At 44.0% G+C, this 71,690-nt stretch overlaps 1 protein-coding gene and 1 long non-coding RNA gene across 3 annotated transcripts; one reads left to right on the top strand and one right to left on the bottom strand.

Moving 5' to 3' along the window:
• Window positions 1-18,952: 18,952 nt before the first annotated feature.
• Window positions 18,953-25,434, bottom strand: LOC133258594 (uncharacterized). The gene is made up of 3 exons (XR_009740092.1): window positions 22,013-25,434; window positions 20,021-21,173; window positions 18,953-19,275 (listed from the first exon to the last, which is right to left on the bottom strand). It is a non-coding gene; the product is annotated as an uncharacterized LOC133258594 (long non-coding RNA).
• An 18,229-nt stretch (window positions 25,435-43,663) lies between these two features.
• On the top strand, window positions 43,664-70,063 carry ARGLU1 (arginine and glutamate rich 1). Of its 2 annotated transcripts, XM_061435346.1 has the most exons (4): window positions 43,664-44,261; window positions 52,747-52,972; window positions 55,262-55,345; window positions 69,215-70,063. In XM_061435346.1, the coding sequence occupies exons 1-4, from the start codon at window positions 43,915-43,917 to the stop codon at window positions 69,377-69,379; spliced, it is 822 nt and encodes a 273-aa protein (XP_061291330.1). In that variant the 5' UTR covers window positions 43,664-43,914; the 3' UTR covers window positions 69,380-70,063. The 2 variants fall into 2 exon arrangements, 1 of the variants encoding a protein (XP_061291330.1); XR_009740090.1 differs by lacking the exon at window positions 69,215-70,063 and having other exon boundaries at window positions 43,669-44,261; window positions 52,747-54,831; window positions 55,262-55,322.
• Window positions 70,064-71,690: the final 1,627 nt, after the last annotated feature.

Here is a 71,690-nt window from a genome sequence, read left to right as displayed (position 1 = left end):
TCAACCCTGAATATTCACTGGAAAGACTGATGCTGAAGCTCCAATACTTTGGCCACCTGATGCGAAGAGCCAACTCATTGGAAAAGACCCAGATGCTGGGAAAGACTGAGGGCAGGAGGAGAAGAAGGTAGCAGAGGATGAGATGACTGGATGGCATCACTGACTCAATGGACATGAATTTGAGCAAACTCTGGGAGATGGTGGAGGACAGGCAAGCTTGGCGTGCAGCAGTTTATGGGGTTGCAAAAAATCAGACACAACTGAGCTACTGAACAATAATAACAAATCTCTGCATTGTGCAGAGGGAAGAAGACAATGTTCTCTCGTCCTACCTGGGGTGAAAGAAACTAAGCTGTTGAGTTCTGTTCCTGATGGTCTGGATAGGGAATTTGGGCTGGGCATGTTCACACTGCTATATTTTAAATGGATAACCAACACAGGGACTTCCCTAGTGGCTTAGAGATAAAGAATCTGCCTGCAATGCAGGAGTTGCAGGAGACATAGATTTGATCCCTGGGTCAGAAAGATCTCCTGGAGGAGGGCATGGCAGCTCACGTCAGTATTCTTACCTGGAGAATCCCATGGACAGAGGAGCCTGGCGGGCTACAGTCCATGGGGTCACAAAGAGTCAGATATGACTGAATCGACTTGGCACACATGCCCATAACCAACAAGGACTTCCTGCAAAGCAGAAGGAACTCTGCTCAGTATTATGTAGCAGCCTGGATGGGAAGGGGCTTGGGGGAGGAATAGGTCTTCCCTAGTAGCTCAGCCGGCAGAGAATCCACCTGCAACACAGGAGATCTGGGTTCGATGCCTGGGTTGGGAAGATCCCCTGGAGAAGGGAAAAGCTACCCACTCCAGTATTTTGGCCTGGAGAATTCCATGGACTGTATAGTCCATGGGTTCACAAAGAGTCGGACACGACTGAGTAACTTTCACTTTCAGATACATATATACGAGGGCCCCCTGTATAGCAGAAGGAACTCTGCTCAACATTATGTGGCAGCCTGGCTGGGAAGGAGGTTTGGGGAAGAATAGATACATGCGTACGTACGACCAAGTCCCTTTGCTGTTCACCTGAAACCATCACAACATTGTTTTCAATCGCCTATACCTCAATACAAAACAAAAAGATTAAAGTTAAAAAGAAATCAGCTATCATAAAAAACCAACATAAAAAAAAACATAAAATAAAAAGTTAAAAAAATAAAAGATGCGGCGCCATGGGGAGCCTGGCGGGCGGCCGTCTATGGGGTCGCACAGAGTCCGACGCGACTGAAGCGACTTAGCAGCAGCAGCATGAGGTTCCTCCGCTGGATGGGACGGCCGTTCATCCAAGATGACCAGGGTCCTTAACAAGAAGCCCCGAGACCAGCACGGAGGGGACCCCACCACGCGGGCAGAGAGGCTCCACGAATGAGAACGGACGCAGAGACGGGGTGACCCCGCGGCCGGCTGAGCTGCGCCCGGACGCTGCGCCGTGGACGCCTGAGCGCGGCTCGGGGACACGCTGACCCTGACGGCTCCCCCCGAACCGCGAGATAATGCGTGTCTGCTGTTTGCAGCCGCCCCGTGGGTGACAGTTGGTCGGAGCAGCCCTGAGACAGCCTCGTCCAGAGGAACAGTAGAGCCAAAGGACAGCTCGCTGAGCGCCTGGCTGAGTTCACGGGGAGAATTTACAGAGACTCTGCAAGGATGGAGGGGTTTTTCTACTTCCAGGTAAATCCAATCTGGAATCACCTCGCCTTGAAAAGGGGCCAGAGTTTAATGGTCTCCCTTTATGGCTCCAGGGGGGCGGAGGATGGGCTTTTGTTCCCTGGTTCTTCCCACCCAGAGTGGGCTAAAGGTCAAAGAAACTTCTCCAAAAGGGCAAACCGAGGCCCAGCCCAGGCTCCTAGAATTCCTAAGAGCATTTGAAAGCAGACAGAGAAACGTGTGACTCCTACATCTGTAAAGAGACTAGAAAGTTCACCCTCCTCCGTTTCCATCCTACCCCCAGCCCCAGTGAAGCAGAGGCTTGGTGATTTCAGCTGCCTGCTGTTTACACATAAACTTTATCCCAGAAACACATTTAGGAGTTAGCCAAACTATGAGGATGCCAGGACAGAAATTTAGAAGGCAGAGAGTCAAAAAAAAAAGAAAAGAAAAGGGCTGACTTTTCTAAAAAATACAGAAACTAAGACCAAATAACAAAGATTGTTCTAGAATTCAAAACAGCTTGGGAGAGAGAGTCTTTGCCAACAACAGGAAGAAGTAAAGAGACGGGACACAGGAAAATTCTAACCCAATGAGGAAAAGACTGTCGAACGGGAGAGACAAAGCATGTGTGGATTAAGTGTGTGCTTCCCAGGCGGTGCTAGTGGTGCAGAACCTGCCTGCCAGTGTGGGAGACTTAGGAGACGTGTGTTCGTTCCCTGGGTCAGGAAGATCCCCTGGAGGAGGGCATGGCCACCCACTCCTTGCCTGGAGAATCCCTTGGACGGAGGAGCCTGGTGGGCTACAGTCCATAGGGTCTCAAACAGTCGGACACGACTGAAGCGACCTAGCACCACTATGTCCAGCGATACCCACGACACTCCAGATGGGGTCACGTATTTCATTTCCAGGAGATAAACAGCGCAAACTTGGCTCTACAGAAGAGAAACAAGAGACAGGGCTGGCCTGATGCGTCCCAGTCACAGAGTTAATGAATGGAAGAGCTGCATTTCAATCTCTTGACTGCAAATCTTGTGTTTTCCTTTGTTTTTTGTTCTTAGTTTTGAGTTTGTTTCAGAATTCCCCAGGCAAGGCAAGAAGAGTGGAATTTGGCAGCCTGATGAAAACACATCAGTCCATGAGACGCAAACACAGAGGAGCCAAACTGAAGGCTGTATACACTGCTTTTGTTTTTCTTAAATACAGATGATGAGAAATGAGAGCTTCCAGGAAAACACAGAAAACTTAGTTTTTGCTCAAATATCATTGTTGTAAGGCAAGCGTGCCTAAACCAGGCAATAACACAAGAGGGGAAAAAAATCTGCTGGAGAAAATGACAAGGTTTTTGCCTGCCTTTGAATCTTAAAAATATTTGGCACAAACCTTGAGAATAGTTCAAAGATATTTCCTACCAGCTGTAAGTTAAATATTAGAAGTGAATGTTCTCATTGTGAATACAAGCATAAAGCAAGAGCATAAAACTGTCAGTTTCAAAGGAGAGCATATTTCTCGTGCAGCTGGTACCTTCTGAGAGAAGCACGAACCCCGTCTTTTCTTCGTTCTCATATGTGACCCTTGTGTTGGGGGGGCCCGTGGCCTGCAGCAGGATGCTCCTTTTCTGGCGGGTCTGAAACCTTCACTTCACTCAGAGCCTGGGGCAAGGGGAGGCCATAAAGGCCAAAGCTTGATTCTTCGAGCTGCCACTCACTGAGCTAAGGCAGCCAACCTGTTTGTCTAGGCACCCTTATCTGCAACATGAAGACATTACAGGGCTGTCATAAAAACTACATTAGAGTGAGAACCTACTGTCCAGCCCAGGGAGCTCTGCTCAGTGCTCTGCGGTGACCTAAATAGCAACGTGTTAGTCGCTCAGTTGTGTCCAACTCTTTGCGACCCCATAGACTGTAGCCCACCAGGCTCCTCTGTCCATGGGATTCTCCAGGCAGGAATACTGGAGTAGGTTGCCATTTCCTTCTCCAGGGGATCTTCCAAACCCAGGAACCAAACCCAGGTCTCCTGCACTGCAGGCAGATGCTTTACTATCTGAGCCACCAGACCATTGGAATTAAATCCTGCCTCTAACTTTTCTTTATTGTAGGACTTCAGGGGAAGTTTTCAGTTTCTAAGTGAGCCTCTGTTTCCTCTTCTGATGAGGAAAAAAAATGGAAACCCTCCCTCACGGGGCAGCAGGAGGATGAAATGAGCGAGCCCGAGGAGCTGTCCTGTCCTCAGCATCGCTGCAACCCCTTCTTACTTCCAAGGTATCCTCTGCTGTGGTCCTGTGCTGGCCTCTTCCCTGGGTGACTCTAGCACTCACCATGGGATGAGGGTCTCCAGCCTTGATTGCTCACAGCATCTCTTCCTCATCCTTCTCCTCCCTTTTTACATCAGTGGGAATTAGGACTTTCCCAGGAACCGGTCTGGGTGGATCAGTCACAGCTGGTTCTTGACATGCCGAGAGCTGAGCGACCAAGGGCCAGTTGTCAAGGGGCCAAAAGAGCAGAGGAAACTCGGGCTCGCCTCGTGCCAGGGTCTCCATCCAACGGGATCGGACCCAGCGGGACTTTCTGGGCTCCTCACTTGATACTTTGGAATCCTGTGAGATTCACAAACCAGACACTGTGATTTTCAACTTAGTGAGAGACCTATAAGTGACTTACCCAATGCAAGGCCAAAGTCAACAACAGGACAAATGCCAGGGGATGAGGAGCCAGAGGTACCGCTCAGCCCGGTTCAATCAGTTTAACAAACACTCACTGAGAACCAAGACATCGTTAGACCCAGTGCAGAAAACAAGGGCCCAGAGCAGCAGCAACTGAGACCTGTCTCTCCCTGCTCCCAGGAAGAGGGAGCAGACCTCGGGAATTCGGAGAGGGAAGTGGGGGCCCTGGAGCAGGAGTGACTGACCCAATCCAGGGGCTCAGGGGAAACTGGCAACGTGGTAGAAATGCGAGGAAGGGAAGAACTGCCAAGCAGAAAGTGGAAGAGGGAAGCGAAAAGAATAGTGTGGCCCACCTCTGCAAAGGGCTAAGGAAAGAGCCACACACCCTGAGCAACATTCCCTTCTGCTAACTCGGGGGCCAAGGTGGCAGAACCCGAGCTGTTACTACAGAGGTGGAAGAGGAGGGAGGGGGTTAGACCACAGGATAAATGATAGATTATCGTGGAATTTTACTCAGCCATAAAAAGGAATGCATTTGAGTCAGTTCTAATGAGGTGGATGAACCTAGAACCTATTGTATAGAGTGAAGTAAGTCAGAAAGAGCAAGATAAATGCCATATTCTAACACATATATTCAGAATCTAGAAAAATGGTACTGAAGAATTTATTTACAGGCCAACAGTGGAGAAACAGACATAGAGAATAGTTATGAACATGGGGAGAGGGGAGGAGAGGGTGAGAAAGAGTAACATGGAAACTTACATTACCATATGTAAAATAGATAGCTAACAGCTGTATGGCTCAGAAAAAAAAAAGATTATCAATACTTCTTAGCATATGTTTTAAATACCAGCTATTCATAAACAGTCCATGCTACTCTCTCTATTCATCTCACGCTCTCCCCAGCCCTTGTCTATAAGTCTGTTCTCGATGTCTGCATCTCCATCGCTGCTCTGCAGACAGGTTCGTCGGCACCACATACACTAACATCTGTAAAGACAGAGCCAATGGGAGCTTGCTGTTTGACCTAGGGAACTCAAGCTGGGCTCTGTGATAACCCAGAGGGGTGGGAAGGCACAGGAGGTGGGAGGGAGACTCAAGACGGAGGGGACATACATACACCTATGGTTAATTCACGCTGATGTGTGACAGAAATCAAACCAATATTGTAAAGCAATCAACAATCAATTAAAAATAAATATTTTTTTTAAAAGGGCCAGAAAAGTGCAAAATCAGAGACTCTAAATGTTGCATTAATTTGCTAATTGCCTTCAGAAAATATTAGCTAACAGTGACTTGGAAATAGAGTGTGGTCTGTTTTATGCATGCAGGCTTTTACCTTAGGGAATAATCTAGGTCATCTCCTTTAAGCACCATGGTAGGAAATGTATAATTGGTATTGTATTGTTTTATTACTAAGACTATTCTCCATCAATTGTTTCATTAAATTTTACAGTAAGGGGAAATGCCACAAGCACTGGTTTTCACCACTCTCTACCAAGGTTTTAAGTCTCATTTCTCTCGACTATTATTAAAAATACACAAATGATTTTATTTATTAGAATAACAACTAAAATAGGAAATACACAGAAAAACATTCAGTTATCATCATGCTAAATTTGGCAGCTATCAATTCCGACATGATCCCCATTACTCACATGAATGCACTGTGTCTATTTCTGAAATGCTCTGCTGCATCAGATTTTAACTGAGTAGATCTTTGAGAGAAAGGTTTGTGTGTGCTGTGTCTTCTCAATGCGTTTCCCACGCTTCAGGGACCCACACTGGGATGTTTAAGAAACACAGTTTTTGCCGTCTGGTGCAGAGCTCCATTCAGTTGATCCTGGAGGCGCCCCTGTCTCCTGGGTGGCCTGCGGCTCAGTGTTCCTCCAGGAAAGACTTCCTGGGTGGGCTTTGGGGAATGTGGATAGTGGCCCGCAGACCTGCAAGAATTACTGCAGCTTTGACTGTGGCCCCTGCTTTGACCGGTAGCCCCTGGCCAGCAGGCAAGCACCCTAGGGGTACCAGACCCCCCACCAGTGAGAAATCTTTACTCCAAGATTCCATATGTACTGATACATTTTTCACTGCATTCTTCCCTCTGATTGTAAACTCCATGAAAACAGGGCTGTGCTGTGCTCAGTGGTGTCTGACTCTTTGTGACCCCATGGACTGTAGCCCACATGGCTCCTTTGTCCATTGGATTCTCCAGGCAAAAATACTGGATGGAGTAAGTTGCCATTTCCTCCTCCAGAGGATCTTCCTGACCCAGGGATGGAACCCACCTCTCCTACACTGGCAGGCGGATTCTTTGCCACTGAGTCACCTGGGGAATTGTATGAAAATAGGGACCATGACCATTTTATTCACCCATTTTCACAGCAGGAGCAGAGCTCTTGGTACCTGGTGAGAGTGATGCACTGAATGCTTGCATCCTTGCCATGCATGAAAATTCACAGATGGAAGCCCTGGCCCTATGGCGTGATGGTATTTGAAGGTGATTAGGTTCAGATGAGGTCATGAGGATGTGCCCCCCCCCAGTGGGATTAGTGCCCTTATGAAAAGAGGGAGAGACAGGAGATCCCCCTCATTCTCCAGATGCTCGCACCATGGAGGGCCTTGTGAGGACGTATGGAGCCTCGCCACTGGCTGCTGTTGGAACAACACAGATTGGGCAGCCTAAACAACAGAGATTGATTTCTCACCATCCTGGAGGCTAGAGGTCAGAGGTCAGCCTCTTATTCCCTTGGGGACAATGTGACCTGAGCTCTGAAGGGAGAGTAAAAGGTCAACTGGACTAAGAGGAGGTGATGAGAAACAGGATTCCAGGAGTGGGGGCCATGGGCGCCGACACGGTGGCGAGCACATGACATGCAGACAGAGGCGGGGAGAGGGGTGAGGCTGGGGGGCAGCGCTGCAGACCCTGCCATGCTTCATCACACCCGGCAAGGACTTTCATTGTCATCCTGAGCCTGCCCCTCCTTAAGAAGGGTTTCTTGCCTGGAGAATTCCACAGATGGAGGAGCCTGGTGGGCTACGGTCCTCAGACTCTCAGAGTCGGACGTGACTCAGGGACTTACACTTTCACTGTGGGCTTCTCTGGTGGCTCAGTCTGAAAAGAATCTGCCTGCAATGCAGGAGAACCCAGTTTGATTCCTGGGTCAGGAAGATCCCCCTTGGAGGAGGGCATGGCAACCCACTGCAGTATTCTTGCCTGGAGAATCCTCATGGACGGAGGAGCCTGGCTGGCTGCAGTCCGTGGGGTCCCAAAGAGTTGGACATGACTGGGTGACTAAGCACAGCACAAGAAAGTTTACCCTGACTTCGCTAATGAAGCAAATTCTCTCATTATTCATTGTTAGGGAACCACCTACCTCTTTTAAGAAGCACCCCAGCTGTTACTTGGACATTGTTACCATCGGATTCCATTAGCCTCTGTCTCTCCCACTGTAGCTAAGCTCCCTGAGCGCCAGGGCCAGGCCTCCTTGGTCCTGCAGTTGCCACTTGGCTCACTGTGTTGTCTCCAGCCCAAGGGGCCACACCTGACCCAGCTAGATGCTCAAACAGCATTTGCTGAATAAATGAACAAAGAAAACTTATACAACAATCATGAAAAGGCTGAGGTTCCCTCGTGCCAAGTTCTATGATTAAAAGATGAGAAAATGGGGCTGGGTTCCTTTCTGTGCTTTTGCAAACCTTTTTCCCAGTTTCTCTTCCTGGAATCAGTTAATACCATGAACAAGTTTAAGAGCTGAATTCTGAGACCCAGCCCTAAACAGAGCGCAGTATTTGTAAACATTTAACCCAGGCCACCGTCCCAAAGAGCCAAGGTTGGCGTGCACTGCAGCCATGTGGCGAGGGCTACAGGGAGTTTCTTTGTGGGTTTTAATTGAATTGAGGGTTGGAGGTCCCTCCCTACCACAAATAAAAACTGTTTTTAAATCACTAGAAAACTCCCATGTTCGAACCAACTCTCAACTTTCACCCCTTCCTACTGCAAAGTTCAAAAGTTGGCAGTTTCTCGAGTTTAACTCCCCAGATTCAATTCTGTCCTAAGCTGGGCTTTTCTGTCTATAATGGTGGTTACATAGGTCAACCATTCTCTCAAACTCCCCACCCTCGGTTCAGCATTATGGAACCCATAAACGCACAAGGAAGCATTAGCAATTCAGAAAGAATGAACCATTTCAATAGGAACGCGTTTATTCCTCCAGCCTCCGCTAGGAATTGGAAACGCCTAACGTCAGCAAAGCTAGCAAGGCCTGTGTGGCTGTAACCTCCACATCTTTTCAACATATGAGGGTTGTGCGATGTGAAGAAAAGGATGAAACCGTAAAGATCTTTATGGCTCCATGCCCCTAATAATAAGCTCCATGCAGGCAAATATTTTCACCTGGGTTATCCACAGCCTAAAACAGTTCCTGGCACATAACTCAATAAATACTTCTTGAATAATGAACGAGTGAATGGGTAAATGAATTGAAAGCTTAGTATAAGTTACAGACACTTTTCTAAATACTTGACATGGAGCAACTCCTTTCATCCTGACGACCACTTTTTAAGGTGGCCACTCTTGCTCTGTCTACTTTGGGATGAAGAGACTAGACAGAAGAGGGACTACCTCGTGCAGGGCCATGGCGCTTGATGGTCACTTTTTAAAACACATTCATTGATTTGGCCCTGCGGGGTCTCTGTTGCTGCACTGGGGCTTTCTCTAGCTGCAGCAAGTGGGGGTACTCTTGTTGGGGAGCACAGATTCTAGGGTGCTGGGGCTCAGTAGTTGTGGGCATGGACTTCTGTTGCCCCACAGCATGTGGGATCTTCACAGACCAGGGATCGAACCCAAGTGCCCTGCATTGGCACGCCGATTCTCAACCACTGGACCTCAGGGAAGTCCTGAGGTCACTTTTAAGAGTGAGGCTGATCCCCTCGCTGGCCAGGCCCTGAAGCCAGTGCTCTTCCAGGTAACGGGCCCAGTTCATACAGCCAACCACACTCTACGCCCCCAGGTCGACGTTTCCATGCCATAAGGACACCCGGCTCCATACATCTTCCCCGATTTCTAGGAGTGGAGAACAGCAGCCCAGCACATCCCACCACCCCCCAGCTAAAGGAGAGTCCGTCTACTTATGGGTTTTCTCTGCTGGGCTGAGTCACCCACCAGGGAAGCGTTCTGTAAGCACAGGAGGTACCTGGCAGGAGTGACAGGTCCTCGGGCTGAAGGAGAAGCAGCTATTCTTTGCTGGGGTCGATTTTCCATATTTGCTGGCTTCACTAGGCTGTGACTGTGAAATGAGGTCACGCTTCTTTTTAAGGCCTGAGTACTTGTGGTAAAGACCCCGGGGCCTTCATGCCCACATCCATCCCAACTTCGGGCATCCGCGCCATTGTCTCTGCTTTTCAGGACACAGCATCTCCCAAAGACAAAGCCCTGTGTTACTCCACTTTTTCTTACAGAAGGAATTCCACCTCTTTCATCTCCCCAGCACAGATGGCACCACATGTGGACTTTAACAAGAATGTAGGGGAGGTTCAAGGTCAGCAGAGAGATGGCCCCCTGGGTCACAGTCACTCCTGGAACCGGGCACTTAGACACCCAGCTCCCACCAGACCTCAGCATCCCTGCCCAGCCCGGGACACCCAGCTGGGGGCAGCCACCTCTGTCTCCATCAGCAAATATCTCAGTGGCTCTGAACCTACGCGTCCCAGAGAGAGCTCCCCAAACTTGCCCCACACTCACCCCGATGAGAGCAGCCACAGCTATTTCCTCCAGGGTGGACCCTGGGGCCCACCCTCTACCATCAAATTCAGAAGGCCTGGACCAAACAAGGACAGTAATTCACAGAGCAATACCCGAAGTCTGACGGATTCAGTTCTAAGTAACACCATATGTGGGACCCACCAGCTGGATCCCAGAAACTGTGCTGAGTCCAGTTCCATTGTCTGGGTCCCACACACAGGCAAAAAACACCAGGCCTGCTGGGCTCACACCAGGGTCCAGGTTTCCTACTTACCATGTAAGTGCTTAGAAAAGAACACACACACACACACACACACACACACACACCAGGAACTAGAAAGGATCTGCAGACACAGAGCACTGAAGCCACGATTCAAAGGGGAGGAAGAACATTGTAAACCATTCTGCATTAATCGCAGCCTAGGTAAAGTCTGCAGTTTTCATGACTGGGTGAACTGCGATCCCCCAGCACAACACACGGGCCCTCATGTGATGCTGGGCATTCAGGGCTGTCCAGAAATGGCCCACCTGCCCTTCCACACCCACTCCGCTCCCCACCGTCTGTGTTCTCCGATCCCCGGACCTGTTTGGTGTACATAGGTCACAGAACTCCAGCTGGGCTTGGCCAATGAGGAGTCCAGAGGGAGCCTGGGAAGAAAGGCAGGATCTTTATCCCTGCAGCTCCCTCCCTGTGGGTCCCCCGAACTGCCTGTGCCCCTTTATCCTCCAAAAGCCATCCTCTCAGCGTGATACTCAGTCATGTCCGACTCTTTGAGACCCCATGGACTGTACCCCGCCAGGCTCCTCTGTCCATGAGATTTTCCAGGCAAGAATATTGGAATGGGTTGCCGTGCCCTCCTCCAGGGCATCTTCCCGACCCAGGGATCGAACGCAGGTCACCCGCATTGCAGGTGGATTCTTTACCGTCTGAGCCACCGGGGAGGCCCTGTGATGCTCCCAGGTCCCCGTAACTACCCTCACCCATGTCCCTCTGGGTCTGGGGTGCGGACAGCTCTGTTTCGTCAACACAGCTTACTGCACTGTCTTTGGGGCTCCCAAACAGTGCATCTAACCTTTGTGAAAGGTCTCTTCATTCCACCCTCCTTCACCCCAGCTGGAGCTGCCAGCCGTCTCCTGCGGGGATGCTGAGAGACGCAAGGGTTTTCCCGGAATAGAGCCGACACCTGAAAGAGCTGGATGTATCTGAGCAAAAGAAGAGGCTGCTGGTAGCTCCTGAAAGCATGGCGGGCGTTCAGTGCCCGCATGGTAGCGCTGTGGCCCCTGGTTCTTTTTCTGTCTCCTCCCAACGCTGTCTTCCTCCTGCTGCCGCCGGGCTTTTGTTCCCGAACACAATAAAGTAAAGAGTCTGGAAGGGACCAGCACGAGTCTTGACACCTATAGGCAAGATATATTATTAAGCTTGTTTTCCTATGACCTGGAAAAGCAACATCAGGAGGAGAGGAATGCGCTTATGAGCTGGACAACCTCCATCCTGGCCTTCCCAGGCTGCGGTTCAGGACTGGCTTTAGGCGTCCCTGTTTTATAGGAAACATTGGCTTGCAGGCATATTTCTTGCCTTTTCTAACCGCTTGCTTTTTAGATATTATTAAAGACGTGCCCCTAGACGGAGTTTCCATTGCATTTCTAAATTTTAATATTTCTCAAATGATTTGGAAATGTCCCTTTGGAGCCATGTTAAAAGGGCCCTCACGTTAACATGTGAGCATATCATGACGGTATGCTCTTAGCCGAGGAATGGGAATTGTCGGTCTCATGAAATACCCTTTTGGGGGTCGAGGAGCTGCCTGCTCTGCTGGGGAGACAGTCCAGGGGATCAGATGGGAACAGTGGGGTGATGCGGAGCAGAAGTTTGGGGTGGGTGGGGGGCGCTCTAGGCTACCCGTGGGTCTGGTGATCTAGAAGGGGACTAGGGGTCAGGCGGGTGGGATCACTGTGCCCTCGGACGGCACATGGCCTGCCGTTGCGCCTCTCCCCCTCTATCTCTGGTTGGGAAGGACAAGCTGGCGGTGGAGACCGCAGGGAGGAAGGAGCCTTCTGTTTCCCTGCAGGGGGTTTTCTGTTCCCCTGGGAAGGCTTATGCAGGTGAGTGTCCAGAGCGCTCAGCGCCTTGGTTTCCCCCTGCTCGGAATCCACGTCTACCCCACTGTGGGTTTTTTTAGTTAATTTATTTATTCATCTGGCTGCACCGGGTCTTTGTTGCGGCACATAGGATCCAGTCCCCAGACGAGGGATCGAACCTGGGCCCCCGGCCTTGAGAGCGCAGAGTCTTCCCCACTAGACCACCAGGGAAGTCCCTACCCCACTGTTTTTTGTGCTAATTGATTGGGTTGGATCATCAATTTGACCTTGGAAGTTGCTTCCCTGGTGGCACTAATTACCTTCAAGAAACTGGCCTCCGATGCAGGAGATGTAAGAGATGTGAGTTTGATCCCTGGGTTGGGAAGATCCCCTAGAGGAGGGCATGGCCACCCACTCCAGTATTCTTGCCTGGAGAATCCCATGGACAGAGGAGCCTGGCGGGCTGCAGTCCATGGGGTCACAAAGAGTCGGATACAACTGAAGCAACTTAGCACACACATAGCAGACACACGTGTCACTCACACAGTCTTTGCCTCCTTAGTTTTCAAGAGACTGGCTTCACCTCCATCATTGATAGAGACCCTCAGACCCCCCGGTCCCACCCGACCCTGCATGGAGCAGAAGAAGCATCCTTCATCCCACCATGGCCAGGGTCCCTTGCCAACCCTTCAGAGAAGGCAGGGTAGGCGGCAAGAGGTGGGTAGAAATATAAGGATGGGAGGATGGAAAGAGATCCATGATGCCCATCCCACCAGACGGACCTAGAGAAACGGCCTCGTTCGAAGTAGGAGGACCTACGTTCAACTCTAGAACGCTGTCCTCACTTAAATCCCTCAAATTTCCATGTCCTTGGTAGGGAAACAGAGACGGTGACATCAATGGGCTGATGCGTGCCAAGAGTAACCGAGAGAAGACACGTGCAGGCATCAGGCACCAGGACCCTCAGGTAAGGGGCATACCGCAATCAGTATGATATTAGAGAGAGTGGATTTTCGTCTCGTGATTCTTTCTGTTCTTATTCCATGGAATGCCTATCATTTCCTCAATGGGAGTCTGCTGGACATTTGGTCTCTGGAGGAAAGGACTAGAACAGAGCACGCTCTGTGGACATTGATGCAGTTTCAGTGGCCAGTGACGCGGCTCCAAGGAAGCATTCCCCAACGGCTCTCCTGCAAGCATGAGTCTAAAAAAGGATGGAAATGCACTGGGCAAGATGGGAACAACTGGGAACGTGGAGAGGTCCAGAATCACAAAATCTGTAAAACCAATGAAACACAGAGGCCCTTAGCCTAAAGGAAAAGAAACTCTAGAGGAGATTACTAGGCACCTTCTTTTTCTCTCTTTTTTTTTAAGATCATTTTTTATGTGGATCACTATTAAAGCATTTAATGAATTTGTTACAATATTGTTTCTGTTTTACGTTTTTTTTTTTTTTTTGGCAGTGAGGCACGTGGGATCTTCACTTCCTCATCAAGTATCAAACCCACATCCCTGGAGCTGGAAGGTGAAGTCTTAACCACTAGACCTGCAGGGGAAGTTCCTTAGGCACCTTCAGTAGTAACAACAATGATAATCTGTTACTGAGCCCCCCACTGTATGTCCTATACACATTTTCTCAAATCTTCCCAACCACTCTGTAGGTCAGGTCTGATAATCAGCATTTCACAGAAGAAGAGACTGAGGGTCAGAGAGGACAGGACTCTGTCTGCCCACAAACCCTCTCCACCTCCCCGCTGAGAGCAGAGTGCTGTCACAGTGAAAAACAGGGCTTGTTTCTTTTCGGGTCGGAGGCATGTAACTGGGAACAATGGGTGGAAATTACAGGAAGGCAGATTTCAGTTTGATAGCAGGAAGAACTCTGGAACCCCAGGGTCGCTCACGGCCGGAAGGCGCTGCCTTTGGAGACTCACAGTTTCCCATGACTGGAGAAACTCACGCATTGTTTGGGAGTGGGGGGCGGGGGTTCTGGGTAGGGCAATGGAGCAGCAGAAGAGCCTCCGCATTAAATTACTTTTGTTTTTTTTTTTCTTTTGGTTGCACCACAGAACACATGGGATCTTAGTCTCCTGACTGGGAATCAAGCCCCTGCACTAGAAGCCTAGAGTCCTAATCACTGGACCACCACTAAGTCCTCTTGCATTAGATGACTTTTATAGGTCCTGTCCTGTCTTTTCCAATGAGTCAGTTCTTCGCATCAGGTGGCCAAAGTATTGGAACTTCAGCTTCAGCATCAGTCCTTCCAATGAATATTCACGACTGATTTCCTTTAGGATGGACTGGTTGGATCTCCTTGCAGTCCAAGGGACTCTCAAGAGTCTTCTCCAACACCACAGTTCAAAAGCATCAATTCTTCGGTGCTCAGCCTTCTTATGGTCCAACTCTCACTTCTGTACCTGACTACTGGAAAAACCATACCTTAGGCCTGACAGACCTTCACTGGCAAAGCGACGTCTCTGCTTTTTAATACTCCATCTAGGTTTGTCATAGCACTCTTAAAATGTGTCCAGCCTGTGAAATGATCGACTCCCCAGTTCAGAGGAGAGGGGGCATCTCCGCTTTCCCCATCATGTTCTTGCACAGTGACTGAGCAGAAGCTCTCACGTGCCAGGGCTCCAGAGAAGAACTCCCCGACATCTGCTTCCAGCCCACCCCATAAACTGAAGTGCTCTCAGTTCATAAGATTTCAACAAGCTCTGAAACCCATCCCACTGTCTTGTGTGTGATATTAGCTGGGAAGTGTCCTGAGCCCTGACCCTCGAGAGCTCTGCTCCCACCTTCCAGACTCTTAGAATCATGCATTTGGGTGAAGAAATTCAATATCTCACAAAACCTCCAGCAAAATGAAATGAAATATAACATGTGAAACAGAACAACTTTCTTGCACACAAAACTTTGAAAAGAAAGCCAGCAAGTGTGTTCTAGACATCTCACAAAGTTCATATTGTATTGTGAACCTCTTTAATGAAGCTGTTATTATGCTAGGAGAACGCAATAAAACATCTGAAACCTGAAATTTCCTATTTTTATCACCTCCTGTAAGATTTTCAAAGGGGCCAAAATGATTTGTTTCAAAATGCGTACAGAAATAATTGGATTGAGAGTTTTCATGCCAATTTTCCACTTGGAATGAAATCTAGAGACTGTTACTTCATAAACCTCTGCAACTATGAGCACAAAATGAAAAGGGTAAAATATTATGAAATATAAGCATAATCAAACAGAACGTACCCTGGAAGGAACCATTGATTTACCATCTCCCAGTGTGGGGTTCAGCACAGGGACCTCTTTTACATCACAAATAATTGGTTTTAACTGAATCCCCTAATTACTTCTGGAAAGAGAAACGCTATATAGGTGAACTTCTGTGTGTGAACACTTAATACTAAAATACTAAAGTGCAAATCCTACATTGCCTGAGTTTTAAGCACAATAGTATTCTGGATTGTTCAGAAGAATGCTATCCTCGGTCCCTTAATTTTCTCTTGGCAACACAAATCCTTATTCCCTGTTAGAAAACTCTGGCAAAAATCGAATCCTTGTGTGCGAAGCCAATACATTTTAGCATACAAATTGAATCTAAGAAGTTTATTTCAGATTGTGATTTGTTGTAACAGTCCTGCCAAATGACCAGGAATTAATCATACGCCCAAACGTGTAACTATAACAGGAAGATGTTAGTTATCTCATGATTTCAGATTTAATTTTCAATTCGCACCTTTCTGAAAGTCATTCTGGAAGATCGGTCGCTTAGGAAACAGACAAACCCTCCTCGATTGCAAATCAAGTTTCTGGTATGGGGGGCAACCTTTCCCAAAGCATTCATCTCTGTCAGCGTATCCAGTGCACCGTCTTTCATGAACAGCTTCCAGAATTAAGTAGAGCAATTCTGTCTACCATCTGGCTCTCTGAGCAAAAAGGTTTTTTTTTCCTATGTGAAAGTACAAAACTGGTGTGTCCCTTGGTCTAGACATACAATCTTTCCAAGGATATTGTCCATCTCCCCGTCCATTCCCAATGGATGGGATTTGAGATGGACCAGTCATCAGAGGTGAAAGGAATGGAATCTAATTTCATATGTTTACTCAAGTTGTTTTTAAAGGACATAGGGATTGGAATCAATTTTTTCAGAGTACCACCATCCCTGGGAACTGGCCCAATATTTACTTTTTACTATGTGACAATTGAGCACATTTTCAGAAATGCAGGAGAAAACACTGCATAGTGGAGGCGACAGGGGTCTTATTTGGTCGTTGCAGATGTTGGCAGTTAAAACTACAGCTTTCACTGGTTGATCTGCAGTTTGATCCCCTTCCTTCGGTCACAGTTCTAACCACACAGGCTTATGCTCACATGCTAGATAAAATCATAGTTGGAAAAAAAAAAAAGGCATAAAAAGCTACTACAAGAGTTTTCTCTCTCTTTAACTGCTCTTTTAATTCAATGGATTGTCTGTATGTACTGGGTTGGCTGAAAAGCTTGTCCGTGTTTTTCCATGTCATCTTCTGGAAAAAGACAAACTTTTTGGCCAGCCCAGTCCAACGTGAGTGTGGGTTTCAGCCACAGAGTGGGTTTTCCCTCCATCTTTCTTCTGCCCCACCAGAACAATATTCTGGGTGTTGGAAAGCACAGCCAAGGTCACAAGGTACCCTGACTCCTGCTGCTGTGAAAACTTTAGAGTGGTCATTTTTAAAACACTTAAACCACCAAGAAAAACTTTCTTAGAGAAATCTTGTCTTTGCTCTACAAACAGTAATTGATAAAACTGGTGCCCATTGGGGAGTAAGGAGCAGTCTCATCTCTATCATGCAATCTGGTAGGAACTGAGGCCGCCCAATTCCAACTAACTCAGCCTAGAATCCTGAAGAACAAGATAGAATTCTGTGTGCTCAATCAAGCCTCAGTGAAACCCTATCCTTTTAGGAAGAACTGGTGTTCAGCCGCTAAGTTATATCTGACTCCCTGCGACCCCATGGACTGCAGCACACCTGGCTTCCCTGTCCATCACCATCTCCCGGAGCTTGCTCAAACTCATGTCCATCGAGTTGGTGATACCGTCCAACCATCTCATCCTCTGTCGCCCCCTTCTCCTCCTGCCTTCAATCTTCCCCAGCACCAGGATGGACTGATAATCAATCAACATGCCCTAAAAAGTCATGGGCGATCTCCTGCAAAGATCAGACCAGCTGATGCTTCAAAAGCTCAGCTCCGCTGCCCTTCTGCACTGGAGGGCCACCTCTGGCACAGGAGCTAAGGTGCCAGCCTATCTCTTACTCTAGGCAAGTGGCTTCACCTTCCTCTGCCTCCGCTCATCTGTGCAGTGGATATTCTAACAGTGCCTTCCTCACCATGCTGTTGGTAAGGTTTGATGCATTAACACGCATGCGGGCTAGGCTCCTTCATTTGTGTCCAACTCTATGCCACCCCATGGACTGTAGCCTGCCAGGATCAAGAATGCTCCAGGCAAGAATACTAGGGTGGGTAGCCATCCCTTTCTCCAGGAGATCTTCTTGACCCAGGGACTGAACCTGGGTCTCTCGAATTGCAGGGCAGATTCTTTACCGTCTGAGCCACCAGGGAAGCTGCATTAACACTCAGGTAAAGGAAAGAAGAAAGGTCTTTCTTTCAGCCCTTGACCTACACTGCTGACATATGGAAGAGAGAAATTTTTTACAAAGACTCAGGAAATAGAAACATTTGAAAGAGGTGCCTGAGGACAGCTGGAGGGAAAGCTCCAAGCCTCCCCCTGCCCCTCCTAGGCTGCTCCCCCACCCTCTGTCCCCGCATCTCATCCTGTTCTTCAGTTTCCCGGCGGCGGCAGGAAAATAGACCCTGCTCCTTACAGAGCCGTTCCCACCTCTTCCCAGTGGCTCAGAGTGAGGCTTTGAGAGATTTAACAATGGAAGGGAAAAAGAGCCGAAGACTAATTGATTCTAATGACATCTGCCTCTTGATAGGAGCCTTTGACTTTAGCTCAAGGTTAAGCTCATCATTTCAGACCACATGACACTGGGTAACATTTTTAACTGCAGAAGGCTCTTCCTACTCTTCGTCATATCATGCAGCTCACCTCACCTCTTTTTTTTTAGTTATATTTTAGGACTATAGTTGATATACAGAGTTTGTTAGTTTCTGCTGTGTGGCAAAGTGAATCAGTTAGACAAGAATCCACACTTTTTTAGATTCTTTTCCTATATAGGTCATTACAGTGTACTGAGTAACTATGCAATACAGTAGGTTCTTATTAGTTTTCTATTATATATATACATGAAAGTGAAAATCGCTCAGAACTGTCTGACTCTTTTTGACCCCATGGATGGTATAGTCCATGGAATTCCCCAAGCCAGAAAAGCAGAGTGGGTTGCCATTCCCTTCTCCAGGGGGTCTTCGCGACCCAGGGATCGAACCCCGGGTCTCCCAAGTTACAGGAGGATTCTTTCTATGGACAGAAGATCCTGGCAGACTACAGTCTATGGGTCACATCTATTTTATATATAATAGTGTGTATATGTCAATTGCAATTTATCCCATGCCCCTCTTCAATTCCCCTCTGGTGACCATATGTTTGGTTGCTAAACTTGTGTCTCTATTTCTGACCCCACTTCTTAGGACTATGGTCAGCCTTGGAAATACAGGCATAACCTAGCATTCTAACCCTAGGGTTCTCTTTCAGCAAACTAGTTGATTCCACTCAAAAGGGCAATGTGACCAATATCAGCTTTACAGAACCAACTTCATTCAGATTGCAATTTAGATAAAGATGATTAGCTTAAGTTTATTTCCCATCAATTGTATTGTTACCTATGATAACAGAAAAATAGCTAAAAGTCTTGATTATATGACAAAGTCTGATTTACATAGACATAATTTTTGATGTTTAATTTTTTGTGTCTGTAATCAAACAAGAACAAATATCTCACAGTTTCAGACCGGACTGTCTGTTGTGCTTAAATCAGAAGCTAGACCTCCTCTGAGTGGTAAATACTGGACTTTCTCTCCTTTCAGCATCTTTTGTCTGCATTGGAGCGGGGCAGCCTGAGCTGCTGTCACCCAGGCTCCCTTGGGTGATTTACCGAGCCTGCCGTTAGGGGGAGCAGAAGGGAAGGCAGTGACCAGGCCTGCGGAGGAGCTGGGTGGGCAGGGGGGGAGGGGGGCAGGAGTGGAGGAAGGGGTGAGGAGTGTGGAGGAGGGTGAGGGGGGGAGAAGGGGTAGGGGTGAGCAGGGGGAGAGGGTGAGGAGTGAGGAATGGGGTGAGCAGGGGGAGGGGGAGGAGTGGGGGAGGGGTGAGCAGGGGGGAGGGGAGAGCAGGGGGAGGGAGTGAGCAGGGGAGGAGGAGGAGTGGGGGAGGGGAGAGCAGGGGGGAGGGGCGGTGATGGCTCCTGAGCCCCAGTCCGGGAAGGAGGGGCGGCCCCAGCGGGGCCATCAGAGGCTTTTAGGGAATTGGTCATCCTTGTATTCGGGTTAATGATCAGGCACCCCGATCAACAAGCAAAGGTGGGGGCCTGCAAGGTAAGGTTGTGGGGGGTCCAGTTTCTGGGTCCAGGGGGGATCTCTGCTCCTCTTTTCCCTGCCCCCCAGCAAAGGGTGCAGGGAGATGAAGTCCTGGGCTCCAGATGAGAACCGGGACTTTGCAGGAATTACCAGCCACGAGGGACCGGCTCCCATCACGCTTGGTTTCCTTTTGCTGTTGTTTAGGTTTCCTATTTAATACAGGCTCCCTCCATAACCTCGGTGAGGGGAACTGGGGGGCGGTGCTGGGAGGGGACAGCCTGTGGGTCGCTGCACACAGGCCCCGGGCGGCTCAGCAGGAATGAGCACCGCACCTGCGGTTAAAAAAAGCCACAGTCCCGTCCTAGTCAGCGTTTCCCAAGCCTCGCGGCAAGAGTTGTCATTGAAGGAGGTTGTTCATTGTCTGGGTTCCGTCACTGATAAGAACAAACCCGCTGAAGCCAGTGGGGCTTCTGTCACTGGGGCTCATAGGGGTCATTGTTCTAGCACAGAGGAGTCCAGCCTGGGGCGGCGGGGGGGAACAAGGGGAGATGGGGAAGGAGGACCCCAGGCCACTGCTGGCTGTCTAGGCAAAGCCCACCCGGACGACCGAGTCCACGGCAGGAAGAACACGGTCAGTTCTCCTTGTTGGTGGGGTGGGAGGGGGCACAGACCTTGTCTCCACGGAGCCTTTGTTCCACGTTCAAGTCAACACGGAACCCATGAGACAGCAGACCTTTGCCAGCCCGGCCGTCACCTTCTCGCTTTATTCCAGTTCTTGGCATAGCATTGACCACTATCCAGCACTGACTCACCCACTCACTCAGGCATCCATTCCTTTCTTTCCCGTCGGTGCCTGCCTCTCCACTTTTGTGTTGACCCTGCTTTTTCTCCCCTCCCCTAAGAGCTCAGGTTATAGGTTTGAACACAACATAACTGGCTCAGGGAAAATATTCTGTCAAAGTACTAGGACCACAGATCACACATACGAGTTCTTCCTTGGCCACACTGTTGTGTACATAAACACAAACACATAAAGCAGAAGTATAGTTCCCTTCTCCTCAAATCGAGCAGCGCTCTGTGGTTGTTCAGTCACTAAGTTGTGTTTGACACTTTGCGATCCCACGGACTGCAGCACACCAGGCTCCTCTGTCCTCCACCATCTCCTGGAATTTGCTTTAATGCATTTCCATTGAGTGGGTGATGCTATCTAACCATTGCATCCTCTGCCGCCCCCTTCTCATTTTGCTGTCAATCTTTCCCAGCATGCTCTTTGCATCAGGTGGCCACAGTACTGGAGCTTCAGCTTCAGCATTGATCCTTCTAATGAATATTCAGAGTTGATTTCCTTTAGGATTGACTGGTTTGATCTCCTTGGAGTCCAAGAGACTCCGAAGAATCTTCTGCAGCACCACAACTCAAATGCATCAATTCTTTGGCACTCAGCGTTCTTTATGGTTCTCCAACTCTCACATCCGTACGTGACTACTGAAAAAAAAACATATCTTTGACTATGTGGACCTTTGTCAGCAAACTGATGTCTCTGTTTTTTAATACGCTGTCTAGGTTTGTCATAGCTTTCCTTCCAAGAACAAGCGTCTACAGGGAACCAGAGCCAAATATGCATTCCACTGGGTTGAGTCTACAAGATGCAAAGTGACTACAGCCGTTCCACACCCACAACCCCTGTCATTCAAGTAGACTGGGAAGACTGCAGCCTCTTTCTGCAGATATTAAGCAAAAGCTCCGTCTGTGTCATCAGCTCTGATTGGGCTGTGTATCCTGAACCAACAATTGTCATCAGATAAACATGGGCTAAGGCCTATGCTCCCTTCCCCAGCTGAGGGTGGAGTCCTGCTCAAGGGCTAATCACGCTACACACAGCGGAGTTTGTATTGACAGCTGAGCCGACAGGACAGTGGAGCACTGATTTTTCAATAGGGATGCCACCACTCAGAAGGGAGTTTTAAAGATCTGTGGGAGTATTTCCGATTGTCACAGTTATGAAAGGGGAGCTGCTGGGACTGAGGAGGCCAGAAGCCTGGGTTGTTGGATCTCCTGCCCTGCACAGGGTAGTTTGCATAGGAAGCTAGCTCTGAATCGTGCATAATTTCCATGAATCTCATTAAAAACCATGCCTGGGGCTTCCCTGCTGGAGTAGTAGATTAAGAATCTGCCTGCTGATGCAGGGGGCATGGGTTCAGTCCCTGGTCAGGGAAGATCCCACATGCCCCAGAGCTACTAAGTCCTTGTGCCCCAATTACTGAGCCTGAGCTCTAGAGACCGAACACCACAACTCCTATGCCACAGTGCTGAAGCCGGCTCACCTAGACTGTACTCCACAAGAGAAGTCTCCACCGTGAGAAGCCCGAGCACCACGATGGAGAGAAGCCCCCATTCCTCGAAACTAGGAAAGCCTTCACACAGCAATGAAGAAGACCCAGTGCAGTCAAAAGCAAAAAAAAAAAAATTCAATTTAAAAAAATTTAAAAAAATTTAAAATTAAAATAAAATTTAAAACATTGAAATAAAAATTTTAAAAATGAAAAGAAAAGCATGCCTGACTAAGTACAGCAAGCTGGCTTGCAAAGAGATTTGTTTTCCATAAGACGATCACCACCCTGACCCACATCACAACAAAGAAAAGTATTCTGTCCCTGCACTTACAAATAATACACAAAGCTGAGCTCACTGATAAGATTATCATACTTGCTCATTTTTTTCACTTTAACAGTCTCAGTCTGTAACTTGCCTTGACATGTTATCAACTCAGTTCAATACAGGATATTTCCCTCATCCTCTTATTTTGGAGCCCTGTAAGAAAAAGACTGCAGACTATGAAGCCCCTCTGAGATTCTCCCTCTGGTCCTCAGGGAAGAAGGGGCCACATACAGTCAAATATGAAAGCCAGGACATCCTGATTGCCAGCAGAGAAGGAAGAAGTGCAGCTACAGTCAAAGGTTAGCACATATTTAAGGGGAAGAAAAACAATTCAAAGAATACTGATAATATGCAGTTTAAAAAAGATTACAGCATTTGTCCAGGAAAATTATTAGGTTCTATGAACAAACCACTGTGCTTGTCCAGGCAAGTAAAACCTCAAGAATCTCCTTGTTTATTAAGTTTTTAAACTTAGAATACATGGTATGATCACTTGGCTACTAAAAAGGGATAATTTTTGTCAACACTGGAGTACTTCTGGTTTTCCTAAAACTCGTTTGTAAGCTAGGGCTTCCCCGGTGGCTCAGTGGTAAAGAATCTACCTGCAATGCAGGAGATGCAAGTTCGATCCCTGGGTGGGGAAGACCCCTGGAGAAGGAAATGGCAACCCACTCCAGTATTCTTGCCTGGAGAATCCCATGGACAGAGAGAGGAGCCTGGCGGGCTGCGGTCCATACGGTCACAAAGAATCAGACACGACTTAGCACGCAGACACACACACACAGAGTTTACAAACTGACATTGGTTTTTAATCAATGTCCACTCACATCTCTGCTCTTTCCCATAACTTTCTGCTCAGAACGACTTCTGATCGTATTTCCCTTACATCCTAATGATTCCCTAAGAAGAAGATGCAAGCATCTGACAACTTCATCATGGAGTGTTAGTTTCTACTGATGAGTAACTCATTACCCTGAAATGTGGTGGCTTAGAACAACATTTATTATCTCACTTTTTTCTGGGTCAGGAGTCCAGGTAGAGCTCAGCTGGTTCTTCTGTCTCAAGGTCTCTGATAAACCTGCAATCGAGATGTCTACTGGGGGATTGCCTGGTGGTCCAGTGGTTAAGACTCTGCGCTTCCAAAGCAGGGGGCGAGAGCTTGGTCCCTGGTCAGGGAACTAAGAGTCCACATTCCCCAGGGCAACAATTAGAGAAATCCTGTGCACCCAACTAAGACCCCAGACAGTCAGATAAATAAATATAAAATAAATAAACAGCTTCAACCATAAGGTTCTTGGACATTCTGAAGTGTCGTTTGCTAAGAGACTGCTTTTGTGAAGACATCTGTGCTACATTCTTTGTGCATTCTCAAGGAGCTTATCGTTTAGAAGAAGAGAACTTTGTCTTTTCAGTTTATGTCCTGCTTCTGTGGGCCTCCCTGGTAGCTTAGATGGTAAAGAATCTGCTTCCAATGCAGGAAACCTGGGCTCGATCCCTGGGTAGGGAAGATCCCCTGGAGAAGGGAATGGCAGCCCACTCCAGTATTCCTGCCTGGAGAATTCCATGGACAGAGGAGCCTGGTGGGCTACAGTCCATGGGGGTTGTGCAGAGTCAGACACAACTTTCACTTTCACACTTTCTATGGAAGCTGCTGCTGCTGCTAAGTCGCTTCAGTTGGTGTCCGACTCTGTGCGACCCCATAGACAGCAGCCCACTAGGCTCCTCTGTCCCTGGGATTCTCCAGACAAGAATACTGGAGTGGGTTGCCATTTCCTTCTCCAGTGCATGAAAGTGAAAAGTGAAAGTGAAGTCGCTCAGTCGTGCCCAACTCTTAGCGACCCCATGGACTGGAGCCTACCAGGCTCCTCCATCCATGGGATTTTCCAAGCAAGAGTACTGGAGTGGGGAGCCATTGCCTTCTCCATCTATGGAAGCAGAAGTTAGCATTTACTCAAGGATCTAGCCCTTACAGGGCAGAAATACCTACTAGAATGATGACAATATGAGGCAAATGGACAACGTCCCATCAGAGGGCCAAATTACTGCTTCATTCAAAAAAATGTATTGGATGTCTTCTGTTGCCAGATCTGTGTTAATTATTGGACACTGTGCTAGAGGCTAGTTACAATTTTCATAGCAAGCTATTATCTGAGTGAAACTAGGTCAGGGAGACAGAGGAATTAAGTAGAACATTTAGCTCCGAAAGTATCAGACACATGACAGACTGGAATCTCGGCAAAGGTTAACAATAACAGGGAAGTCTCCTATTTGACACAGATGTGGACAGTTTTCCTCTCAACATCCAGCGATGAGCTCAGAGGAGCTCTCTTGGCTTGAGTTGCTAGGAACCGAGCCTGAGAGAGGTTATCTGCTCAGGAGGCGTATTCAGAGAGTGACCTTGGGAGAAGGGTCGGGGTTGGTACCGGAAGTGGGACAGAGCAGGAGGAAAAGCTAAGCCAGAATGTGTGACTCCCTTGAGATGAGCCCCCAGGGAGGCTCGGGGTAGAGATACACACGGTCTGTCCTACCTTGAGGCTATCTATGCCCACGTCACTAGGTCAGGGGCCACAGTCTACATGGGTTTAGCAACATGAATAGCACTCAGACCTTAATGATAGCATCAACCAGTCTGTCCTAAAGGAAATCAGCCCTGAATGTTTATTGGAAGGACTGATGCTGAAGCTGAAACTCCAGTACTTTGGCCACCTGGTGTGAAGAACTGACTCACTGGAGAAGACCCTGATGCTGGGAAAGATTGAGGGCAAGAGGAGAAGGAGATGACAGAGGATGAGATGGTTGGATGGCACCACCAACTCCATGGACATGAGTTTGAGTAAACTCTGGGAAACGGTGAAGGACAGGGAAGCCTGGCGTGCTGCAGTCCATGGGGTGCAGAGTCAGACGTGACTGAGGGAGTGAACAACAATGATGGCAGGCTGGGTAGTGAGGCAGGGGCACAGACCTACTGAGTGTATCCGAGAGAGAATGAGAAGGGAGGAACTGCACCCAGGGGTGGGGACAGCTACTTTTGGGAAGTACTACTGCAAATGGGGCAGCAATGCAGACTTGCAGCCAAATAAGTACACGGAATCAAGGGGTCTTTTCTTAAAAAAAAAAAAAAAAAATTTGGCTGCCCCAGGTCTTTGTTGCAGCGCTGGGTATCTTTTTCTGTTTTTTTTTTTTTTTTCCTCCAGTTGTGGCGTGTGGGATCTAGTTCCCTGACTAGGAATGGAGCTCTGGCCCTAGTCACTGGATGCCCAGGGAAGTTCCAAGATCTTTTTTAAATGGAATTTTTTTTTTTGCTAACGGGGATGATCTAGTAGAGTAGAAACATGATGATGCCAAGAGGAAGGATAGCTTGGAGAGCACTGGCAGGTGGATCCTTTACCACTGAGCCACCAGGGAAGCCCCAGTTCGCCTCGGCAAACAGAGGAAAAGACAGAGTATATTTAAGGGAGTATATTCATGTGAAAGGAGGGCAGGGAGCCTCTGGAGGTTCTCTTCTGATTGCTTTTAGCTTCCCCTGAACTAAAGGAGGACAGGAGACTGAGGACAGAAAATGTGTTGGAGGTTTGAGGCGAGCGAGAAAGTACATGGTACGAGGACAGACTTCCCTGGTGGCTCGGCTGGTAAAGAATCCGCCTGCAATGCAGGAGACCTGGGTTCAATCCCTGGGGTGGGAAGATCCCCTGGAGAAGGCATAGGCTACCCACTCCCATGTTCTGGCCTGGAGAATTCCATGGACTGCAAAGAGTAGGACATGACTGACTTTCACTTTCGCTTTTCTTTCAAGCAACTTTGCTGATTCAAGTCGTTTTTGGCTGATGACTTCAGACTGCCTGAAATCATGACTTCTTTCCATATAACAGCATGTCCTTTATTTCTGTTCCATTCCTTTTAAAAAAATATAAAGTTTTTTTTTTTTTTTTAATGCACTGGTCATAACAAATACCCTCTTCCAACAACACAAGAGAAGACTATATACACGGACATCACCAGATGGTCAACACCGAGATCAGATTGATTATATTCTTTGCAGCCAAAGATGGAGAAGCTCTATACAGTCAGCAAAAACAAGACCGGGAGCTGACTGTGGCTCAGACCATGAACTCCTTATTGCCAAATTCAGACTTAAATTGAAGAAAGTAGGGAAAACCACTAGACCATTCAGGTATGACCTAAATCAAATCCCTTATGATTATACAGTGGAAGTGAGAAATAGATTTAAGGGCCTAGATCTGATAGATAGAGTGCCTGTTGAACTATGGATGGAGGTTCGTGACATTGTACAGGAGACAGGGATCAAGACCATTCCCATGGAAAAGAAATGCAAAAAAGCAAAATGGCTGTCTGGGGAGGCCTTACAAATAGCTGTGAAAAGAAGAGAAGCGAAAAGCAAAGGAGAAAAGGAAAGATATAAACATCTGAATACAGAGTTCCAAAGAATAGCAAGAAGAGATAAGAAAGCCTTCTTCAGCGATCCATGCAAAGAAATAGAGGAAAACAACAGAACGGGAAAGACTAGGGATCTCTTCAAGAAAATCAGAGATACCAAAGGAACATTTCATGCAAAGATGAGCTCGATAAAGGACAGAAATGGTATGGACCTAACAGAAGCAGAAGATATTAAGAAGAGATGGCAAGAATACACAGAAGAACTGTACAAAAAAGATCTTCATGACCCAGATAATCACGATGGTGTGATCACTGACCTAGAGCCAGACATCGTGGAATGTGAAGTCAAGTGGGCCTTAGAAAGCATCACTACGAACAAAGCTAGTGGAGGTAATGGAATTCCAGTTGAGCTATTTCAAATCCTGAAAGAAGATGCTGTGAAAGTGCTGCACTCAATATGCCAGCAAATTTGGAAAACTCAGCAGTGGCCACAGGACTGCAAAAGGTCGGTTTTCATTCCAATCCCAAAGAAAGGCAATGCCAAAGAATGCTCAAACTACTGCACAATTGCACTCATCTCACACGCTAGTAAAGTAATGCTCAAAATTCTCCAAGCCAGGCTTCAGCAATATGTGAACCGTGAACTTCCTGATGTTCAAGCTGGTTTTAGAAAAGGCAGAGGAACCAGAGATCAAATTGCCAACATCCGCTGGATCATGGAAAAAGCAAGAGAGTTCCAGAAAAACATCTATTTCTGCCTTATTGACTATGCCAAAGCCTTTGACTGTGTGGATCACAATCAACTGTGGAAAACTCTTCAAAAGAAGGGAATACCAGACCACCTGATCTGCCTCTTGAGAAATTTGTATGCAGGTCAGGAAACAACAGTTAGAACTGGACATGGAACAACAGACTGGTTCCAAATAGGAAAAGGAGTATGTCAAGGCTGTATACTGTCACCCTGTTTATTTAACTTCTATGCAGAGTACATCATGAGAAACGCTGGACTGGAAGAAGTACAAGCTGGAATCAAGATTGCCGGGAGAAATATCAATAACCTCAGATATGCAGATGACACCACCCTTATGGCAGAAAGTGAAGAGGAACTCAAAAGCCTCCTGATGAAAGTGAAAGTGGAGAGTGAAAAAGTTGGCTTAAAGCTCAACATTCAGAAAACCAAGATCATGGCATCCAGTCCCATCACTTCATGGGAAATAGATGGGAAAACAGTGGAAACAGTGTCAGACTTTATTTTTCTGGGCTCCAAAATCACCGCAGATGGTGACTGCACCCATGAAATTAAAAGACGCTTACTCCTTGGAAGGAAAGTTATGACCAACCTAGATAGCACATTCAAAAGCAGAGACATTACTTTGCCAACAAAGGTCTGTCTAGTCAAGGCTATGGTTTTTCCAGTGGTCATGTATGGATGTGAGAGTTGGACTGTGAAGAAGGCTGAGAGCTGAAGAATTGCTGCTTTTGAACTGTGGTGTTGGAGAAGACTCTTGAGAGTCCCTTGGACTGCAAGGAGATCCAACCAGTCCATTCTAAAGGAGATCTTTGGGATTTCTTTGGAAGGAATGATGCTAAAGCTGAAACTCCAGTACTTTGGCCACCTCATGTGAAGAGTTGACTCATTGGAAAAGACTCTGATGCTGGGAGGGATTGGGGGCAGGAGGAGAAGGGGACGACAGAGGATGAGATGGCTGGATGGCATCACTGACTCGATGGATGTGAGTCTGATTGAACTCCGGGAGTTGGTGATGGACAGGGAGGCCTGGTGTGCTGCGATTCATGGGGTCGCAAAGAGTCGGACATGACTGAGCGACTGATCTGATCTGGTCTGATCTGATTTTTAAAGTCTTCACTGAATTTGTTACATATCGCTTTTGTTGTGTGTTTTGGCTTTTTGGCCACAAGGCGTGTGACATCTCAGCTCCCCCACCAGGGATTAAGCCGGCACCCCTTCCACTGAAAGGTGAAGTCAACTGCTGGGCCACCAAAGACGTCCCTAAAATGAGTTTTCTATCATTCTGTTGGGGTTTGGGAAGGGTCTGCTGTGCTAAGTCACTTCAGTTGTGTCCAGCTCTTTGTGACCCCATGGACTGCAGCCCTCCAGGCTCCTCTGTCCATGGGATTTCTCAGGCAAGAATACTGGAGAGGGTTGCCATTTCCTATTCCAGGGGATCTTTGCAGCCCAGGGATTAAACCCAGGTCTCCTGTATTGGCAGAGAGTTCTTTACCATTAAGCCACCAGGGCAGCCCCTTGGGAAGGGTGTGGAGAGTGTTATTTCCATGTTCACTGGGTCGCAAAGAGTCAAACATGACTTAGAAACTAAACAACTGTGCTTAAAGGAAAAGTCCCTATGGTAAGTGCTAACTGGAAATGAGAAAGCAGACTGGGTAGTAGTAATGAAGAAACCTTATTCCCTCTCAATCGGGATAAAGTTTTGCTTTTATTCCGACCTCTAAGTTTTCTAAATAAATGCTCTTGAAGGCACACATGGGCAATCTACCCACACACCCTCCCCCATGCCTGCAGAGCTGTCGGTGACCAACCACGGAGGCCCACGTTTAAAATCAAATGACTGTGGCCTCCGTGGTGGTGCCCAGCGTGATATACAGCTTGTTTAAGCAAAAATAATCCTGACTTTCCCCACAGACATAAATTGACTCTGCCCATGCGTGACTTTGCATTTTCATCCTATCACTATTGAGTGGAACCAACCTTGAGGAAACCAACTTAAGCCATAGCAAGAAATGTCAGTTATTTAAAAATGAGCTGGAGTCCATACTCATCCAAGCAAGTAAGAGAATCATAAAGTTCTGAATGGCCTCTCTTTGTTCCAACCTTTAGATATCATGCAGGTGAATCTTTAAAGCGGTGTTGCCTGCCAACTGCCAGGCTTTCAAAGGCCACTGAAGCTGCCAGTCTTATTCAGATCCTTCCTGCCTTTCTCCCTGTCTCCCTCCGGAAACAGACACCCCATTCAGCAAAACCAGAAAGAAAGTGTTGGTGAGCCAATAGCATTTGTTTTGGTGGTGTTGCTGATCAGAGAGGTGAAGACTGTTTAAACATGGCAGGGTTAGTATGAGAAGGAGTCTTGCAGAGATAATTCCCAAGAGGTTGGAGAAAAATAATCCTTAATTTTTTTTTGGTTAGAAAAGACAATGAACTTGAAGAACTTGGATCCTCCAAGTTTAGCCCCAAAGTGGAAGTGACCAAGTAGAATGGCTACTGTTTTATCCTTCTGTCGTTGGTCTACAGGATATGATGCAGCGTTGGCACATACACTTTTTGTTGGGATTTTTACCAGCTGAGCCACAAGGGAAGCTCAAGAATACTGCAGTGGGTAGCCTGTCCCTTCTCCAGGGGATCCTCCCAACCCAGGAATTGAACTGGGATCTCCTGCATTGCAGGCAGATTCTTTACCAACTGAGCTATGAGGGAAGCCCAGGTAAATAAACAGAATTATTAAAGGAAAATAGTTCAGTAACAATCCTGTTCATGTGCTCTGGAATATTATGTAGTGTTTAAAAAACAAGTTAAATCTCTGCTTTATTGACAGACCAAAACTCCCAAGACATGTGGTTAAGTCATTTAAAAAAGTAAACAAATAATATATTTGATAAATACAGGAAAACATCTAGAGGTATATGCAACAAATATAATAGACATTATCTCTGTGGGAAAAGTACTGAGGGAGACCGTCTTATCCACGTGTGCTGCGTGCTAAGCCGCTTCAGTCGTGTCCGACTCTTAGCAGCCCTGTGGACTGGGGCCTCCCAGGCTCCTCTGTCCATGGGATTCTCCAGGCAAGAACACTGGAGTGGGTTGCCATGCCCTCCTCCAGGGGATCTTCTCAACCCAGGGGTCGAACCCACATCTCTTACATCTCTTGTGGTGGCAGGCGAGTACTTTACCATTTGAATATTTTCAACAAGAGCATGTTTTTATATTACGTGTGTAGAAAAAAGATAAAGCAAGTGTGCCAATTACCAACTGGTATTTTTCTCTTGTGCACTTATGATAAATTTTCATATTTTACTTCCCTTTTAAATGTCCTATTTACATTTCATTTTTTTAATTTAAAAACTGTAAATTAATCTTTAGTAATTCCTATTTTTCCTACTGATAATACTATTTTTATTGTAATAACATACTTATTTTGCTATGATTATCATATAATAAACATGTAAACAAACACAAAAATTAACAAAAATTGAACATTATCACTGTTTTTCAACCATTTATTTACTATATATGAGGTATTTCCATATGAATATTATACATCTATATCAGTATTCATGGTGATTTCATTCTATTTCATTGGATATATATTATATGGATATATATTGTTATCTCGTAACCCCCTTCTTTTTGAACATTTATGCTGTATTCCTGTTTTTATTTTTAACTATTACAAACAATTCCAAGAAGTATACGTTTGAGCTTGATTGGCTTGCATTTTTAAAAAAAATTTAGTAGTGCAAATTATTGTCCGGAAAAGTTGCACTGTTTTAAACTTGCAGTGAGCAGGAATACATTTTTCCCTACCAGTAAAATAATTGTTGATGTCAGCATTTTAAAAAATCTTCAGTATATGGTAAAAAAAAAGAATCATTTAATGTTTAAATGTATGAGTCTTTACTTATTAGTGACAATGTTAATATTTGTCTTTCATTCTTTAGTGAAATTTATGCCCTTTCCTTACTGGGATATTCACTTTTGTTATTGAATTATAAGCTCTTTTTATATTTTAAGGCTATTTGGTCTTTACAACATGTGTTGAAATCTTTTTTACCAGATCACTTAATTTTAAACATTCTTTTAAAACTTTCATCATAAAGACTCTTTAAATTCTTATTTATTAAAATTTAGAAATATTTTCTCTTACCATTTTTTCCTCAGTCACATTTTGACAATCACCCAAAATATACATGTAAGAAAATAAAAATCCTTAAAGCACTATTATAGTTTCATTTTTTACCTTTAAAATATTTAAAATATGAATAAAAAAGAAAATGTGTGTCTAGGTGCATAAGACATAAAAACATTAAAGACTTTAATTCATCTTATATTTATTGATTTATTCATACACAAAACAGGTAGGACATGAAATTTATTTTTCCCCAAGTGGTTAGTTAGCTAATCATCCCAGTACCAATAAATATCATTTATTTGCTGTTGTATAATACCACCTTCATTATATCAATAAAATTATAAATAAACACAGCTTGTTTCTGCATTTCTATTCATTCATTCTTTTATTCATTCAACCAATCTTGACTGAGCAAATAGTACGTTCTGGGCACCGTTGAGGCACAAAGAACACAGCATAAATGAGATGCACGGGAGCCTTGCCTTTGGAAGCTTCTGGTGAAGTCACAGGCACAACAGTGAAGGCACTGTGATCAGCAGGAGGACACAAGGCAGAGGGCGGAGCGACAGCGTGGAAGGAGGGGCAGGAGAGAAACCTTACGGACAGGATCAGAAGTGTCCGGGAGGCCTGAGGTCTCAGCATGCCTGACAGGAGCAAAGGGAACGTGAATGATGCACACAGCCCCAGATGTAGTGAGGAAATAAACATGTGAAAGTCCAGGGGTAGAGAAGCAGCCAGTGCAAAAGCCCCAGGGCAGGACCGGGGTGGGGGAGGGGAGGCCAAGGCAGCTGGACAGAGATCAACAAGCACAAGTTCAGAGATTTAGAGTGGCAGGGGGCTCTTTGCAGCTGTGGATCAAAGTGCAAGTGAAAGTCACTCAGTCATGTCTGTGACCCCATGGACTATACAGTCCATGGACTTCTCCAGGCTAGAATACTGGAGTGGGTAGCCCTTCCCTTCTCCACGGGATCTTCCCAACCCAGGGATGGAACCCAGGTCTCCCACATTGTGGGCAGATTCTTTACCAGCTGAGCCACAAGGGAAGCCCAAAAATACTGGGGTGGGTAGCCTATCCCTTCTTCAGGGGATCTTCCTGACCCAGGAATCGAACCTTGGTCTCCTGCATTGCAGGTGGATTCTTTACCAACTGAGCTATCAAGGAAGCGGCTGTTGATGAAGGTTCTGTGTGTAGGAAGTGTGCTCTGATTCACATCACTTAAACGCGCGCCTTCGTAGCTGTGTGGAAAACTGACCACGTGAGCCAGCACAGGACCAGATTCAAGCTGTGACGCTGAGCTGGAGCTCACAGGACTTGGTGACTGACTGGACACACAGGAGAGGAAGAGGTATGGCTGGAACAGCTGAGGTGGGATGAACTGGAGACGCATGAAGGTTCCATAAGGAACATCAGGAATCAGGAGTTTGGTTCTGAACAGGTTCCGGCTGAAATTCTTAGGACCTCTCCAAGTGGAGCTATTAAGCAGGTGGCTGGATATACAAGTCTGAACCTCGGGGGAAAAGGTCAGGCTGGAAATACAAGTTTGGGAGGGTCAGGAGCATAAAGCTGGTGTACAGGGCCTGTGGGATCTCCAAGGGAGACAAGATAATCAGAGGGCCTGGGGGAGAATGCAAAGGAATGGTCAGTGGGGGAGAGGGTGCGGTGCCCTGAGCCAGTTCGGTGTTTTCAGGAGAACGGCAGGATGTGAGTGGTGACTAAGGTCAAGACTGCAAATGGACAGTTGGGTTCCGTGAGCTCGGGGTCATTAGTGACATGGACAAGTGCTCTTGCAGTAGAGGCTTTCAGCTGAAGAGAGTTCAGGGCAGAAGGAGTAAGGGTAAAGCTATTTCTACAAGACATGGAGGCTGTTTGAGAAGTGTGCACAAGCAGGCACTCGCATTTTTGTTCTTCCCCATGGAAGTTAATTCAGTATCTTTGCACACTGACGAAGTAACCCAGGAGAAAGAAGAAATTAACCATGCAGGTGAGGGGGATAAAGGCAGGAACAAGAGGAAATAAGGGGCTTTTCCTGGTGGCTCAGACAGTAAAGAATCTGCTTGCAATACAGGAGGCCTGAGTTCAATCCCTGGGTCAGGAAGATCCCCTGGAGAAGGGACTGACTACCTACTCCAGCATTCTTGCCTAGGAAATCCCATGGACAGAGGAACCTGGCAGGTTATGGTCCATGGGGTTGGAAAGAGTCGGACATGACTTAGTGACAAACAACAACAGTTCTTGTTTCATTGGCTACTTTTGTAAATATTACACTTACTTTTGTTGCTTAGTTGCTAAGTCATGTCTTTGCAACCCCATGGACAGTAGCCCACCAGGCTCTGTCCATGGGATTTCTCAGGCAAGAATACCAGAGTGGGTTGCCATTTCCTTCTCCAGGGGATCTTCCCCAACCTATAGATCGATCCCGTGTCTCCTGCATTGATGGGGGTTTCTTTACCACTGAGCCACCAGGGAAACCCCCAAAGAAGGATGCACATAAATAAAGACTCTACACAAAGCAAAGAAAGCAGATACTCTAAGCGAAAGACTTTTAAAAAATATTCTAAAACTGGAAAGACAACAGAAACTAATGTGACCGATAAACATCAGCGGTAAAATTCAAACTGGAACCTGTACCATTTCAGTTGGTACAGTTACAGGAAGACCTATAAAACCACAGCTCTGCAGAGGAGCTGGGGACCTATCTAGTACAGCTCTGCATCCTGCAGTTGAGGACAGCAAGGGCTAGAGAGCTGCAAAATCTTACTCAAAATCAAACAGAAGCCTGAGAGTATCTTCCACCTAGAATGCAGCACTACTTTCATTAATGTTCTTTGAAACGTTTATTTGTAAAGGGTATGGTGATGATTTTTAAACACACCTGCACATTCTGTGAGCCCTCAGAAAGAGGCCTCTTCCCCTGAAATCTGCACCAACCCTGGTGACTCAATGGTTACAAACAGAATACAGTAGAAGCGATGGCATGGCTTTGGAAGTCACGTTGAGAAAAAGCTTGGGTAGTTTCTGCCTCACTCGTTCTCTTGGGTCACTGACACTGGGAGCACCGAGCTGGCATGAGGCCCCACGGTGTGCCCAGGCCACAGGCAGGTGATGTAGCTGAGTTTCCAGATGCCCCTGGCCGTCAAGTCGTGGTCCCCCTTCTGCTTTCTGCCACTGAACCTTCCCAACTGAGCCCCCAGACAACCTGGAGCAGAGACAAGCCATTTCCACTGTTGTTGTTGTTCAGTCACTCAGTCATGTCTGAGTTTTAACCAACCCATGGGCTATAGCACACCAGGCTTCCCCTTCCTTTACCATCTCCCAGAGTGTGCTCAAACTCAATGTCCCTTGAGTCAGTGATGCCATCCCACCCATCTCGTCCTCTGTCTTAAGAGGATGAGATGGGTTGGATGGCACCTCCCACTGTACACAGAATCTCTGTGCATGATAAAATGGTTCTTTTAGGCCAAAGTTTTGGGGTGGCTTGTTGCAGCAGCATAAAAATGAATACTATTTTTCCTCCACTACTATGGATTTTTAAATGGAGAGCAAAGAGGTAAAATTTATTCCTAGTCTATTTTATCTTCAAGTCCAACTAAAGCCAAAAGGCTGCACTTGATTGAGAAGAGAAATGAAATAAAACTTGGTTCTGAATTTTAATTTTCTGCAGCACAGAGGAACAAATTACAAGGCTAGCCCAAGAAGTTTTTCTTTTTTAAGTGTCACAAGATTTTCAGATAAACACTTGCTTAGCAGCACAGTTCAGTTCAGTTCAGTCGCTCAGTCGTGTCCGACCGTGTGACCCCATGAACTGCAGCATGCCAGGCCTCCCTGTCCATCACCAACTCCTGGAGTTCACCCAGACTCACGTCCATCGAGTCGGTGATGCCATCCAGCCATCTCATCCTCTATCGTCCCATTCTCTTCCTGCCCCCAATCCCTTCCAGCATCACAGTCTTTTCCAATGAGTCAACTTTTCGCATGAGGTGGCCAAAGTACTGGAGTTTCAGCTTTAGCATCATTCCTTCCGAAGAACACCCAGGACTGATCTCCTTTAGAATGGACTGGTTGGATCTCCTTGCAGTCCAAGGGACTCTCAAGAGTCTTCTCCAACACCACAGTTCAAAAGCATAGCAGCACAGTACTCAAGCAAATATCTTGGCAATTAATCACATGTATACAAGATTTTTTTTTCCCCTGGGGAGAAATTTTTTGTTGTTGTTGAAGAATAGAGCTGTACTTTAAAAGTATTTGAAAGCAAAAGCAAACCAGAGGCTTCTCTGCTCTAAAGTACAATAAGGCTGACTTACCTTCATAATGTAAACATCTTTTTTTCTTCTAATTAAGCCAAGTAAACAAAGCAGGATGAGGGCTTGTGTTGGTGTCAAGTGTTCTCGGCAGCCCCTGAAATGCCTGGCAGGTACAGACACATTCAGAGACCTGGAAAACCAAGATACTGTATTAAGTGTTTCTGTTAGTTCCCTATGGCTGCTGTAACCAATTACCTCAAAATTTGCGGTTGAAAACAACAGAACTGGACTTCCCTGGCAGCTCAGTGGTAAAGAATCCGCCTGCCAATGCAGGAGACACAGGTTCTATCCCTGATGTGGGCAGATCCCGCGTGCAGTGGAGTCACTACGATTACACACCACAACTCTGGAGCCTGTCCTCTAGAGCTCGGGAGCCACAATCACTGAAGCCCACGGGCTGCAACTCCTGATGCCTGTGTGCTTCAGGAGCAGCTGTGAAGCTGTGCAAAAGCCCTTTCACCTCTCCGGTCTCCCGATACTTATATGTGAGCAGGGATTAGCCAAGGCAAATGCAGTCACAGACCAGCAACCAGGCATCACCCAGTGAGGAATGCTGACACTCAGGCCCCACCCTGGACCAACTGAGCCAGCACGAGCATTTAAGCTGGAGCCCCAGCAGCTTCCAGTGCACCTTCAAGCTTGAGGAGCACTGAGCACAGTTCCTGAGGCAGGATGACTTGCCAATAAACGCGAATCCCCCGTGCCTATAAACCCCACAAAGGCACTTACATAAAATGGCTGAGTTTACATTTAATAACTGAAGACAAAAAGTAAAGAAAGGAGGGAGTAGGCCATTCTTAAAAAAAAAAAAAAAAAAAATGGCTAACTAGGAACAGGCTGGTACTGAAACACTAATTTCTGGGACTCTTTTGGGGAAATCTTTTTAAGAAAAGATTGTTCACGCTACATAGGGAAAAGAAATCCAGATATGAGTCACATCTCACTCACATTTTTTTAAGGCTGTATTATCTGAAAGGAACAGGTGAATTCCTAGGTTACTGGTATATGATTTTTGTGGGAGTTAAAACAATTAAGTGTAAAAACAAAACAAAAAGCTTGGAAGTCATGTCTCCATCTCTCAGAACAAGAAAAGAGCTGCATAAACTGAAAGTGTTAGTCCCTCAGTCATGTCCGACTCTGTGCAACCCCACAGACTGTAGCCCACCAGGTTCCTCTGTCCATGGGATTTTCCAGGCAAGAGGACTGGAGTGGGTTGCCATTTCCTTCTCCAGGGGATCTTTCCAACCCAGGGATCAAACCCAGGTTTCCTGTATTGTAAGCAGATTCTTTACCGTCTGAGCTACCAGCGAAGCCCTGTACAAACTGAAAGTCAAAGAAAGGCAATGCCAAAGAATGCTCAAACTACTGCACAATTGCACTCATCTCACACGCTAGTAAAGTAATGCTCAAAATTCTCCAAGCCAGGCTTCAGCAATATGTGAACCGTGACCTTCCTGATGTTCAAGCTGGTTTTAGAAAAGGCAGAGGAACCAGAAATCAAATTGCCAACATCCGCTGGATCATGGAAAAAGCAAGAGAGTTCCAGAAAAACATCTATTTCTGCTTTATTGACTGTGCCAAAGCCTTTGACTGTGTGGATCACAATAAACCGTGGAAAATTCTGAAAGAGATGGGAATACCAGACCACCTGATCTGCCTCTTGAGAAATTTGTATGCAGGTCAGGAAACAACAGTTAGAACTGGACATGGAACAACAGACTGGTTCCAAATAGGAAAAGGAGTGCGTCAAGGCTGTATATTGTCACCTTGTTTATTTAACTTCTATGCAGAGTACATCATGAGAAACGCTGGACTGGAAGAAGCACAAGCTGGAATCAAGATTGCCGGGAGAAATATCAATAACCTCAGATATGCAGATGACACCACCCTTATGGCAGAAAGTGAAGAGGAACTCAAAAGCCTCCTGATGAAAGTGAAAGTGGAGAGTGAAAAAGTTGGCTTAAAGCTCAACATTCAGAAAACCAAGATCATGGCATCCAGTCCCATCACTTCATGGGAAATAGATGGGAAAACAGTGGAAACAGTGTCAGACTTTACTTTTCTGGGCTCCAAAATCACTGCAGATGGTGACTGCAGCCATGAAATTAAAAGACGCTTACTCCTTGGAAGGAAAGTTATGACCAACCTAGACAGCATATTCAAAAGCAGAGACATTACTTTGCCAACAAAGGTCCGTCTAGTCAAGGCTATGGTTTTTCCAGTGGTCATGTATGGATGTGAGAGTTGGACTGTGAAGAAGGCTGAGCGCTGAAGAATTGCTGCTTTTGAACTGTGGTGTTGGAGAAGACTCTTGAGAGTCCCTTGGACTGCAAGGAGGTCCAACCAGTCCATTCTGAAGGAGATCAGCCCTGGGATTTCTTTGGAAGGAATGATGCTAAAGCTGAAACTCCAGTACTTTGGCCACCTCATGCGAAGAGTTGACTCATTGGAAAAGACTCTGATGCTGGGAGGGATTGGGAGCAAGAGGAGAAGGAGATGATAGAGGATGAGATGACTGGATGGCATCACTGACTCGATGGACGTGAGTCTGAGTGAACTCCGGGAGTTGGTGATGGACAGGGAGGCCTGGTGTGCTGCGATTCATGGAGTCGCAAACAGTTGGACACGACTGGGCGACTGATCTGATCTGATCAGAGAACTGAGGTCTTGGGATAAACTAACACCCTGAAAACTACAGACAGGTGAGGACCAAGAACACAGGACCGCACAGCAGAAGCTCTGGGACCAGGAGCAGGGCTTTCGTGGCTCCCACAGCACACTGCTAGACGCTGACGATGGGCTACAGACTAAGCAAGGATCCCCACGTTTTCATGGATTTCATGTCCAGCATCCCCATCAGGTTTTCATGGGGAAGATGGGAGAAAAATCCCCTTGTTTGGCTGGGGGTGGGGGGAATAGTAGCCCTTTCAAAATATGTCATGACAGAAGTTTAACCAAAGTTTGACTAACACATATTTGCTTCCATTGATCAGTGGGGACAAAATAGTTCAGCTCATTTAAGAGCTAAAGCACGGAAATTTGGAGGGTCTGTGTCTGACCTTTTCATAAGTAATCAAGGTACTCCTGTTAAGTCTCATTTAGTCTTATGGGGGAGACAGGTTCCTTGCAGTGAGCTTTTTCTCCAAACATAAAGTATGAGAAATCTCTTAATTGTCACTGTTTTCCAGGAGTATGGGGTTCAGATAACAGCACCATTAACAGTAAGGCTTTCCAAGGCTGATCTAAGATTCTTCACTATTTCTTCTCTGACTCTTCTTTTCTTTATGTAGATCTGAGTTTCTGACCTTTATCTGACCCTTTCCTTCTCTCTGAAGAACTTTAAAAACTGTTTCTTGCAAGGCAGGTCTACTTTTGCTTCTCAGAGATCTGTATTTCTCTTTTACTTTTGAAGGATAATTGTGCTGGATACAAAATTCTAGGTCATTGTTTTTTGTTTTTTTTTTCCTTTCAAAACTCTGAATATGTCACCCCAAGGTCTTCTACTATGCATGGTTTCTGGTAAGAAGTCTGATATGATGCTGACCTTTGTTTCTCTGCATGTAAGTTCATGGAGTGTGCAATGCTGAAACTTTGTTTGTCCCTCATTGGTTCAGTGCATCCTCAGAGACAAGTTCCCAGTATTGAGTGGCTCTGATCCACTTTTCTTTTCCAGTTTTTTTTTTTCTTAAACTGTTCTTGATGGAGTGCCTCTAAGAGAAGCATGTAGGGTTCTCACTAAAAATGCAGACTCTTGGGTCCAAGCACTCTATGAGAATCTCTGGGAAAAGGACACAGGATTTTATATTAAAAACAAATCTCTAGGTGGTAAAACCATTGCTTCATAGTTATGTATTTTATGTCTCATATAATTATTTAAGAGTGATATTTTATGCTTTCCTATATATTTAGATTTCAATCCATCTTAATTTGCTTTCTGTTATGATGCAAAGGCATTCCTTGGTGGTTCAGATGGTAAAAAATCCACCTGCCATGTGGGAGACTTAGGTTCGATCCCTGGCTTGGGAAGATCTTCTGGAGGAGGGCATGGCAACCCACTCCAGTATTCTTGCCTGGAGAATCCCCATGGACAGAGGAGCCTGACAGGCTACCATCCATGGGGTCATAAACAGTAAGACATGACTGAGTGACTAAGCACAGCACATGATGCAAAAATCTAAATTAACTGTATTTTTAATGTTTTTACTTTAATTATGCCAGTAGCATTTATTAATAACCCATCTTTTCCCACTACATTAAAGCATCACCCTTATGATAGATTGTGGAGTTTCTCATAGTTTTAAAAAAAGACGCATTCCTTTATTCTTTTTGTAAAGTATCATGTACTAATCATAAAGAATTTATGACATGCAGAAAAATTAGGTTGTTTTAAAAACCCAGCTGTCTTAGATTGAACAGTATCCCCCCAAAATTCATGTCAACCTAGATTTGTGAACTTATTTGGAAATGCGATCTTTGCAGATTTAATTACATTAACATGAGATCTTTTAGGATTAGTGAAGTCTTTCAGTCATGTCTGACTCTTTGCGACCCTGTGGACTGTAGCCCACCAGGCTCCTCTGTCCGTGGGATTCTCCAGGCAAGAATACTGGAGTGGGTTGCCATTTCCTTCTTAGGGTGGGTCCTAATTAAAAGAATTAGTACTAACATAAGAAGGGAACCTGGGCTTCCCAGGTGGTACAGTGGTAAAGAATCCGCCTGCCAATGCAGAAGACACAAGAGACACGGATTCAATTCCTGGGTCAGAAAGATCCCCTGGAGAAGGAAATGGCAACCCACTCCAGTATTCTTGCCTAGGAAATCCCATGGACAGAGGAGGCTGGTGGGCTACAGTCCATGGAGTCACAAAGAGCACAACTCAGCACACATGGAGAAAGAACAGATGCACAGTGAATGCCATGTGAGGGCAGAGACTGAGACTGAAAAGCCAAGGAAAGAAAGCATGCGACTACCAGAAACTAAGGCAGAGGCGGGGTATACAGTCTTCTTCCGAGGCTCCAAAAGAACCAACCTTGCCAACATCTTGAGTTTGGACAGCTGGACCCCAGAGCCACAAGTGACTAAGTTTCTGTTGCTTTGTGCCACCAGTCTGACTGCGGTGCTCTACTACTACTACTACTGCTAAGTCGCTTCAGTTGTGTCCGACCCTGTGCAACCCCATAGACGGCAGCCCACCAGGCTCCCCCATCCCTGGAATTCTCCAGGCAAGAAAGCTCTAGGAAACCAATATATCAACTACCAAGAAATAACTAACTTTAACATCAAATGGCCCTCATTCCAGATATATTTAGTTCAGTCGCTCAGTTGTATATGACTCTTTGAGACTCCATGGGCTGCAGCATGCCAGGCTTCCCTGTCCTTCACCAATTCCCAGAGCTTACTGAAACTCATGTCTGTTGAGTTGGTGATGCCATCCATCTCATCCTGTGTTGTCCCCTTCTCCTCCCACCTTCAATCATTTCCAGCATCAGGGTCTTTTCCAATAAGTCAGTTCTTTGCATCAGGTGGCCAAAGTATTGGAGCTTCAGCATCAGTCCTTCCAACGAATACTCAGAGCTGATTTTCCTTTAGGATTGACTGGTTTGATCTTCTTGTAGTCCAAGGGACTCTCAAGAGTCTTCACCAACACCACAGTTCAAAGTATCAATTCTTTGGTACTGAACTTTCTTTATGGTCCAACTCTCACATCCATACATGACTACTGGAAAAACCATAGCTTTGACTAGATGGACCTTTGTCAGCAAAGTAACACGGCATTTAGCATGATGTACTCTGCAAATAAGTTATATAAGCAGGGTGACAATATACAGCCTTGATGTACTCCTTTCCCAATTTGAAACCAATCCATTGTTCCATGTCTAGTTCTAATTGTTGCTTCTTGATCTGCATACAGATTTCTTAGGAGGCAGGTAAAGTGGTTTGGTATTCCCATCTGTTTAAGAATTTTTCAGTTTGTTGTGATCCACACAGTCAAAGGCTTTTGTATAGTCAATAAAGCAGAAGTAAATGTTTTTTTTGGAACTCTCTTGCTTTTTCTATGATCCAATGGATGTTGGCAATTTGATCTCTGGTTCCTCTGCCTTTTCTAAATCCAGCTTGAACATCTGGATGTTCTTGGTTCATGTATCATTGAACTCTTGCTTGGAGAATTATATTTAAGCATGAAGTGTAGTGTGAAAGTGTTAGTCACTCAGTCATGTCCAACTCTTTGTGACCCTATGGACTGTAGCCTGCCAGGCTCCTCTGTCCATGGGATTTTTGCCATTTCCTACTCAAGGGGATCTTCCTAACCCTGGGATTGAACCCCGGTCTCCTGCACTGCAGGCAGATTTTTTACTGTCTGAGCCATCAGGCAAGTCCATAATATGTATACACATATTATATATGTAACAGATTGAGAGAAATATTTCCCATACAAGGTAATTCTGTACACTCTATATCATTAAATATTATTTTACTTGAATGGAGAAGGCAATGGCAACCTACTCCAGTACTCTTGCCTGGAAACTCCTATGGACGGAGGAGCCTGGTAGGCTTCAGTCCATGGGGTTGCGAAGAGTCAGACACGACTGAGCGACTTCACTTTTACTTTTCACTTTCATGCACTAGAGAAGGAAATGGCAACCCACTCGAGTGTTCTTGCCTGGAGAATCCCAGGGATGGCAGAGCCTGGTGGGCTGCCATCTATGGGGTTGCACAGAGTCGGACACGACTGAAGTGACTTAGCAGTAGCAGCATCTTAAAAAAAAGAAAAAAACTGGATTTGTACTATTAGTCTGCAGATGGTTATTTCTGTTTCTGTGCTAACAGCTTGGTGTTTAATTTTTTTTATTATTATTACTCCTTTTTTTAGAGTTTTCTTGACCATTCACAACCATGTGATCCTCTACACAAAATTTAAAATTACTTTTAAGTCACCCTCGAGAGAATTTGGGATTTTGATGTCAATTGTGCTAATTTTCAAATTTGACTTGGGAAGAATTGGCCTATTTTTGGTCCTGACTTCTCATCCAAAGATCTGGCACGTTTTTTTCATTTACTCAAGTCTTGTTTTCACCAAGAGTAATGGATTTATTTCATCACCAGGATCTTGTAACTCCTTAAACTTTATTCCTAATTACTTTACAGTTTTTGATGCCACTGCAAATAAAATAATTTCCTTTTTAATAGGTTATTACTTGTTCAAAAGAAAACTGCTAATTTTCCCTCTGCTTATCTCTCTCGAGTTTTAAGCCTCTTACTAAACTCAGTTTTGATGGAGACATCTGAATTTTGGCACTTGGCCTCTGAAGCGCTGCATTAACCCCTAGCTTTCCTGTATCCCAGCCTCCCTGCCAGCCAGTGAGCTGCACATCCGCGTCATAAAGTGCGGTGTCTCCAGGGCACAGCACCAGCGAGCTCAGCTCAGAGCAAAGTGGTCTGTACCCAGGGCCACTGACACTATTTTGGCCCGCTTGACGAAACCAGCTCCTAAGAAATAACGCCGTCAGTCAGTTCCTACTGAGGCACCTTTCACCTGCGCCAAAAGCAGACGAGCCCAAGATTACGACATGAGCATCTTACCAGGAAGCAAAAGTGCTCTGGAGCAGAGGCCAGGGAGTCGGCCTCCCGCGCGGCGGGCCGGCGGAAAGAGCCGAGCGCACTCGGAAGCTCCGGCCACGCCTTCCGCAGAGAGCGTCAGGGGGCGGGGCTCGTGCGACGGCGCGTTGAGCGCGGGGCATTGTGGGAGGGGCGGCCGGTGCGGCCGCGGCTGCCATCTTAGCAACTCCTGGCGTTGCGGCCTTGTCGTTGGAGGCGGCCTTCGCGGCGGCCCTCGACCTTAGAGAGAGACGAGAGAGTCAGCTCGCTGACCAGCTTTCTTTCCCTCGGCCTCGACAGACCTGCCGGCCCGCGTCCGGAGGCGGAGGCGCGGGTAGCCCGGCACGTGCAGGGCCCGAAGCCAGCGGTTAGTCACAGCGTCGCCCGGAAGGATGGGCCGGTCTCGGAGCCGGAGCTCGTCCCGCTCCAAGCACACCAAGAGCAGCAAGCACAACAAGAAGCGGAGCCGGTCCCGGTCGCGCTCTCGAGACAAGGAACGCGTGCGGAAGCGCTCTAAGTCCCGGGAAAGTAAACGGAACCGGCGGCGGGAGTCGCGGTCCCGCTCGCGCTCCACCAACACGGCCGTGTCCCGGCGCGAGCGGGACCGGGAGCGCGCCTCGTCCCCGCCCGACCGCATCGACATCTTCGGGCGCACGGTGAGCAAGCGCAGCAGCCTGGACGAGAAGCAGAAGCGAGAGGAGGAGGAGAAGAAGGCAGAGTTCGAGCGGCAGCGGAAAATGTGAGCTTCCGCGCGGGGAATGGTGGGGGTGAGGGGAGTGAGGGGGACGGGGGGAGACGGGGTGGTGAGGGGAGACGGCGAGAGGGAGGTGGTGAGGGGGTTGTGAGGGGAGACGGGGGGCACCGGTGGGGGGCTTGGTGAGGAGAGAGGGGGTGACGGGGTCAATGGGGGGTGGTGAGAGGAGACGGGGGAGAGGGTGGTGAGGGGAGACGGGCTGACGGGCGAGTGGGGGGTGGCAGGGCAAGAAGGGGGTGACGGGGTCAGTGGGGGATGACGGGGACACTGGGGGTGACGGGCGGTGAGAGGTAGCGGGGGTGGCGGGGACACTGGGGTGACGCGGGAGTGAGGGGCGGCGAGGAGGCAGGCGGTGGCTGGGTCGGGGGAGGTGGAGGAGGTTAGAAGAGTCGCCGGAACCGGGCCCCGCGGGCTTGCAGCTTCGGCGTCTGAATAGCGGGGGTCAGGACCTACCCGCGAGTTGGTTGGGGAGGAAGACAGCGGGGACCAGCCTGGGAGGGCTTGGAGGGGAGATCGCGTTTTGGCGCGAGAGGAGGCGGCGGCGGCGGCCAGTCCCGGAAGTGGGGGGTGCAGTTCCGAGCGGGCCGGGAGCCGTGTCGGCCCCCGAGGCTGACGAGGGATGCGGGCCTCTGTCGCGTCGGAGACGTAGGACCCGAATTCTCGGGGTAAAGAAAAACACTCCAAAACCAGGCGTTGAACTTCCGTGTGTTCCTCCTGTTGAGTGATGTCGTGGTCGCTTCTCCCTTCTTGAGCCTCCTTTTTTTTTTTGAGGTGTAAAAAGCAAAACGCACGAAGCTTAAGTGTATAGTAAGATGGATCTTGACGCGTGTATTCACTTGTGTAACCACCATCCCGAGCAAAGCTGACTCCCTCCTTTTGCTGTGCTGTGCTTAGTCGCTCAGTCGTGTCCGATTCTGAGACCCCGTGGACTGTAGCCTGCCCGGCTCCTCTGTCCATGGGGATTCTCCAGGCAAGAATACTGGAGTGGGTTGCCATCCCCTCCTCCAGGGGATCTTCCCGACCCAGGATCGAACCCAGGTCTCCCACATTGCAGGCGAATTCTGAGCCACCAGGCAATTGTACTGTTTATTCATTTTGCTGTATAGTTCTCTGTAGCACACTTTGGTGCAAGCCTATTGTTTCCCCTTGTGGTGTACTTGCTGTTGAGAAGACAGATTTGCTTTTACTTTTGCATTGATCCCATGTAGAAGAGGCACCTCTCGAGTTCTCTTTTGATCTAAGACTAGGTGCACATCAGTTCAGTTCAGTTCAGTCGCTCAGTTGTGTCCGTCTCTTTGCGACCTCATGAATCGCAGCACGCCAGGCCTCCCTGTCCATCATCAACTCCTGGAGTTCACTCAAACTCAAATCCATCGAGTCAGTGATGCCATCCAGCCATCTCATCCTCTGTCCTCCCCTTCTTCTGCCCGAAATCCCTCCCCAGCATCAGAGTCTTTTCCAATGAGTCAACTCTTCGCATGAGGTGGCCAAAGTACTGGAGTTTCAGCTTTAGCATCATTCCTTCCAAAGAACATCCAGGACTGATCTCCTTCAGAATGGACTGGTTGGATCTCCTTGCAGTCCAAGGGACTCTTAAGAGTCTTCTCCAACACCACAGTTCAAAAGTATCCATTGTCCCACACTCAGCTTTCTTCACATAGTCCCAAGCTAATGAAATGGCTTGGGATAATACGGTCTAATCATGAAATTTTGGTTTTAAAGTATAGGGTTCTGTTTTGGTTCAAGACTATGGTGCTCTGATGCTTTGGGTGTTCTTTCCCACCGAGAATTCGACTTGCTGACTCTACCTGTTTAACCAGCCATCTTCCATAGCTCTTGAATGCATGTTTCGAACGTGCCCGTGAGGCAAGACAATTACTGAATGTTGAATTTTCCCGAGCCAAGTTTTTCTTGTATACTGATTGTGCAGGGATTTTAACTTTCTCTGCAGTGTGGCTTGTTTCTAAAAGCAAATCATTAAGAGGTCTGGGAATAGAAAACTAATATTACCGTGGAAGCATTACCTGAAGAGTCCCTTCACTGCATTCCTTTAAAACATGGAAATGCTTTCATTTTTCCTTAGAAATGTCAGTGATTGTATGAACACCAAGTACCCATAATTGTGTCAGAGGAAATTTCGATTACATAGAATCCAGTTTTGTAAAGATGTAGCTCTCAAATAACTATCAACGTATGAGTATTTAAAAAAATTAAGACATCTCTGAGATAATATTTACATATGAAACCAAAGGATACCTCCAAAGAGTAATGGTTTGCCATTTGCTAGAAAGCTCAAGACTAGAAAGCTCCCATACATACGTATGGGAGGAATAGTTAGAAGGATTTAGCAGACTTAACACGAATAACAGAGAAGAAATCCAGAGATGAAATGAGAACATAGAGCAGTTATGTAGTTACAAGTTGATAGAGGAGGCACACTTCCATTAGCTTGTATGAAGGGAGGAGGGGGCAGAACTAGCACCCACCTTAAACTGAATTCCTGTGTGTCCTGCCGTTAGTCACTCAGACATGTCCAACTCTTTGTGACCCATGGACACTAGCCCACCGGCTCCTTTGTCCATGAAATTCTCCAGGCAAGAATACTGGATGGGTAGCCATTCCCTTCGGAGAATGAGAAGATTGATTGGCCCTCCAGGATCCCCTGGAGAAGGAAATGGCAGTCTACTCCAGGACTATTGCCTGGAAAATCCCATGGACAGAGGAGCCTGGTAGGCTACAGTCCATGGGGTTGCAAAGAGTCAGACATGACTGAGCAACTTCACTTTCATGCCGTATGCCAAGAGCTGTTATTCTGAAAGATGATTGACCGTCCAGGATCTCAGTCTAGCTTGAAAATGTATAGGTGGGTAGGTAGGTTATAATACAGTGTGGTAAATTCCGTGATAGTGATGTGACTGTGAAAAGGAGGCATCCTAGACAGCTCAACACCTTAGTTCTCTTGAGGAATGAGTGGCAGATAAAGATAGGAGACTGTCAGGCTTGCCATAGGATACGTGGGCACCCAGGGAGGGAGTCCCCCCACCCCTGCCAGAAGAAAGGGAGAGGTGCAGATGGTCTTAATGTGGAGTAAAGATATGAATATGGACTTGAAATTCCGTAAGTACGAAAGTCATGGAGTGACTGGAAAGGTAGGTTTAGGCTGGGAATCATGGGAAGGGTCTTGTAGGCTGAATTACTGAGCTTGAATTTTGTCATAGAAACCAGAAGGGTTTAAAGCAGGCAAATGGTGTGGGGTTGTTGATTTGTTTTTAAACAGATCAACTGCTGTGTAGGATAAATTACAGTAAATACACATAGGAGTAGTGAAGGAGCAGTTGTTGAAATGGACAAAAGGGACAGATTTAAGAAACATTTAGAGCAAATAAAATTTCATGTGAAACATAAGGGAAGTAAAGCATATTCTTGCCTCTGTTGTGGCCATTGCACCTCAGCTACCAGATGTTTAAGTCATGACACTGTGGGTCAGACTCAGGTAAAATGTCAGAAGCCTGGTGCATGGTGGAGGGGGAGAAATAAAGGGAGTTTCCACTTGGCACTTCCAATGTAGGCACTAGATTTTGAATATAGTGAGTTTATCCAAGCTTGATAGTGGGGGACTGAAACCTGAGAACCTTTGATCCTAGATAGAATGACCCAGGGAGAGTGTGGGGAAGAGCGGGGGTCACAGGGATGTCTGTGTTTACCATTGGACAGAAGGAAAGTGCGTGGTCAGGCAGTGAGTGAAGAAGGAGTGGAAGATACACTGTCGAGTGTACCTTCTGGTGAGAGGTCCAGTGTGGGGTGGAGAGAGACAGCAAAATTAAAATTGATTGGGCTTTAGCGATTAGAAAGTCTCAGTAAGATTGGAAACCAGGCTGTTTTGCCATTTACACTTCTGAGACCTTGAATAAACTACCTACCTTGGAGCTTGATTTCTTGTCTGTAAAATGGAGATAGCTCTCATGTTTATTGTGAAGGTTAGAAATAGTGCATTTGGGGTACCTAGGTGGTATTTGTCATGTATGCAGTAAGACTCAATAATGTTGTTTGTAACTTGCATACATGCAACCAGATTGAACCTGGTGAATTTAAGAAGTGACCTTGTAAGTCATAATTTTAATACAATAAAAGGCAGACCTTAAAATTAAAAAATTCTTTTTCTCAATTTTGAGGTTGATAATTCAGTTCGAAAGATCTCCTCATGTCCCAGTCATTCAGTGTTGTGCTCTCTCTCTGCTTCTGCACCCTTATTTTCATGTTTTATTTTGAGATGCTTTATGCCTGTTGTAATAACTGTGGGAAAGAGTGACTAAAAATGGCTTGCAACAAATCAGGATAGTAGTGGCGTAGTAACTAGTGTTCAACTGCATGACTTTGAGTGCCTTCTAAATGAGAGTATCTGAAGTGAACTGGGGTCTTAGATAGATTCTGAGAATACTTGGGAGCTTATTGTGAGAGCAAATTCAGTGTGTTGGAACTGCATATCAGGGAGGATAGGGCTTTGAGAAGAACTTTAGGGAGAAAGATCAGGCTGATGTTGAAAAGAATTTTATCAATTTTTAAAGTATTTTGTAGCCAAGTTTTTGTGCATACCTGTGCTGTCCACATTTGTCTGGGGAAATCATGCAGAGTAGGTCATTGCCTGTGGAGCAGCTAGGTTGAGGGCCACCCCTCAGCCACCTGCTTTGCCTCAGAGCCCATCAGAGATGTACATGATGATGTGGTGTATAAAGCTTTGGGCAGAGTAGTCAGTACTGAGTAAATACTGTTTGCTAATATTATGAAGCAGTTCCTAGAATTAAGCTCCTTGCACTGAGTTTGTACATTTTAAAGACTTAAAATAATATCGCATGATACTCTGTGCAAAGTCCCACTTGAATTAATGGTGCTGTGTTGCTGGGCCTTTGCTGTTTGTTCTAGTGGTTGCCGTTTTAAGGTTGATTGTGATCAGTGTTTTTAAAAGACCTGAGACAAAGGAGAAAACTTGGTTTTGATTCACCCCTTTCATCAGTGTCAGGTTCTTAACAAGGGGATGAATTTAGCAGAGGACTTTGAGGAAAAAATTAAAGAAAAGAATATCAAGAATGACACTCCTATGACCAAAGTTTAACGAATGGGTATGCAGTAAGTATAGTGATATGTTTCATAAGATACTAGTGATGAAATTGGGTTGTTGTTTTTTTTCTTTTCCTGAGAAAGTTTCAGTGCCTCTTTTGAAAGTCAGCCTAATAGCTGCCTTATCAGTGATTATGATAATAAATTTGTCATCAGTAAAAATGAACTCAATTTTTTTTAAGAGCTATCCACCCATCCCACCCTCCTTCAGCTGAGTGGTACAGCAACGTTATGTTGTATTAGGTTTTATTCAGTTTTATACTATATATCTTTGCTTTTGTGGGAAGACAGACAAAGAAAGGGATCCAGACAAAAGAACGGTGGAGTAAAGGGATCCAGAGTCACAGTCGGAAGTCCAGGCTGTGGCTTCTAGCACAGCACCTAGTGCACAGTGGGTGGTTCCTAGAGGCTTGTCCTGTCTCTCAGGTGCTTAATCCCCTGTGCTTGTGTCATTGAGTTTCTGGATTCACGTGTGTGGAGGGAGGGGAATTAAAACAGTGTTGGGCTTTTAACTTTTTCAGAGCTGGATCTAGAGATTGATTACTTTTTTCTGATTGCTGAAATAGCAGTTCTAACCTTACCAAGAATAACAGTGATTATATCATTGATAATCCTTGTAGGGGGCAGCTCTGCACTGGTGCCCTGACCTTGCCTGTCTCCTGACCGGGCACAGCAGCAAGGCCTAATTACAGTCCGGAGTGGGGGTGCCTGTTCCTCCAGGAACAGAGAGAGATAAGCAGCCTTGTGAGAAAGTCCACTGGGCCATTTCCCATCTCCTGGTTTCAGTTAAGCTTGGCAGTTTCTGCTTGCCCTCCCCTCGAGACTGTGAAACTGCTGAGCTGTAGTTACAGAGTTGACTCCTTAGCCGCAGCTGCCTCTTGCCTACACTGCTTGTCACCATGTGTGGCATGTCACCTGGCCCCTCTGGTTTGGTGGCCATCAGTGGGAGCAGAGACCCAGGGAGCTGATACCATGCTGGTGTGGCTTTTGCTGTAAGTAATAACACTGAATTTATTTAGGCTCATTTAGTACTTACTGACCAAATCTGTGGAAATGTGGCCCCATCAGCCATTGTGCTGTATTGCTGTCATTTAGGGACTGTTTGCTTGTCAGAAACACTAAATATATGTCAGATCTCTTCCATCTTTACCAAACTCCTTAGTTAATTAGGCAGCTTTTCTACTGATAACCTAACTCAAAGCCTTATCCCATTCTTTTCTCTCTTTACTACTTTGTGTGGAAAGTTTTTAATTGGAACTTGGCTTATAGTGTCCTTTTAAGAGTTGAGTTGTACCATTTTTGAAATTTTTAAATGAAATTTCTTCTAGACTTTCACATTTATTAATTTTATAAGAACCAACTAACAAAAGAACGTGTACAGGTTATGTGTGTACTTTTAAACCTTGGTGTTAGGAAAGCTTTCCAGTTTACCAAAATGGAGTACTGTAATCCTCATACTTCATACAGGTTCAGCAATTGTTAGCCTTGCTTGTTTCTTTTCATGTTTGTCTTTCTCTTTGGATGAAGTAGAGAAACAACATGGTTATATTTGAAATGTAGTTTTAATTTGTATTGAAGTCACTGCCTGATTTCCTTTAGATATTCTGGTCACTCAATTTTAGTGCTGAGGTAAATACCTGTTCTATTTTACTGAGCTGCTGTAGATGAAGGCTTATTGGAACTGCCTTAATACGATATTTTATTGAAACTTAAAAAAGGAAAAGGAGCATAGTTAGAGTACATGTTAGGCTTTCATGTTTTCACCTCCAATTATAATCACCAATAATGTAATGTTGGGAAGAGATAGTTAAGAGGCAAGCAACAGAATCTTCAGAATGGTTATTTCAGATATCTGAAACCTAACAAATTATGCTTTCTCAAGAAGCTCCTATCTCCCTGGCAGAAATACGTAGAGATTATAAATGCAGAAACAGATATGAATCGGAATGTAAGATATGCTGGTGTTAGTATGGTATCACTGAATAAATAACAGGAGTTAAGAATGAAAGCACCTTAGTGGAAATTGAATCACCCCCAAAATAGTTGACTTGAAGTGGATTAGGATATTTAAAGGTCACTTAGAAACTATAAAGTCTTGATAGATAAATTGAATGACTTCATACATACATATGAGTCATCAAAAGATAGAAAGTTTACAGATTTTGTTTAATTTTGTGGTTGTGAGAAAGTTGAAGCATTAATAGATTGACCTCTTAGTATTTAGGTATACTTTCAGAGTCTTGCATTCATTTCAGCACAGATTGTCTCAAATAATGCTTTTGAATAGAAATGTAATGTGAGTCAGATTAAAAAGAAACTAGTGAAGTTAATTTTAATATATTCTGTATCTTTATTTTTTTCTTTTTACTAATCTTCAGTTCAGACTGGATGCATGTGACTAGTGGCTGTCATATTGGAGATGACTTGTATAGTGCGAGGTTTCCACCATGGTGCCTTGATAAATGTCAATATCTTCAGCACCGAATTTCGCCTTGAGTAAATAAGTTCATATATATTATCTAAATGGGATTAGAATAATTCAGCAATATCATGGTGCATTGAACTTTTTAGTAGAAGTGATGATACAAATGCATTTCATCCACTTCCCCATATCTGGAGAAGGAAATGGCAACCCACTCCAGTATTCTTACCTGGAGAATTCCATGGACAGAGGAGCCTGGTGGGCTACAGTCCATGCGGTTGCAAAGAGACACAACTGAGTGACTAGCACTCCCCATATTTGGTAGAGCTTTGAATTGACAGTTAACAAAAGAAAGAACAGGTTCATTAAAGGGAAGAGTTGTGAAGCTAAATAAATCTGTGTTTTGTCTAAAAGCTGAAGTACTATTGCTTTCGCACTGTGAATTTCTTTGGATCTGTATTTATTCTTACCTTGCTTGTAGTGGGGGAGGAGGAATCAATTGAATTGCTTGCTACATAAGTTTCTCCTAACTTTTCTGTAATTCATGGCTTAGATTAAATGGATTGGCAGATGAGCAAATCATATATTTAATAGCTTGTCCTTTCATTATAAAGCTGATAGTTTAAGTAGATTTCCTGTTTCAGATTTACTCTGCGGTTCCTAAAGCTAAGGCATTAAGCTCTTTGTATATACTAGTCTTTTTGTATTTACTTTAGAAAGTGACAGAAGAAAAAACCATGATGTTATATTTATTTGAATTTTGGTATCACTTGACCTCTTGGTATTTATCTTTTCCTTGTATGTTACATGAGAATGAGTTGTAAAATCATGGAAATATATAATCGGACTCTGTTTTACAGACTTAGAACTAGTTCTATTTCAACTCTTAGTTTATTATATTATCAAAATCATTTTTCCCACTTTGTTTGCTAGTCGGCAGCAGGAAATAGAAGAAAAACTCATCGAGGAAGAAACAGCACGAAGAGTGGAAGAACTGGTGGCCAAAAGGGTAGAGGAAGAATTGGAGAAAAGGAAGGATGAAATCGAGCGAGAAGTTCTCCGAAGGGTGGAGGAAGCCAAGCGCATCATGGAAAAGCAGTTGCTCGAAGAACTCGAGCGACAGAGACAAGCTGAGCTTGCAGCACAAAAAGCCAGAGAGGTAACGCTCGGTCGTTGGGAAAGTAGAGACAGTCCATGGCAAAACTTTCAGTGTCGGGTGCCTCCTGCTCAGTTCAGAAAGAGATGGAATACAGACTCATTCCTTTCTCGTCTAAACTTAACATTGCTGTGAAAGTTAATTTTTTAGCCTATTCAGATGTGCTGACTGATACTTAAAAGTTATTTCCATAAAACTATCCAAGGATACTTTTTGATTGAATGAAACTGGCTTACATATTTGAGAAGTGTTTGAAACTTTTGCCATGGCTGCAGGACTTACATTTTTCTTTGGGAGGGTGGGGGGAGACAGGGAGTGGTAAAGGGAAAAGGTTAATAATCCACCTGTGGTTATGTGTTCTTCTTTTCTGTTCATCACTCTTACTGCCTAGACTGTGAGAGGCTTTTTGCCTTCAGTCAGATTAAAAAGAGCAGGGCCTAACGTTGAGTGACAGCACCTGCTTTTGATAAATAGGTTTTCTTGCTCTTCTTTTTTTCCTTCTTTTATTCCTTGCCCCCTACCCCAAATCCTGCTTCAACACAATGGACTAATTCTAGCATTCTGATCATAAGGCCCTCCATTTTCCTAATGTGTTTCAAGGATCTTTTTAGGAAAAATGTCCAGATATTCATCCACTTTTTTAGTATCTACTAACAACTCCTTTTTTCCTCTAGAGAGTTATGAAGGAACAGGTTGTCCTTGTCTGGAGTCAAGCTAAACACACGATTTGTTTTATCAGCAGCTGGAGCAGAAGTTGAAAATGTCTTTCTGTGAGACAGTAATTTGCTACTGAAGCTTTATGGCTTGTTTGCACTGATTACTCCAGGATCCTAAAACTTGCTGAAAGTCACTGAAACAGTCGAGGCAAATTACTTTACAGCACTGAGTGTCCCTCAACATAGTTGCATAATAACTGAATTCCATTGATGTGTGCCATAGGAAAACCCGTAGTTCTATTTTGTTGAACTTCAATGTTTTATTCAAAATAATGTGATTGATTGTCATTTTTAATCTTGACATTATTGTGGAAAAGTTGACCTTATATTAAATCTTTGTTTTCCAGTAAGCATAGTTTTTCAAATGCATTTTCCCTCGTGCTGTCTTTAACTAGATATACATGTCTGTATTTAGTGGATGTCACAGCCTCTGCAATTGAGTATATGAAATTTTGATTAGTGCTTTTCATGACGAAGATACTTTTGGAGTAATGGTGCTGTCTTGTAGCGAGTTATTAATCATAGGAAGATTTTTTTCTCTTCGTTTGCTTTTTGTTTCATATTAACAAATTTTTTTTTTACACGGACACAACCCTCCTGACAGTCTTCCCAAATATTAAAATCATTTGAATATGTATGCTGTGATCTCAACACTGCCCAAACCATCAAGCAGTCTTCATATAGTTTGCATTATAAAATCTCATTAAATTCTCCAAGAAAAAATAAATTACAGAATTTTATTTCCTGACCATGCACCCCCTGGATTCCTGATTTTCAGTTCAGATTGTAGATGACAAGATAAGCTGCCTTTAGAAATTGTCAACAATTCTGAATGTTAAGTCCATTTTCCCCATGGAAGAAGCCCTTAGTTCCATGAAGTATGGATTACCATTTGTATTTTTCACTAACAGTAAATGTATTTTTCTTATTAATTGTTTGCCTTAGGAATGATGAATTACATTTTTTGTTCCTTCTTACCATAAACATCTGCATTCCTCAGCTCAGCCTTCCTTGTATGTTGTTTCTTTATAAATGGTTGAGCTGCTGATGCAGGTTTTGCCAAGCTAACAGTACAAATCATTTTAAAGAGGAAGCTGGCGCGTATGGCAGCCGAGGAGCACACTCTGCAGGACACTGGACAAGACAGTAAATATTCAACTTTTAATGCTGATTAAAGGAGTATAGGTAAAGAATACGTAGGTATACATAATTGGTGAGACAAATATTCACTTTATTTATCTTTTATATATTATTTTTTAATTTGGTAAATACTATCCAGTTTTGTAGTTGTCCTTGTTGATTTGTGTGATGTTAAAGTATTAGTAGTAACTGCCAGGAAACTGTCATTAGGGAGGGTGTAGTCGGTTGCTGTTTGGACTGGGAGGGATGATTGAAATTTAGTGCTAGAAACAAATGTTAGTGGCTGCACAGTTTATCATTTGTCAGACAGAAGGTAGCTATACAGCTGCCCTGTTAAGTCAGATCAAAAAAGTTCAGAGGAAGATTAGTAAGTATTTATCAATTAAAAAAAAAAACATTTTATCTTTCTAACATCTTAACATGTCCTCCCCTTTAGGAGGAAGAACGTGCAAAACGTGAGGAGCTGGAGCGAATACTAGAAGAGAATAACCGAAAAATTGCAGAAGCACAAGCCAAACTGGTATGTATAAAGCAAACATGAAAACCAGTTCAGAGCTCTCAGGACTGTTGTAAGGAATTTGATGCAGGAGCAGGAATAGTTCACTAGATTTTGGCTACTACCTCTAGAGGAATCTCTTTGGGGCAAGCCAGAAATTCTGGTTAGTCTGGAGAAAATTCCAGGATTCACAGTGGTTTAGAACAGATTTTCTAGGGGAAATTGAACTGTCCCTAATTTTTTTCTATCCTAACCTCATTCACATTTCTTCTCTACCTAAAACACAAAACCAAAAGTCTGAAGGTATTTATACCCAATAATATGCAATATTTCACTTGGCATAAGTTGCTGTTATCAATTACTAGACAAAATAAGTAGACAGTATTTGATAAAGTGTACCAGGTTAGAAAGTGTTTTGTGTTTTTCAAGTTTATAATCTAACAAAGAACAGAGACTTAAATAATGGCATTATGAAATAGGCATATGAAAGGAGATACAATTTTTACATTTCAGTAAAGTCAACATAAGAATACCAAAGTAAATTTTTTCAATAGAAAAGCTAATACACATCACTTCTGTTTTTCGTTTCCATTTTGTATTTTAGTACTCCAGTTTTTTGTGTTTGTAGCATATACTAGCATTTAAAAGTAGATAAAGTTTTTGTTGTAGTAGGATTTTCCCACTTAAAAGTGTGAATATATTTTGAAGCATACTCAGTATGATGAAAAAGAAAGCTAGAATTAAAGGAGTATAGATGTAAATAAATCAAAAACAAAAAAAGATAGTCAGACATTATAAGGGAAAACTTTCTTATACAGATGGCATATAGGAATTCTACTTCAAAGTAAGAATATAAATCAAAGATAGAGGAACATGTACTTAACGATGAATGAGCGTTAGTGGTAGTTCCTGCCCAGGAATGAAAACATGGCCCAAGAGGGACTTTTGATTGTAGACAAGTTTTGCGTAGTTAGAAATGGTTGTGAATAATATAGCCATGGGAAAACAGTTGCCACTAAGTTACACTGTAGACTGGGGGGGAAGCAAGATGTAGGTTCCATTTAAGTGGTTTAGAAAAAACAAATTCTGTGACTGTGTTTCTAAAGGCACAGAAAAAGATCTGGGAGTGTCTAAGCAATTTGAGTTTGAGCAGACTCACACTCAGAGATACAGAAGGACAAGGAAGCCTGGAATGCTGCAGTTCATGGGGCGGAAGAGTGGGACAAGGCAGTTAGAGCTGGATCCTTATGGCCAGGTCGGGGGAATGAGGGAAGACTGCGAATACTTGTTTATAATGAATAAGAATGTGAAAGGTAAACCACCAGCAGTTGGTTCTAGAGCATGATCTTTTACAAGATAATGTACCCCACATAAGAGCCAAACTCGAAATATTCTGAACAACTTACTGAGCTTGACATAAGGACTCTTATTTAATATCATTGTCCTGGTTAAAGTGAAAGCCACAAGGAAAAGGAAAGACTCACTTCTGCTTTACCAAGGAAGAGACATTAATATCTGCTTAGGTAGAAGAGGCACCATGAATGTGAAGTGGATGAGAAGTCATAGTAAGATATATCACTGTATGCTGATGAATAAGTATGTGATAATTTTTTTTTTTAATAATTCCACATAAGGAAATCTCAGTACAAATAGAGAGTATAAGTTGGAAGTATGCCTCTTAATTTTAGTTTTGCAAGTTGAGCTTTGAATGGTACACGCAGTCTGGTTTGTAAGGCATGGGTATTTGTAGAAGACAGGAGCAGTGTAGTTTGGGTTGAAACACTGAAGCCAAATTACCCAGCAGGTGAGGTGGGATTCCTTTCAGAACATGGTGTAAGAGATTGGATAGTAAAGGGGTTTGGGTTGTGGATGGCCTGAAACACTGGATGGTGACTCTTGAACTGGGTATATGCTGCTGCAGTCCTGATCCCTCCTGACCCGGGCTGTCTGGGTGCCTAGGGACACCTCCGCCTCCGGTGTTCCTCTAAGAGTGTACCCACACGAACCTTAAATTTAGAGCCTTCTGTTTGTCATCACTGGGAAAAGATGAGCAAACATACTCTGGAGCAGCTTCTCAAGTGGTAGTAAAACTGGCCAGATTTTGTTTTTGTCTTGGTTTGTCTCAGACCCCTACTTTTGCAGAACACAGTTAGGATGCATTATTAGAAAACTGAGATCAGAGTGCTGTGGGAGTTGCTGAAATGCTTCCTGGCTTCTCTTTTGTGGGTCAGTGACAGTTTGCACCGTCTTTGGTCCCTGGACCATACTTAGACCAGCTGCTCCGGGGCAGTATTAACAGATGGTGCAGTGACACTACTGTTAACTGCACGTTGCCAGTGAAACTTGGGTGAAAAGAAAGGTGTCGTACAGGGAAAGAAGCTAGAATTTGAAAGTTGGTAAGAATTTGGACATAATTAGTCCATTTGCTTCTTGGTTAGGTTCAGTAAAGTTGCAAGTATAAGTTACTGTTCATATTGGAAAAGATTAATTTTTATTCGGTTCTCTTGGTGAACATTTCCTTGCAGGGAAAGTTACAGTGTCCTTTGTGTAGGGAGACAAAACGTATATTTTGCAAAACATATATTACAGTTTCTTTAATTTTTGTTTTCTCTCCTCTTCCTCTGAATTTTGAGTGCAGTTCTTTAATCTTTATACATATTTACCAAGAAATGGGCTTACCTGGTGGCTCAGTGGTAAGGAACTCGCCTGCTAATGCAGGATATACAGGTTCAATCCCTGGGTCAGGAAGATTCCCTGGAGAAGGAAATGGCAACTCACTCAGTATTCTTGCCTGGGAAATCCCAGGGTTAGAGGAGGCTGGCAGACTACAGTCCATGGGGTCACAAAGAGTCAGACATTACTAGGGAATTCTACATGGAATATATTGAAAATCTTGTTAAAATGATAGATATAATGTATAAAGAACAATATGGAGATAAAAAGGAGTCAAGTCTCTTAAAGACTTTAATGTATTAATTGTGGAGACAAGCACAGTTCCAAGAAAAGTCAACTAATAATATGGAACTGCTTGGTAAGGAGTATGAATTATGTGAGACAACTGACATATCGCCCTGAGAACCTTCCTGGAAGAGAGACCTCTGATCTGGATCCTGATGGACAGTTAGAATGAGGACCAGAGTGTGAGGAAATGAAATGTAGTGCAAAGGCCTGGAGGGAAGTAGAGATGGAGAAACAGCAGGAGTTGGGGGACGGGAAGAGCAGTAGCAGTTGTGGTAGTAAGACCACTTTGTGTGTAGCAAGCTGTGTGGTAAGTAATGGGAGAGTAGCTGTCACAGATTCCTGGAAATAAAACCTCTCCTTAGTAGGGAAGCAAAGAAATGGCCCTCTCTTTGCTTTTTCTCTGATACTACATGCCACGTTTGAAGATCTTTTCCTCCTGTCAGTGCCCAGTGCTGGCAGGGATGTGGTCACAGGGACCCTTTGTGCAGAGCGCTGTCCTGGGAGTGGAAATGGGCATGACCATTTTCAGTTCAGTTGCTTATGGACTGTATCCTACCAGGCTCCTCTGTCCATGGGCTTCTCCAGGCAAACATACTGGAGTGGGTTGCCATTCCCTTCTCCAGGGATCTTCCCGACCCAGGGATAGAACTCTGTAATACAGGGAAAGGAGCTAAATACAAAACTTGCATACATACTATGATTTTCCTAATTTGAAACGTACATTTGCACATTTAATAGAAAAATACGCCAAAGTGCTGAGAATAGATATCTCAGATTGGTAGGCTTGTAAGTGATTTTATACTTTTCTCCAGTTTCTACAAGTAATACATGTCACCGTTGTGATCCCAAAAGAGTAACTAGTAAAGAAAGTAAACTTAGGCCACACTTAGACTAACATTTAAGTAGGTCTTCTTGACGAAACTACAGAGATAGATCCCAGTAATGTCTGTAATAAGAAACATGAGCCAAGTGCTGGGCTCTCCTATGTGACAATCATGTTAAGTGGTCTAGACCAAGAGTAATTTTTGCTTATTTCAATTCCAAGTTATCAAGATACTTGATTTTATCTGTTCATAAGGAGACAAAATATTAATGGACATACACGTTTGCTTTATAAAATCAAATGAAAATTAATCAAAATGTGAATTGGCTTGGCTTGGCTTTTTGGCACACCGGGTTAGTATTGGCAGTGTACAGATAGCATCAAACATTTGCAAGGCTGTTAGCATGATGAGATGGAGAATTTTAATTTTCTTCAGTGTTAATACTTAAAAACTGTGTGAAGGTCTTTGCACAGTTTTTTAGTGATGTGTCTGGGAAGAGCCCAGATACTGTTCTGAAATGTATATGAATCTTACTTATTCAGAAAGGGGAACAAACTAAATTAAGGTGATAGGTATTGGCATGGAATAAAATGTTCTAGGCGGTTATATCAGTAGGAAAAATGACCCTCAAATAGTTCCATGAAATTGTAGATCTATCATATATTTCCTCTCTTTAACGTTGAATAGTTTTCCCCCTTTTCCCTTATCGCATAGTGAGATTTCCCATGTTCATTGCGCTACATGATAATTGGTATCTCACCAGTTTGAGAGATTTAAAAAATAGTACCATTGTTTACTATATATGAAATATATCCATATTCTTAGTTTGAATTAAACTAGATCTTACTTTGCAGTTAGAAGAGACTGTAAAAAGTTTTTAGAAAGATGCAAGAAAGCACTTTTTTAAAGCATGTGTACACATGTTGTTGAATACAGATGACTTTCAGTGTTGCAGGTGCACAGCAGGGTGCTTCAGTTAGACACATACATTATTTTTGAAATTATTTTCCATTATAGGTTATTATATTGACTGTAGTTCCCTATGCTATATAGTAAATCTTTGTTGCTTGTTGCACATCTATTTTTTAATTAGAAATCTAGCTTTCTATTCATACTAAGGCAAGAGGAATAACAGTGTCATAATTTTTTAGGCAAAAACTCAAGTTTTCTAAAATATATATTTGCATACTATGTATGTATACAAAAGCTTTTAAACTATACTTGTAAAGGCTTGAAAACACAAAAGAAGAGAGATGGAGAAATTGGAGAACATAAACTAAATGAAATGGGAGTGCTGAATATGAAATAGAAAAAATGAAACAAACTAGATAAAAGTAAAAAATCATCATATAGTCCAGTTGTTTAAACATGGCTGCTCATTGGAAACATACCTGGAGCTCTGGAGAAAAAGGCAATACCTGAGCATTTGTATTTTTCAAAAGAATTTCAAGATAATTCTGATATGCATGTGGATTTTAAAAAGTATTTACAGGTTTTTCTATTAAATCCTAGTTTTGATGATACAAAGTTTGATTATTTTTCTGTTGACCAATTGTGATAACAGTGGTATTGACTAATAGTTACATAATCACAGTAGTAAAAATGTTTTATCAGTTTTCACAATCAATAGCCAGACCCCCCCCCCCCCAAAAAAAGATAATTACAGTTACAAGCCATAATGGAAAGATGCTTAACTTAACAGTATAAAATAATTACATACAATTTGGGGGTGTCAAGCAGAGTGATGTTGTAAGTGGAACTGTGTGGATGCACATGTCTTCATCCCCCCCAGTCAGTCAGTGTCTTTTGGTTGGTGCTTGTAATCTGTTTACATTTAAGGTAGTTATTGATATATGTGATCCTATTACCATTTTCTTAATTGTTTTGGGTTTATTTTCTGTGGGTCTTTCCCTTCTCTTGTGTTTCCTGCCTGGAGAAGTTCCTTTAGCATTTGTTGCAAAGCTAGTTTGGTGGTGCTGAATTCTCTTAACTTTTGCTTGTCTGGAAAGCTTTCGATTTCTGCATCAAATCTGAATGAGAGTCTTGCAGGGTTGAGTATTTTTGGTTGTAGGTTCTTCCCTTTCATCACTTTAAATGTATCCCATTTACATGCCATTCCCTCTGGCTTGTAGAGTTTCTGTTGAGAAATCAGCTGATAGCCTGATGGGAGTTCCCTTGTATGTTATTTGTCGTTTTTCCCTTGTTGCTTCTAATATTTTATCTTTCTTTAATTTTTGTCAGTTTGATCACTATGTGTCTGGGTGTGAGACACCTCCTTGAGTTTATCTTTCCTGGGACTCTCTGTGCTTCCTGGACTTGGTTGACTATTTCCTTTCCCATGTTCAGGAAGTTTTTAGCTATTATTTCTTCAAATATTTTCTTAAGTCCTTTCTCTCTTCCGTCTCCTTCTGGGACCCTTGTAATGCAAATGTTGGTGCGTTTAATTGTCCTCAGGTTGTCCAGAGGTCTTGTAGTCTGTCTTCATTTGTTTTCATTCTTTTTTCTATATTCTGTCCTCCCTTTGTCCGTTCTTCTGCCTCAGTTATTCTGATGTTAATTCTTTCTAGTGTATTATTCATCCCTCTTTGTTCTTTAGTTCTTGTAGATCTTTGGTAAACATTTCTTGCATCTTCTCAATATTTGCCTCCATGCTTTTTCTGAGATCCTGGATCATCTTCACTATCATCATTCTGAATTCTTTTTCTGGAAGGTTGCCTATCGCCACTTCATTAGTTGTTTTTCTGGGATTTTATCTTGTCCCTTCATCTGGGACATAACTTTCTGCTCTGTCATCATGATTAACTTTCTTTAATATGGTTTTTGTTTTAGCCGCTATGAGACTGCTTCTTCTGGCTGCTTCTGGCTGCCTTCTGATGGAGGAAGCTAAGGGGCTTGTGTAAGCTTCCTGATGGGAGGAACAGGTGCTGGGAAAAATTGGGCCTTGCTCTGGTGGGCAGGGCCTTGCTCAGGAAAGCTTTAATCTGATTATCTGCTGCTGGGCCTGGGGCAGAGATGGAGGGGGGAGTGGGTCACACTCCATCTCTAGTAGTTGTTTGGTCTGAGGTGACCCAACCCTGGGGTCTCCAGGGCTCTATGGTAGGGTTAGTGGCAAACTCCCAGAGGGTTTACGCTACAGGGGACCCTCCAGTGCCCCTGTCCCTGCGGTGAGCCCCTGCGACCCAGCCTCCCCAGGAGGCCCTCCAGCACTAGCAAGTAGTTTTGGTTCAGTCTCCTGTGGGGTCACTGCTCCTCTTCTCTAGGTCTTGGTGTGTGCAAAACTTTGTTTGTGCTAAGACTGGAGTCTCTGTTTCCCTCAGTCTCCTGGGAGGTCTATGATCAAATCCTGTTGGCTCTCAAGGCCAGATTCCCCGGGGATCCCTAGTCCCTTTGTTGGATCCCAGGCTGGCAAGCCCGATGTGGTGTTCAGAACCTTCACAACAGCGGGAGATCTGTTTTGGTATTATTATTCTCCAGTCTGGATCACCCACCTGGCAAGTATGGGGTTTGATTTCATCGTGATTGTGCACCTCCTCCCATCTCACTGCAGCGTCTTTGTCTTTGGACGTGGGGTGTCTTTTTTGGTGGGTTCCAGTGGTGGTTCTACAGCTCATTAAAGTTTTGTTGCTCTCACAGGAGATGAGTGCATGTCCTTCTACTCTGCCATCTTGAACCAAAAGCGCTTTTTAATGTTAGTGTAGTAGACTGAAAAATAGCCTCCAGCCCCCTAAAAAAAGATATCCATGTTCTAATCCCCAAAACTTGAGAATGTTACCTTATATGACAGATTAAGAGTTTTACAGATATAAGTTCAGGTCTTGGGGTGGAAAGTCTATCCTGAATTATTACTATGCCCTGAATGCCTTCAGACATTCACCAACTCATCACCAACTCCATGGATGTGAGTTTGAGTAAACTCTGAGAGTTGGTGATAGACAAGGAGGCCTGGCGTGCTGCAATCCATGGTGTCACAAAGAGTCAGACACGACTGAGTGACTGAACTGAACTGAATGCCTTCACATGTATCCTTTCAAGAGGGAGCTAGAAGAGGTTTTACCACAGAACACACAGAAGATAGCAAGAAGAGAGAGGTTGAAAGATACTAGCCTTGAAGACAAGAGTGATGTGGTCAGAATGGAAGAAGTCGTCCTCGCGGCCCACAGGACCGGGAAGAAGCTCGCAGTGGACTCCCCTAGGCCTTCCCGAGGGAGCACAGCCTGCCGACACCTTGGTATGGGCCCAGCGATGCTGATTTTGGATTTCCAGCCCTCAGATGAACTTTGTGTTGTTTTGAGCCTACCTAGTTTGTGCTAACTTGTTACCTAAAAATGTGGGCATATTTTTGGAATTGGACAGTGGATAGAGGCTGGAAGAATTTTGAGGCACATGATAGAAAATGCCTGGACTGCTTTTGAGAGACTCTAGGTAGGAATATGGACTTGCTAAAGTGCCTCTGGGCCCTGCTGGTTAGGGGTGGGAAGAAAACAAATAACATGTTAATGAAACTGGAGGCAAGGAATTCCTTATTATACAGTGGGAGAAACCTAGCTGGATTGTATCCTACAATTGTGCGAGAGGTAGAACTTACATCATGATGATCTTCAATTCTAAGTAAAGTGCAGTCTTGTTTCTTCTCATAATTTATGAAAAATGCAAGAAGAGAGAAATTGAGCAAAGAACCAGGAAGTAAACTAGATGAGAACTTGATGTTTGTGCTAGAAAGAAGGCCAAGGGTATGACTGGACATCTTGATAATGGGAAAAAGGTTAGGCGTGTGACTCACAGGTTACCTCAGCCATTTTAGCAGAAGCCAGGAGTAGATGAGATTATCCAAGAAGGACCCGTGGAAGAGCCTGTTGGCTCATGGCCACATGTGCCTGGGAGATCAGCAGAAGCACTGCCAACATGGACTGAGAGAGGAGACACCGTGGCAGAAGGGTTTCAGACTTCCAAGCAGATGAGACAGCGGTATGGAGTCAGAACAGAGACGGGAAGATCCTGGCGGAAGGAATGTGGCCCTAGAATGTCAGCACCTTGATTCTGCTGCAGTGATAACTGCCTGCTGGATACACTTCTGTTGTTTTAAGCTGTCCAGTTTGTGGTAATATGTTACAGTGGCTACCGGAAACTAACAGAACAGAACGTTTGTAATAGAGCTGAGTGTATGTAAGTTGACTGGTAACGACATGTTTATATAATTTAAGAGATGGGAAAACATGGTATGGCATCAAATTTACAGGTCAATTTAAATATCTTAATTTGAGTTGGAATGGTGGGCAAGTTAGGGTTTTCAGGCATTGAGAGGCTTGTTCCCAGATGATAAGGTAGAAAACTGATTTAATTATGTTGGTGTATTCTGGGCAACTGTTTTTTAAAAACTATGAACATTAAATGTATTGACATTGTGCAGTGTGGTGTGAAGGACAGAGGCTATAGAAACAAGAAAGCCACTGAGGTCATGAAAAGGTGGGCACTTGATAAGGTGGAAATAGAAATAGTAAAGAGAGAACAGCTGAACTTGGTGAGTGAGGAGGGTGTGCAGAGGGAGGAAGAAGAGGAGAGAGAAGAGAAGGAAATCTGCAGTAGGAACCAGGAAGGCCTGGTGTGGTCACGACAAGAGCCGGGGGTCACCAGGCATTAAAAGAAAGCTTTCACAAAAGGAATGCTTATTGAACAAGATAAAAGAACTGAGTAAAAGAGAATTTAGGGCACAGAATTAAAAGAAGTGCATCTAGAAGAGTACAGTTTCTTTTTTGTGAAATTTTAAGACATGAATGGTAAAATCCTGAAAGTGTCAGCTCTCTCTCTTGGCAGTAACGTCGAGCAGTCTCTCCAGAGATCTGGAAGGCAGTGATTTCTGTACCCAGTGTTTCATACCATGCTCAGTTACCAGACAGTTCTTGAAGCAGTTGTTTGTATTTTAGGTAAAATGAAGAGAGAGGAGATGTTATCTAAAGTATGTTTGTTATAAAGGTAGCAAAGGGGAATTGAACTGGAGAGAAAGGGGGCTAGAGGGAGGGTGGTCACGGTTTCTCTGTAGAGAGTAGTTGATGGTACGTGATGGTATATATCCTCAGAAGGTGTCTGTCAGAATAACTGAACTGCCATGGGCCCTTGAGGGGAAAGAGGGTATTACTTTTTTCAAGCCAAACCCCCCCCCCTTTTTTTGGCTTTGTACATGAATAAAATAGTTTGCCAAGGGTCAAAACTAATTACATCAGATTTTCTTTTTAATACTTTTTACTCATTTTTTATCTAAAATGGGACCTGTATTATACTTGTTAATAGAGGGAAGGGTGTGTTAAAATTGCAAAATGGCAGAGTGAAACATATGCTTTGGAAGGTTAAAATGCAGAAATTCACATTTCCAAGTTAGGGGCATGATTCCTAATTGTAATATTTTTTTATTTTTTCCCATCATTTCTGATACATATTTCATAAAAATTCATATGTATTCCAAGTAGAGAGTGATGGTTTTTTCAGTATCGCTATTTGCTAAAGAAACTGCTGCTAAGAACCTTGATCCAGAATCGTAGACAGGGTAAGGAGAACGCTTAGAAAAGTGTTAATTTTTACAAAGGTAATAGAACCTCTGGGTAAAGAGGGACGGGGAGACAAAAGATCCTGGGAGAGGGGCTAGGTAGACCCTTGTATTACGGCAGTATATGCTGCTTTTGTGTATTTCATCTTAGCAGTTCTTTTGAATGGGGTGAGAGTTGAAAACCTTTTTGAGACCAAGCAGGGCCCTGGGTGCAGTGGCCGGGAAGGCTGGCTTACATCATCAGTGTTGACCTTTCTCGGCCTCCATGGTGTAAGAGAACTTGGTGCTGTCCATCAGTACGAACACGCCTGTGTGTGTCTGCCTCTCATTTGGAAGAATGGTTTCTTGTGTGCACATTGGAAACAAAGATGGGAGAGGAATAAAATGCATACTTGCTTGCAAACGGGATCATGAGAGACAGAGCAGCAGGTCAGTTAGCTGAGAGGGCTGCAGGGCCTTAGAGGAATACCTTTCCAGGCGGCTGTGGAGTCCCACCACACACACTGATGCCCAGTCAGGTTTCCATCTCTTGAAAGGCACTGAGTTAAAATGAGAGAAGACTGGTTTTTCTCAACTAGCCTTTTTTAATATAAAGTTTACTTTATTGTCAAGGTTTATCAATTTACCAACATACTAATTAACTGGCAGTTGAAAAGGACTTTGTAATTTTATCAGTTCAACATAGTTTTCTTATTTTAGAGCTAAAATAATGGTTTTTCTTTGGTCACTGTACTTAGGCCTCATATTTTTTGTTTGGCTTAAAGGATAATTTCTAGCATTTATAAAGTATTGTACTTTACAGTACACTCTCATAATTACCTTATTTCATCTTGTAATTACCCTATGATATAATTACTCTGTGATCATTTCATAGTTATTATCATTGCTATTAGAATCATTCTTTATATATAAGGGTCAAAAATAATTAAGAATTTCCCCAAGATTATTGAAGTACTGAATCTTAAAAACCAACTTTTATGCATGTCAAATTCTTCCGTTTTACAAAATCTTTGAGTGTTTTACAAATAGGGAGCCTTCCCTAATATATTAAAATTGTTAAAAAACTTATTTCAGGCCACATTTTGGAATACATGTTCTTTACACAAAGACACTTATTTCTGTACCATTTTATTTGAAAATGTCTGTTTTGTTACTTTTTATTTTTTTCTTACAGTTTTGTTGAGATATAATTGACATACAGCACTGTATAGATTAGTGTATAGCCTAAACATTTGACTTATGAAATGATTACCATAAGTTTGCTGAAAATCCATCTCTTTTTTTTGCCCAAAAATATGCTTAGTTTAAAGCCATAATAAACAAACTACGAGTGTGTGTGCATAGAGGCGGGAAAGGCGCTTCAGGTTCCGAGACTCGTTCATCGTCAGGTGCCGGCAGCGGGCCCCGGGCCTCACTAGCACTGGGCATAGCACTTGTTAGAGTCATCCCAGTTTCATAATGCTCCCCCACTACACAGACACTGTCATCTCCTGTATTTGTAGACTTAATGAAAGTGAACCTTTGCTTTTTCTTCACTCAAATCTGAAGTTAATTTGAGTACAGTTGAAATAGTTTTTTCTGTCTGTGAAGGAAGTTGCTGTTTAAAGCTTGTTTGATTTTTTTGATTAGGTAGTATCACATAATTCTGGGTTTAACAGTTACGCAGTATTTTCTTTTATAGGGTTTTTCCAGTCTTTTACAAACCATGTTGCAATAAATTTGTTCAATTTTGCATGTATGCAAGTATATTTATAGAATAAAACTAGTAGAAAATGAAATTGCTGGATATAAAAGTGCTGTGAAAATGTAGTTTGGGGTAGATTAGTGCCAAAGTGCTTTTCATAAATTTCTCAAGTGGGTTGTTGAGGTTGTGATATAAAATCCTTCAATCCCCAGGGTTCTTTCTAATATGCTTTCCTTAAGGCCGAGTTAGAACTTTAGGGATGTCTGTATTGGTGAAAGTTTCCGAAGCACAGGCATGCACCCTGAGAGTCTTTACTACACCTTGATTCAGCTGCGTGTGCCATGCCCCGACCATCTAGAAAGCAATTACAGGAGAATAATGGAGATGAAAGCAATGAATTTTTGACTTTGGAAATAAAAAGCCATTCAGATGATGCAGTGAATATTTTACGATCAAGGTCAAATAGGGAGAAGAGGACAACTCAGTAATAACTGAGATTCAGAAGTCAAGGGTTAGAGCAGGTGGTCTAAACCTTGGCACTGTTAAACTTTGGAGTGAGTTGTTTGTTGTGGGGGCTGTCCTGTGCTTTGGGTGTTTGGCAGTCTGTTCTCTCCCCACAAGATGCCAGCAGCCACCCTCAGTTGGGATGGCTCAAGTCACCACCACACACTGCCTGATGTCCCCTGGGGGAGAGTGGAGTGGAATTGCACCTAGTTGAGAGTTTAAGGAAGTGGACATGGTATCTTTGGAGAGAAGAGCAACTTGAAGAGGAAAGAGCTGGTGAGAATGGCCTGAATTTTCTTGGTGCAGAGAGGAAATCTGTAGAGAACACAGAAAGTTGGTTGCTTGAGACTGAAGGAGTTGAAGTTATTGCAGGAATTAATTTTATTGGTGTCTATTGAAATTAGCCAGGGAAGCCCAAGAATACTGGAGTGGGTAGCCTATCCCTTCTCTAGGGGATCTTCCCAACCCAGGAGGTACACCTTCAGGTTAAAGATAAACCTTCTGGTAAATTTTCTTGAAATTGGACTGCAAGGAGATCAAACCAGTTCATCCTAAAGGAAATCAGTCCTGAATATTCATTGGAAGGACTGATACTGAAGCTGAAACTCCCAATACTTGGGCTACCTGATTCGAAGAACTGACTCATTGAAAAAGACCCTGATGCTGGGAAAGATTGAAGGCAGGAGAAGGGGACAACAGAGGATGAGATGGTTGGATGGCATCACTGACTTGATGGACATGAGTTTGAGCAAGCTCCGGAAGTTGAAGGACAGGGAAGCCTTGGATGCTGCAGTCCATGGGGTTGCAAAGAGTCAGACATGACTGAGCGACTGAACTGAACTGATTGAAATTAGCGTTTTATAGTCAGCCAAGTCAGAAAGGTTTATTTTTCTCTCCAGAAAAAAGTTTATTATTTTTTGGTTGTCAATATGACAGTATAATGTAGCACCATTGAGGATTTTTGTATGCCTTTCTGATTACAAATTTAGTTAAATTGGTAGATAGAATACTCTTTAGAATTCATGCCTCGATTCGTAATTGACAGTTTGTTAGTCTGGTTACTAAAATGATAGATAAAAATAGGTAATAGGACAAAATGTATACTGAGCTCAAGGCATGATTATAGAAACTTCTTTTGATCTTCAAAATGTTCACGTGCTTTCCTAACAATATGTTCATATATTTTTCACAAAAGACAATATCGGAAAATGTTGGAATAACTTATAAGGAGTTCTTTTCGACTTCCTCAGTGTTTTTCCCTGATACCTTCTATGTCATCTTAGGCAAGATTTTTTTAAACATAAACTTTTGTATACCACTTTTGATTAATTTGTCAGAATATTACAAATAAAAGATTCTAATTTTTTACTTTTAACTTACAGGCTGAAGAACAGTTGAGAATTGTTGAAGAACAAAGAAAGATTCATGAGGAAAGGATGAAACTAGAACAAGAGCGACAGCGTCAACAAAAAGAAGAACAAAAAATTATCCTGGGCAAGGGGAAGTCCAGGCCGAAACTGTCCTTCTCGTTAAAAACCCAGGATTAGACTGCAAACTCTGAACTTTTTACAAAGAAATATGGAAAAACTTTGTATGGTAGCTTCATGTTGAAGTGGTTTTTTTTTTTGTTTGTTTTTTGTTTTTTTAATTTGGAAAATCTGGAAAGTTAGCTTGTTTTAATAGGGGCTATGCTCTACACTTCCCTCCCCTCCCCCTGCCCGCCCACCTCCCAACCCCCTCTTAACGTCCATAAGTCAGATCCTTATCAGATCATTGTTACCTTCTAAAAAGCGATCTATTTTTCACCTGTTGGACTCTGTTAGTGGTCTGAGGAAGAACAGATCACTTTGTAAACTACGGATGGTCTGATAAGGTTTTTACTGACCCACTGACTTTAGAGTTACACTCTGTTTACTACATCATAATGCTGGTTTTGCTGACTTTTTGTTTTTTTATATATTTATAAAAAAAGAAAAAGTTGGTGATTGCATTGGAAGCCCAGGGCGTCACTGGACCTTTGTGGTGTATTGTTAACCAGTGTCTCGTGATACCGTTGCTCTTGGTGTTCCTGACACAGGTAAGGAAACAGTTGGTCACCTCTGGTACAAAATACATACACAATGCAGTATTGTCTCTGTTCACCGTGTTTTTATTTCATTGACAGAATCAAACCAGCATTCCCCACTGTGTAAATAAATGATTTTGCTGAATAAAGTAAAGTCTTAAATTCATATGTTGAAGCAATTTTTTTTAAAGTTCTGATAAGTCTTAAAGAGGGTGGTTTACTTTTTGATGTCAACAATCTAGAAATCCTAGGACTATGCTATATATTTCTTCTAGCTTATACTTTGAACATAGGATTTATATGTACTTTAAATATACTTGAGAATTAGTATTTAATGGCTATTTTTACAAATACGTAATTTATGCTGACACAAATTATGGCAGCAATATTACCTTTAAGAAAGATTAAGCACCCAGAAAAAGATGTAAATTCTCGATTCTACACCTCTATTTTAGGATAATAAGTATTATCACCACAAATTATACTTAATAAAGACTAGAAAAATGCTTCTAAAAATTTACAGTATCTTAAATTATTTTCACAGTGGGCCATCAGAAAGAACTTAGCTCTGTTCTTTTACAAAAGGCTAAGGTGGTCAGATCACCCTCAGGGGAGGGTACCTGCACGTTTCTTTTGGGGAAAACACATTTCAACTTAAAAGTTTTTCTTTTGTTTTTGCATGTGGTATCTTATAAATGACTTTTATACACTAGAATCTGCCTCATTTATCTTTACATAGGTTTAAGTCAACTGGCATTAAAACATTTATTCAAGAAAAGGAGATGGATATAAAAAAGCTGCCTGAGATGCATAGATATGTCATCAAAGTAGAGAAACCTTCCAATATTTTTGAGACAGTTTGACCAGTCTTTTAAAAAGTGAAAACATAAGTTAATGAGATGACTAAATGCTAGATTATTTTGTGTGTGCATGCTTTAGTTTGAGCTCTTCATGAGTCTAATTGTGGTAAGGAACAATAAACTAGGTTTAAGTATCTTTAAAGATAGAATTTTAAATAGGCATGAACTGTAGTGAGAACTGACTTTTAGTAAACATGGTACCTTCTATTCTAATAAAACATTCACTTTATTTACCTAAAGAATTTAGGTTGCTTATGAATCCTTTTTTTAATCTCTAGGTTAGCTCTAATTATTTTATGATTCTTAACACTTTTTTTTTAATGTAACTTTTTTTTGGGGGGGGGGGTGCAGATCCATTGTTCCTAAGTTGTGTATTCAAGTTTTTGGAAATGTTTATTTAAAAATTGTTTTGCTATACAAGTGTTCTAAACATTGTATCTAAGAGAGTAGCCTGGACTCTAGAATATATGAAATCAGCTATGCGTGCCTTTTTTAACTTTTAAAAGATTTCTGCTGCCTCATACGGTGTGAAATCACAGTGAGTTGCTCAGTAACGTATTGCAGTACCCCTTTGCTGTTGGAGACTCCTGTCCAATAATGAAATTGTTCCTGCTCCAGGCTGCACGAAAGAGGATGGACTTGTTAATAAAGTACACCCAGTCTTCTCTGTGCAACAGCAGTATGCAGTCATTTGTTTTCTTCATTTCTACTGCTTTTGTATACATATTATAAAAGTTCAAATTCTTTCCCAAACTATTAGCAGTTCAGATGTTCCTTAATTTATTAAGTATGCTTTTCTTCACAATTTGTTTTTTAAAGTTATAAGTTCTTACTGCATTACAGAACTAATGACTTTGTTTATTTTTATTACAGTATTTAAAATATGTAGTTATTGCCATTTATATTGTGGAGTTTGCAGAATGAAATCAGTTG

Source organism: Bos javanicus, chromosome 12 (assembly GCF_032452875.1).
Source record: "Bos javanicus breed banteng chromosome 12, ARS-OSU_banteng_1.0, whole genome shotgun sequence".
Taxonomy (NCBI): domain Eukaryota; kingdom Metazoa; phylum Chordata; class Mammalia; order Artiodactyla; family Bovidae; genus Bos; species Bos javanicus.
Note: the sequence above shows the minus strand (reverse complement) of the source record. Positions and strands in the feature narration are given on the sequence as shown.

Coding starts and splice junctions, on each gene's coding strand:
- ARGLU1 (XM_061435346.1), top strand. CDS start 43,915: ATGGGCCGGTCTCGGAGCCGGAGCTCGTCCCGCTCCAAGCACACCAAG. Junction 44,262..52,746: donor TTCGAGCGGCAGCGGAAAAT/GTGAGCTTCCGC, acceptor TTTGTTTGCTAG/TCGGCAGCAGGAAATAGAAG. Junction 55,346..69,214: donor CAGAAGCACAAGCCAAACTG/GTATGTATAAAG, acceptor TTTAACTTACAG/GCTGAAGAACAGTTGAGAAT.